General features: G+C 39.0%; 2 protein-coding genes and 1 non-coding gene across 3 annotated transcripts; 1 reads left to right on the top strand and 2 right to left on the bottom strand.

Moving 5' to 3' along the window:
- Positions 1-794: 794 nt before the first annotated feature.
- On the bottom strand, positions 795-2,483 carry LOC133786042 (uncharacterized). The gene has a single exon (XM_062225256.1). The coding sequence runs from the start codon at positions 2,481-2,483 to the stop codon at positions 795-797; it is 1,689 nt and encodes a 562-aa protein (XP_062081240.1).
- Positions 2,484-3,808: 1,325 nt separating this feature from the next.
- LOC133787721 (small nucleolar RNA R71) lies at positions 3,809-3,915 on the bottom strand. Its single transcript, XR_009872723.1, has one exon. It is a non-coding gene; the product is annotated as a small nucleolar RNA R71 (small nucleolar RNA).
- Positions 3,916-25,404: 21,489 nt separating this feature from the next.
- On the top strand, positions 25,405-33,058 carry LOC133783235 (beta-amyrin synthase-like). The gene is made up of 15 exons (XM_062222784.1): positions 25,405-25,711; positions 25,811-25,996; positions 26,491-26,580; positions 27,437-27,634; positions 27,738-27,822; positions 28,827-28,993; positions 29,089-29,280; positions 29,385-29,498; positions 30,506-30,625; positions 30,724-30,846; positions 30,947-31,045; positions 31,646-31,702; positions 31,831-32,021; positions 32,433-32,610; positions 32,740-33,058. The coding sequence occupies exons 1-15, from the start codon at positions 25,499-25,501 to the stop codon at positions 33,010-33,012; spliced, it is 2,286 nt and encodes a 761-aa protein (XP_062078768.1). The 5' UTR covers positions 25,405-25,498; the 3' UTR covers positions 33,013-33,058.
- The last annotated feature ends 39,031 nt before the right edge of the window (positions 33,059-72,089 follow it).

Genomic DNA, 72,089 nt, shown 5'->3' on the forward strand with positions numbered 1-72,089 from the left:
GCATTTTTACCCGTCCAATGTCATAATCGGGTTAGCAAAAGTGACCCGTAACTTGCCCAATTAAGAAAAAAAATTTTTTTAACCCGTCCAATAATTTGGGCGGATTGGTCGGGTTAACCCGCCCAAACCGAAATGGTTTTTTTTTTGCGGGTTGGTCGGGTTGGGCGGGTTGGTCGGGTCAACCCGCCCAAACAAAAGTGGTATTTTTTTTTTTTAACATTTTTGTAATTTTTTTCTTTTAAATACTAGTACTAATAGTGTGAAGTTTATATTTTTAAGCTTAAAACAATATTTTAAATTTATAGTAAAAAAATTAAAATAAAACTTAATTAATTTATATATTTATTTGAATATATTAAAAATAATAAATTCTTAATTGGGCGGGTTGGGTTATATTGGGCGGGTTGATAATTATTTTCAACCCGCCCAATGTAACAATTGGGCGGTTTAAATTTTGGTCGGTTTATTCGGGTTGCGTTTTTTGGCAGTTTTTTTGGGTTGGTTTGGGCGGTTTATTCGGGTTGTAAAATTTTTTGCACAGCCCTATTTAGGGAGTTAGAAGTTAGGATTCTATTTTTTTTATTATTTTTGTTTTTAATTTTAAAAATCAAGCTATGACTCCTTAAACCTCCCTCTGAACAATTTGACCAAGTCCTAAGCCTTTGACTGAAGAATATTCAAATATTTTTAATTAAATTCATTATTTTTATTCAAAGTCAAAAAGAAGATCTTTTTTTTTGGTAAATTAGCTCAAAATTGTATTATGCACAAAACCAAATACAAACACCAATCAGTTAATTACAAAGTAATTGCCCCACCCAATCTATATCCTTTTTGCTAATTCCTTTTGTATCTATGAAAGTAAATCTACTACAGATTTCTCTTTTTAAAGTTCTAATTACATTTGTGACTATTGGAGATTTAGAGTTCCATAAAGCATCATTCCTTGAGCACCAAATATGATACACACTTGCATTTATCGGACATAAGTACATCCGCCTTCGACATTTGGAATGACCACAACGCCTAACCCAGTTCACTATTCCCCTAAGCTGGCACAAATTATTCCCAATACCCAGCCAATTCAACACCTCATGAATGCACCTAGTACTAAAGGCACAGCCATAAAACAAGTGCTCATGAGATTCAGTAACCTGCCCACACAACACACAGCAAGTATCAATATTGAAACCAAAACGACGCAATCTGTCTTTGGTTTGTAATCTCTTCTTGAGAGCAAGCCAAGCTATGAACTTATGCTTGGGACTACTCATCCTATCCCATATAAGAGTGAAGTTCCATCTGGTCTCATTCAAGCTCTTCAATCTACTATACAAGGCAGCTATACTAAAGGTATTCTTTCGGAATTCAGCTGCAACCAAACCTGCTCGAAATTCCTCTTTGATTCTAACTACTTTAGACCAATACCAGCTGCTTGTAGGGGGAGGCATATAGCTCCACCACTCCTTCTCTTTCAAATACACATTATGAATCCATTTGACCCACAAGTTATCTTCTTTTTTTTCAATCGCCCAAACAAATTTACCAACTGCACACTTATTCCATAAACCAACATCTCTAAAGCCAAGACCTCCATTCTTTTTAGGCTTACAAGTCTCCTCCCAAGCCACTTGACCAGGCCCATCATAATCAGCTCTACCTTTCCAAAGGAAAGCACGGCAAAGCTGATTTATTCTTTTCACAATAGCCTTCGAAAGAATAACTATTAAAGACCAGTAGGTATTAATAGAAAAAAGGACTGAGTTAATTAAAACACACCTGCGAGCAAACGAAAGGTTTCGAGTGCTCCAAGTGCGAATTCTTAGCATCATTTTGTCCACCAAGCATTCACAATCCGCCTTTGTGATACGCTTGTTGCTGATCTTCATTCCCAAATAATTAAAAGGTAAGAGACCTCTTTTGAACCCAGTTATTCCAGTCAATCTAACCCAAGTCTCCTCTTGCATCATTGCTCCATATATAGCTGATTTACCTTTGTTTGCAATAAGCCCAGAGCTATCTGAAAAAAGTTGAAAACCTTTTAACAGTAAAAGAGCTGAATCAAAATCTCCTTTGCTGAACAATAACAGATCATCAGCAAAACAAAGGTGAGTAAGTCTCAACCCCTCACATCTTGGGTGGAACTTAAATCTCTGATGCTCAGTCACTTTGACAAGGATTCTTGAAAGATACTCCATCCCAATAACAAAAATCAGAGGAGACATTGGATCCCCTTGACGTAACCCCCTCTTAGAAGACAAATAACCATTAATGGATCCATTTATCATGAAGGAAAACCGAGGAGTTGTCACACAAGCCATGATTAGCTCTATAAACTTGCTGGGAAATTTAAGCGCCATTAACATTTCTTGTAAAAAGTCCCAGTCAAGGGTATCATAAGCCTTTTGAAGATCAATTTTCATCAAACAAGCAGGACGCGCACTCTTCCTACCATAATGTCTCACTAAATCTTGGCAAATCATGATGTTGTGAGCTATAAACCTCCCTTTAACAAAGCCACTTTGATTTTCTGAGATGATGGATGGCAGAACCTCTCTCAGCCTAGCATAAATCAGCTTGAAGATGAGTCCACTATTTTACAGTTGAAATGCAAAATGAACTTATCAACTTTCACTAGAACATCTTCAATTTTTCCTTCTGGGTGCGCCATAGAAAGATCCGCCAATTGCAAAGTAACTGTGGTTGGTCTAGCTTCCCCAATGCCTAGCTTTTTGAAAATTGACATAGGCATTAGATTAATACTTGCATTTCAACAAGTTACTAATCCCATTGTTTTGGCGGATGACAGAGCCAGAGCAATACGGGAATACGCTGCCCCCATGTTTAATGAGCTAAATCAAGGCATTGTGAGGCCAGAAATACAAGCAGCTCAATTCGAGCTCAAGCCAGTGATGTTTCAAATGCTCCAAACCGTGGGGCAGTTTAGTGGGATGCCAACGGAAAATCCTCATCTCCATCTTCGTTCATTTTTGGAGGTGAGCGATTCTTTCAAGCTAGAAGGAGTGAGTGAAGAAGCATTAAGGCTGAAGCTATTTCCATTCTCATTAAGAGACCGAGCTAGATCATGGCTCAACACTTTGCCCCCTGATTCCATCACAAATTGGAATGATCTTGCTGAAAAGTTTTTGGCGCCGTTGCTGGGGACTTTAAAATTAAATTCTATTTTATCAACTATTTTACAGTTTATTTTCATTGTTTTTAACCTTGTTGGTTCGGGTTGTGCAAACTCATGTACTTACAGTGTATGAACCAGCAAGACGACAGTGAACTTGCTCCTATTGACCCCGAGATCGAACGAACTTTCAGAAAAAGGAGAATGGATCAAAAGGCTAAAAGCCGAGGCACTATGGCTGAACGTGTTGATGATGAGGGGGATGGCCAGCAAGTTACTAATCCCATTGTTTTGGCGGATGACAGAGCCAGAGCAATACGAGAATACGCTGCCCCCATGTTTAATGAGCTAAATCCAGGCATTGTGAGGCCAAAAATACAAGCAGCTCAATTCGAGCTCAAGCCAGTGATGTTTCAAATGCTCCAAACCGTGGGGCAGTTTAGTGGGATGCCAACGGAAGATCCTCATCTCCATCTTCGTTCATTTTTGGAGGTGAACGATTCTTTCAAGCTACAAGGAGTGAGTGAAGAAGCATTAAGGTTGAAGCTATTTCCATTCTCATTAAGAGACCGAGCTAGATCATGGCTCAACACTTTGCCCCCTGATTCCATCACAAATTGGAATGATCTTGCTGAAAATTTTCTGCGCAAATATTTCCCTCCCACCAGAAATGCAAAATTTCGAAGTGAAATCATATCATTCCAGCAGCTTGAAGGTGAGTCCACTAGTGACGCGTGGGAAAGATTCAAAGAGCTTTTAAGAAAATGTCCACACCACGGTATCCCACATTGTATACAAATGGAGACATTCTACAATGGTCTCAATGCAGCCTCTCGAATGGTCTTGGACGCTTCAGCCAATGGAGCCATTCTTTCCAAGTCTTACAACGAAGCATTTGAGATTTTGGAAAGGATTGCAAGTAACAACTACCAATGGTCAAATACTAGAGCTCCTACAAGCCGAAAAGTAGCGGGTGTTCTTGAAGTAGATGCTCTAACCGCTCAAATGGCCTCAATGACCAACATTTTAAAGAACATGAGTATGGGAGGAAATGTACAGCCAGCTGCTGCCATTCAAAGTGTAGAAGTATCATGTGTGTATTGTGGGGACGGGCATACTTTTGAGAATTGCCCTTCAAATCCAGCTTCGGTCTTCTATATGGGTAATCAGAATTTCAACCGCAACAACAACCCATATTCTAACACTTACAATCCAGCTTGGAGGCATCATCCAAATCTGTCATGGGGGGGTCAAGGAGCAAGTTCAAGTGGAGCACCAACACAAGAAAAACAGTCATATCCACCGGGATTTTCTCAACAACCAAGACCTCAACAACCTCAAGGCTCTCAAACAGGTTCTTTGGAGAATTTAATGAGAGATTATATGGCCAAGAATGACGCTGTAATTCAAAGCCAGGCAGCGTCTCTTCGGAATTTGGAAATTCAATTGGGGCATTTAGCTAATGATTTGAAAAATCGACCCCAAGGTTCCTTGCCTAGTGACACCGAGAATCCAAGGAGGGATGGCAAAGAACAATGCAAGGAAATCACGCTACGGAGTGGAAAAATTTTGGAAAATTCTGAGGAGAAAATAAAGGGCAGTGGGGAGCCCACTTCAATCTAAACTGAAGGAGAATCTAGTAAAAAACCAGCAAAAGAAGTTACTGAAACTGGCCCAGTTGATACAGCATCGGGTCAGCAATCTGTTCCAGTGGAATCTGTACCAAAGCCGCCCCTACCATTTCCTCAGCGATTTTGCAAACAACAGCAAGATGGGCAGTTCAGGAAGTTTCTGGATGTGTTAAAAAAGCTCCACATCAATATTCCCTTAGTGGAAGCATTGGAACAAATGCCAAACTACGTCAAGTTTTTAAAAGATATTTTGACGAAAAAAAGAAGACTGGGAGAGTTTGAGACTGTTGCTCTTACAGAAGGTTGCAGCGCCATGTTGAAGAGTAAAATCCCTCCGAAATTGAAGGATCCTGGTAGTTTTACAATCCCTTGTTCAATTGGTGGAAGAGATGTGGGAAGAGCTCTATGTGACTTAGGTGCTAGTATTAATCTAATGCCTATGTCAATTTTCAAAAAGCTAGGCATTGGGGAAGCTAGGCCAACCACAGTTACTTTGCAATTGGCAGATCTTTCTATGGCGCACCCAGAAGGAAAAATTGAAGATGTTCTAGTGCAAGTTGATAAGTTCATTTTTCCGACCGATTTCATCATTCTTGATTATGAAGTGGATAGAGATGTTCCAATTATCTTGGGTAGGCCAATTCTAGCTACTGGGAGGACCTTGATTGACGTGGAAAAAGGGGAGCTCACAATGAGAGCTCAAGAAGAACAGGTAACTTTCAAGGTATTCAATCATATACGTTCTCCAGATGAAGTAGGAGATTGTTTGGCCATCACTGTCAAGAACTCTGATATGGAGGAAGAGGTACCCACAAGGTATAGCAAGAAAGTGAGGATGAGGCTATCTCTTAAAGAATCTGAGAGCAACAATGAGCTAGGGGCAAGTATAAACAAGGCAGCGTCTCATTTGCAAGAGCCACGTAGAAAGAAGAAAAAGAAGTGTGGTAGGAAAGCTCATTCCCAAAGGTTTGAAGTCGGGCAGCGGGTGTATTTCTCTAATTCTAAAATGAAAGCAAGTTCCAGACATCTAGCATCAAGTTTCTCTGATTCATTCTTGATAATTAAAGTCTTTCCTTGTGGTGCATTGGACTTGCGTGATGAAATTTCAGGGAGAGAGTTTAAAGTGAATGGCCAGCAACTTAAGCACTATCTTGGAGGGGAGGTCGACAGAGAAAAGACCTCCATCAGTTTGAAGGATGCTTGAAGGAGAGGAATTATGGGTTGCCATGTATTTAATGTAACACATTTGGGCAACCCAGGAGTAAAAGGTAGATTGTAAATATACAATAAATGTGTGCGGGAAGGCTTTAAAGCTGGGGAGTTAGATGAAGCAGGGCGTGAAGGCCGAGAAGTTTTTCTGGAATGGTTGGGATTTGCCCAGTTGTTACAGCATTCATTCAGCACCTGTGCCTAATCCGGATGTTCCTAACGAGGACTCCGAGTAGAGGGGGTTTTCTTTCCCTAAATCTTTTTTATAGTTTCTGTACTGTGTTTTGTATATTTGTTCTGTTTGTTAGTTGTTAGTTATCTAGTGTCCAGTAACTGTTTTTGTGGTTCTTTTTGTGTGTGTTGTCCACTGTGTCTTTGAGAGATTTGATGATTTAGGCTGGCTTAGTGTACTGCTCGATGATGAATTTTTTTCCGCTCACTCCATTTGTGTTGCTGCCTGGACTTTATATGTTGTTTATGCTTGATGATTTGCTAGGTATCATTGATGCTTCCTCTTAGTCTCTAATCAATAGTGATGTACTTTTGTTTTCCCACCTTGTTTTGAGTTTTTCAAATGACTGCTGTTTGTGAAATTTTAAGCTTCTAGAATTGGTTAGTGCACCCCTTGAGGCGAAATCCTAGCTAATCTTATCCCTTAGAAATGATCTAGGCCATTTTTGGACGCTTGAGCCTTTCTAGCCTCCCTTATATAACAAGTTCCCTTAGTGACCCCGTCTTTGAGCCTATAAGCCTATTTTTCTTGTTTATCCCGATCCTGCATGCTACATATCCCCTCCTAAACATGAACCTTCCACTCATCTCCCAACCTAGTTGCTTTCACTTGTCAAGAATTAATTCCTCACGCTAAGTTTGGGGTGAGTGAGGTGAGTGTAGCTTTGTGGTGAGCTAATCCGAAATTTCAATATCAACCACATTGGGGACAATGTTGGGATGTAAGTTTGGGGTGGGGGAATTAGCTCACAAGACAAACACATATATACAATCAAACCAATTCTCTTGCTATTCGTTATACAGTTTATTTTACTTGTCTTTAGTATTTCCTTGCATAGTAAAGTAAAAAAAAACAAAAAATAATAAAAACAGAAAAAAAAATATTATATAAAAAAAAATATAGTAGAAAAGTTCAGAAATAATAGCAAGAGAAGTACATTAGAGCAATATGTCATTGTGAGTATAAAAGAAATGTTGGGGAAGTGAGTTTGAGAGATATGAATCATGATAAGGAGGTTTGGTTCTTGACAAGTGAGGTGGTTAGGTTATGAGCTAGTTAAATGACATCCTTTACCGTACCCTAACCCAAGCCTTACATTACAAGCTTAATAAAGTCCTTTTGATCGAGGGGATAAGATTAGACTACATTAGTGGAGAGGAGTGCACTAATCCAACTTATGGGAGCAATAGTTAATTTTGAGGATCAAGGAGCAGTTGTTAGAGGAATTCAAGGTGTTGGTGGGAAGCATTTGTACACACTATTGGCCAGGTGACTTTAAGGAGGTATTAATGATATCCTGAGTACTGAAATTGAGAAAAACAGCATATAAAGTCAAGGCATAAACACTGCATCATTTCATTCCATTCCACTTTTCTGAGAGCAACTTGTTCACTAAGCCATATTGAATTATTTAGATCTCTCTCTCATGTTTTATGGCGTTTGTGTGTGTGTTTGGTTTTGTGTGTGTGTTTTTATTTATTTCTGTTTTATCATTACTCGAGGACGAGCAATAGGCTAAGTTTGGGGTGTTGATAACTCTAAGATTTAGAGTTATTTTCACATCTTTAAACTTAATTTTTAAACCAAACAAAAGAGTAATGTGTTTGTATTTCGTGTAATTGTGTATAATTTAGTGTGTCTGTGTAGCTAGGGACCTTGTGTTTGCATTGTCATATTTTTGAGTGATTTATGTAGTTTAGTGTATGTGTTAAGCAGGAAAGGAGGCTGGAATAGGTGATCGGGAACTTTGGATCAAGAAGGGGAACAAATCTGGAAATAGCATGTTGCTGTTCTATCAATGCTGTAGCAACCACAACGTAGCAATCGGCAGGGACCAGTGAAGAAACGTGACATATTCCAGCTGGACTTAATGAAGAATAAGTGACGCCTAGGTGGCGAGAATGTTGTACAATGAGTCAGTTGGATGGTGTGGCAAAGGACAAGAGGGCACAATTGACTTTGACTTTCCTATTAGGGTAAAGGAAAGTACCCTAAAAAGAAGGGTACCAACCGAAATAGAGGGAGTCCCATCATTTTTGAGAATTCTGGAAATTTTCACGGAAGAAAAGTACAGAGAGAAGCAGAAAGAAAGAAGAAGAAGGGAGTACGAAATAGGAGAGAAAAAGAAGGCAGACGCCTAAGGGGGACTAGAGCTCAACACTCAATTCTCTCTAATCTCTATTTCTCTTTAATTTTGTATTATTTTCTCATCTCAATTTCTGTTCAAACTTCATGGAAATATTCTGTACTAGTCTTATGTTTATAATTTTAGCTATGAACTACCACCCAAATCTATTTTTCTCATATCTGAAATCCACCCAGAATTCTTTCATTTTAATCTCTGATTTTTAGTTTAATTAATTTGCTCATTTACATTTATTTTCAGAATTAATTACATAAATTTTCTCTTGATTTGGTTACTAAATTGTAAATTGTTATTAGTTGATATTGCATTATTTTTAGTTTAAAAGTCCCTGTGGAGACGAACTTTGATACAGTATCACTGTATTACTTGTTGCCGACTGTGTATACTTGCGCATATTTTAATCGTTAGAAAATTCACAACAAGTTTTTGGCCAAATGAACTTGTTGAAATGCAAAAAAAAAAAAAAAAAAAAAAAGATCTTTATTCTTAGAACTCTATAAATAGGACCTAGTACCCAACCCTTCCTCTCATTCTTCAAGCTGTAATCAGAGACTTCCAAGGTGCTAGTGATACCATAAGAGTGATAAACACTTGGGTTGGGAAAAAGCTTTGTCATTCTTAAGCTTTATAAAATACTTGGGAAGTGAGGATTAATGTATTTCGGTATTGAAGTTAGACCAATCCATAAGGTCAACTAAGGTATTCCTATTATTTAAGTCTAATTCTTTAAAACTCTTTAGTTTTCTTAGTTTCTTTTATTCAAATCCTAACTTTCGTTATTGGTTCTTGATTAGGTTCTTGAAACTTAAGTTCAAACTTGGTAAGTTTCTTCTTGATGGTTTAGTTCCACATTCATTCTTTATTCTTTAGAAATACTCACCATTTGTATTGTTGGTTTTAGGAGTGTTCCAAATCCCGTCTTAGTTCTCAAATATCCCGGTGTTGGTAAGGAAAATAGGATAGTTTCTATATGCTTATATGTTATGTTATGTTATGTATAATATGTTATGATTAGTTTATGCTATAATATGTTATGTTATGTTATGTTTTTTTTATGTTATCTAGGGCTCAAAGTTTCTTAGCTAGCAAGCCCTAGTGTTTATCATTTTCATGGTTTAGAGTTATGGTTTACCCTACCTCAGATATTAGACACGAGACCTAGATGGGTTATCATATACTACCATGTGATCTAACCTACCTCAGATATTAGACAGGGAACCTAGATGGTTCATCGCATGCCATGTTAATGAGTTAATGGCCATTAATATTGTAGTCCTATATGATATATGTTTTTATAGTCATATGTTTTATAGTTTATGTTTATGATGTAGTTTTATGCTTATGATATATGATGTATGTTTTTAGTAGGTTTTCCTTGCTAGGCATTAGGCTCATTCCTTTATTTTTAGTGTGATGCAGGAAAATGAATTTGGAAGGCGGAATGATTCTTGGTAGCTTGGCTTGTGTGCTGAGGATGGATGGAATGTGTGGACTGCGTGTCGATCGAGGATGAAGTTATTTATTTTTAGTCTTTTAAATCATGTTTTTCCGCATTTAGTTTTGTAAACAATTTTCTTTAGTTTAAAATTATGTTTTATGTTTTAAACAATGGGTACCCATGCCATATTTTCTATTATTATGTATTTGATACAATATTTTTGAGATTTAATAAAGTTATGTTATTTCTTATGTATATTTCCCAAAGTAGTAGCTATGACTAGTGGTTCTAATGGTCTAAGGTCTTAGAAATAGTTGGGTCACTACACTAGAGCTCACAAAAGAAAAAGAACAACAAAACCCTTAAATACATACTCATAGAGAAATATATCAACGCACATAACCGACATATTTCATCAACTGGTATATAAAACAAAGAGAACAAGCACTTATTTAAACAATTTCATGAACAATTAAATGTGCCTAATAATAATTAACAAACAGATAAGTTTTATTAATAAAATTCTTAGCATATAATTATAGAATACAGTATAAGGATTTATTCCAAGATAGCTTGTATTGCACACGAGTATATATGATGTAGATGGTGAGAATGAAGGGATTTAGGCGTTAGAGAGAACCCATATTCAGCAAGAGAGTTTTTTTTTTATCTTTGTGCTTTCAGATTAGAGAGAATGAGAGTGTTGTGTAAAATGAGAAAAAAAAAAGAAAAGTAAATGCGCCATTACTAATTATTTCGGCACCAAAATTTCTCTCCGTTTCTTTATAGCTAAATCAATAATAACACTTTAAAAAATGTGTAATATCTTATCGTAATATTTACTCAAAATTCTTGTAGTTTGGAAACTCAAGAACTGGAAAGATGGTCTCGACATTCTGAATGAACCACCCTAAACAAGTCTATGCTACTAAATTAATGAAGAGTTGCATGGTTAAATTCTCATAAAGAGCATAAACAATCAATGAATGAGCACCTGCGCTGCCTCATATTGAGTTCCTTCTGAGTAAAGAAGTATTTTAAACTCTTGTGGTCCGTATAAATCTCGCACCGTTCTCCGTAAAGATAATGGCGCCAGATTTTCAACGCAAAGACCACCACTGCCAACTCCATATCATGAGTTGGATAGCGCTGCTCGTACTCCTTCAATTTTCGTGAGGCATAGGCTATCACCTTGTCATTCTACATCAGCACACAACCCAACCCTTGCTTCGATGCATCGCAGTAGACTACGAACTTATCGTTGGGTGTCGGTACACAGAGTACTGGTGCTGAACAAAGCTTATCCTTAAGCAACTGGAAGCTTTCTTCACATCTACCATTCCAGTTGAATCTTTGTTGTTTCCGGGTCAGGTTGGTGAGCGGAGTGGCTATCTTAGAAAAGCCCTCTACGAACCTTCTATAATAACCTGCTAACCCTAGAAAGCTTCTTACTTCAGATGCATTCTTTGGACTTGCCCAATCCTTCACGGCCTCTACCTTTGATGGGTCTACTGCAACTCTGTCTTTTAATATAATGTGCCCGAGGAACGCCACTTGCGAAAGCCAAAATTCGCATTTCTTGAACTTGGCGTAGAGTTGATGCTCCTTTAGTCGTGACAAAATCAATCTCAAATGTTCCTCGTGCTCTTCTTCATCCTTGGAGTATACTAAGATGTCGTCGATGAACACTACGATGAATTTATCTAAGTAGTCATTGAAGACCCTATTCATCAAGTTCATAAACGTGGCTGGAGCATTGGTAAGACCGAAAGCCATAACTAAGAACTCGTAATGCCCATAACGAGTTCTAAAAGTCATCTTGGGATTATCCTCTTCCCATACTTTGAGCTGTGATACCCATTCTGTAGATCAATCTTTGAAAACACGGTTGCCCCTCGGAGTTGATCAAACAAGTCGTCAAGTCGGGGTAGCGGTGTACTTATTGTTAATTGTCACCTTATTCAGCTCACGATAATCTATACATATATGCATGCTTCCATCCTTCTTCTTCAAAAATGGTACCGGTGCTCCCCGTATCAAATGGCTCATACTAATGAAACCCAAGTCTAAGAGTTCTTCTAACTACATCTTTAACTCCTTGAGTTCGGTAGCAACCATCCGGTATGGTTCCTTGGAAGTAGGCTCGGTGCCCGGTACTAATTCGATTGTGAAGTCAATTTCCCGCGTCGGCGGCAATCCTAGCAAGTCGTCAGGAAATACCTCTGGAAATTCCCTTACAATATGTACATCTCCGACCTTTAGTGGTGTTCCCTAAACTACACGCGTAACGCTAGCTAAGAATGTGTGACATTCTTTTTCTATCATTCTTTGGGCTTTGAGAGATGATATTAGCGGTGTACGTAGTCCTGAAACTTTTCCCATATAGCATCGTTTCTGGCCGTCATGAGTCTCGAACATCACTTTCTTACGTCTGTTATCGATGGTTACGCCATGCCTTGCTAGCCAGTCCATTCCTAATATCATGTCAAAATCTTTAATCTCAATTTCTATCAGGTCTCCTTCTTGTTCTACGTCCTCAATTTTGATCGGTACGCCTCGTACTATCCGTGATGATAGGACTACTTCACCCGAAGGCAACTATGTCACAAACCTAGTTCTATAAGGTTTGTCTAATTCTCTATCATTCCTAACGAGATATACGAGTATGTTGCTCCCAAATCAAGCGATATTAGAACATATACTATTGAGGATAGGAATCTGACATGTAACTGCTTGTTACTAGCACGGGCTTCTCTCTGGGTCAAGGCAAAGACTTTGGTCTAGAACCATCATTTAATCCCTCTTCTCCTTACGAACATTCATCTGAATCCTTTCTACTTCTATTGTTGTTTCTAGAACATTGGCATAGGTAGTATTTCCTGGGTTTGCTAGCTTAACCCCTAATTCAATCTTTAGTCTAAGTCCTCTAACGAACTTGGTCACCCTCATAAAGTCAGTTGGAACCAACTCTGGTGCAAACTTGGCTAATCTGTCGAACTGCCGAGCATATTCTACTACCGTTAAGTTGCCCTGCTTCGAACTAGCGAACTCCTCGACCCTTGTAGCGATGACTGCCGAGTTGTAATACTTCTTGTGGAACAGCTCCACAAATCTTGTCCATATTATGGTGGCGACATCGTTAGTCTGCTGAACTAAGTCCCACCATATTCTATCATCCTTCTTAAGCATAGACGAAACGTAGGATATGCGGTCTGCGTTGCCGAGATTCATATGCGCTAGGATCGGCTCTAAATTTCTGAGCCATTCTTCTGCTTAAAAGGGGTCTGTTGTCCCTTCAAAGTTTGGAGCGTGTTGCTTACAAAATCGCTCATAGATTGGCTCCATGTGCTGAGCTGTGTATGGCGCATAGTTCGCCATTGGCCATCCCCCATAAGGACCTACTTGATGGGGTACTTGAGCCATCTACTAAGGCAGTGGTTGCGGCTGAGGTAGAGGCTGAGTCTGAGTCTGATGTTGCTGTTACTGCAGTAATTCCTCCACTTGTTGTCCCAGTCTGGCGATCTCTGCAGTGTTGTCAGCTGGTGGCGGCAGCGCGTTGCGGCTGGCAGTAGCACGCACTCCCCTTCTGCGAACTGGAGGGGCTTCATTGTTCACCGGAGCAGCGTTGGACGCGTTTCTGTTGGTACGAGCAAATCTTCTGAGCGACATCTTCAACAAAGTTCTAACAGTCGAGAACATGTTAGAACTTATCCTAATAGTCTCTAAGGCAAAACTTAATCTAAGCAAACATAACTCGGACCTATTAATTATGATTTCTTATGAAAAAATTATGTAAGCCTTCTTTATGATTAGGGTCTGTTTCCAAACTTAGAAAAATAAGCCATCTTTATAATTTACTAAGTCTGTTTCTAATCATCCTATATGACTAAATTCTCAGGCTCGAAACTCGTCGTTGTTCCAAAGTTAACCATATTGAGGGAGGGCTGGGATCAGTAAAATCGTTCCCACTACTATGGCCCCCTAAACTCTCAATATAGAAACTTGGTTCATTGATTTGTATCCACCCTCACCGAACTTGGTGATTATTTATTAAATTTTTTATTTATTATGATTGTAAAAAAAATCAAACTCATACATGTCATTCAAAAATAACAATGATATTTATTTGGAAAAAGGTCTTCACTAAAACAATCATACATGCAAAGATAATAAATAAAATAAATAACGAAAAATAAACTAATTTACAATTATTATTAATTGAAAACATAAGGGCTAAAACGTTAACTAAACACATAATCAAAACAACTAAAACATAAACACTTACATTGACGGTTAGATTCAGAGCTTTGAGTGTGTGTATCGAGGAGAACTTCATGCGAAGGAGTCGTTTCTCTGATACCAACTGTAATGACCCAACTACTCTAGACTTTTGGACCATTAACGAAAACTATACATAAACACTAATCCTTAATAAAACTTACAAGTGAAAAGACTATAACTTTATTTAAGAAACTTGTAAAAATAAAAGTTAAACTTACATAAAATTCAAGTTAGGATATGGGATCCCATTGTTTTAAAATCAAAACGTGACATAATTAAAAAGAGATTTACATAACAAAATGCGGAAAGATACATGTAAAAAACCATAAGAAACAAAACTACATCCTCGAATCGAAAGGCTCGGCTCTTGAATCCATTCCGCCTCAATACACATTCTCTAAGCTTCCAAGAACCTTCCCCGCCACTAAGACCTATTTTCCTGCACATATAAACAAAAAGGAATTAGCCTAATGCCCAGCAAGGAAAATCTAACATATAGCCATATACATAAAAATTCATAGTGCAACATAAAAAAACATACCATAACACATATATCACATACATACTATAATGACCATTATTACTTGGGGTCCCATAGACTAAACAAGTCATATGTCCATTAGATTAGTGGAGTCCTACTAGCTAAGCAGGTCATATGCCCATAATCTATTTGGGGTCCTACTAGCTAAGCAGGTCATATGCCCATAATCTATTTGGGGCTTGTTAGTCATATGGGTCATATGCCTAAGCCTACAAACATACATATCATAACATATTTCATAACATAAAAACCATAAGATAACATATAAAACATATAGCACATAAATCCTATCCTATTTTCCTTACCAAAATAACCGGGATATGAGAACTGATTTGGGACCTTGGAACACTCCTAAAAACCATTTATAATAGGGTGAGTATATTGAAGAAAAGGGAAATGAAAGGAATGGGAGGACTATACCATTGAGAAAAATACTTACCAAAAACTTATGTGCAAGTTCTTAGATTTCCTAACCAAAATAAAGAATAGGTTAGAAGGCTGAGTAGAAGACTCTGAGAACTTTAAAGAAAATAATACCGAAATGGACTAGAGTTTGGGATACCTTGAGTACTTCTATGATCAATCTAAACCTTGAACCGAAATGTGAATAGAACCTTACTTCCCAAGTGTTTGGTAAGCTTATAGTGATCAAGCTTATAATTCCCAACCCAAGTGTTTACACTCTCACAATAACCTAGCAACTTGCAGCCTCTGAACTTAGCTTGATGAATGAATGAAAAATGCTTGGTTCTAGGTCCTATTTATAGAGTTCTAGGAATAAAAATCTTCTTTTTGGCTTTGAATAAAAATAATAAATTTAATTGAAAATATTTGAATATCCTTCAGCCAAAGGCTTAGGAATTGTTCAAATTTTTCAGAGAGATTTAAGGATTCAAAGCCTGATTTTTAAAATAATAAAAACAAATAGAATCCTAACTTCTAACTCCCTAAATCTCGTAACTCTAAACTCCCCTTCAGTAAAATCAACATATCTGGAGCTGTAGAACTCTGATTTGGAATTTCTTTATACCCTTAGAAAGCTCATTAAATTATCTACAACTTTTAAGAAATACTATTTTTCGAAATTCCTAATATGACTGGGTCAAAAATAGGTCGGAAGTTACAGTACCCTAAAGTTACGAAAAATCTATTTAATTATCTAAATATCAACCTACTCTACAAATAAATAAAATTGTGATAAATGTCATGCTCCTATCAGATTTTGGTGAAGACTAAGTCTTATATTTCTCTTATTTTATCATTAAAATAATAATTTCTTAATAATCATACATATGATAAGTGTTACTATCTTATTGGGTCTATCTAAACCTTATAATATAATAAATATCACCATCAATATCAGTCATATTAATCAAACCTTAGGTTAAAATTAATATTCTTAAACTATAGGTTAAACTTAGAAAATCTACAAGTGTTACTATGAGTGTCCAATTAAATCCCGGTCTGAACCAAAATCCACAGTTATAAACATACTACAACTAATACTAGCTACTGCTACTACTACTACTACTACTACTATCTAACTAGCTAAGTAAATTCTGGGACTCTACATGTTTCTTAAAGTAGATTATCATCATTATAACCCACATATTTAGACACAAAAACAAAGGCATTGCTGAAACTAGTAGAACAAAAATGAGTTTATAGTCTTTTTTTTAAACATGCCTCAAGAGCACTATAATAGATCTAATCACAGAACAAACAACACAACAAAAAAATAATTGAAATAAGAACAAGCACCACTTAAGCAGAAAAAAAAAAAAACAGCTAAGAAAAGTACCAACTCACACATTTGAATATATTTATAAAGTTTTTGTTTCTTCTTTTCCTTATACATATATAAATTAAAGCTACAAACAATACTTAAAACAATTTCCAACATTATTGATTGACACCCATATATCATCTTTGCAATATATATTTTCTTTAGACAAAAATAATGATATATTCTTAATGATCAAAACTCTTTAACTCAACACGGAACATAGTTAAACTCAAAGGCACAACTAAGCACAAATCTCTATCACTATAATTACTAATGACGTTGACACTAAAAATAAGATGATACTATAAAGATGAAAAAAGAAAAAGGGATGATGGGAAAAAGTCTTAAATTTTTTATTATGGAAAAGAGTTATCTATTGCTGGAACTTCATGAATAATGATTATTTATTTGATATTTTTTTTTTATGAATTACAAGTTTAAATTATGATTAGAGACATTCAAAAAACAAAAATGGGAAAAAAATAAGGGTTGGAAATAATGCCAAAAACAGTAATAAGAGTAACACAATCAACAACACTAATCTATAGTATTTTCTTTTTTATATTGGTCGATGGAGACAAAAATGTTATTCATATGCATAATTCTCATTATTATCAATTGAAGTTGTAGGACCACCACTACTTTTTTTCTTCTACAAAACTTTCAAGACAATAACATTAACAAAGACACTTTCTTATTTTAATAAATAAAATAATAAGAAAAAATTAAAAGAAAGAAAAGAAGAAACTGGCAGTTGGTGTCTTTATTTACTTCTATTCTAAACAAACACACTTTCTTAGAGAGCTAGCAAAAAACAATAAGCACATGAGCTGCAACATTGAAGCCATAGAGTGACAAAGTAAATGAGAAAGTAAAAGCAAAGTTCAATGCATTATGAGTAGAGAGAGGAATATATATAAGACAAAGACTACCAAGTGGTTTGCAAGAACAAAGTTACACATCAGCAAAAACTTTTAGGCACAAAATATAACAGAGGAAACTAACACAAAATAATTCAAAGAACAATCCACGTTAAAGACAATAAACCAATGAGAGGCAAGAGTTAAGTTTTTTATTGTATTTTTTTTATAATCACCACCTCCCTAACTGAGGACGCAGGAGAACACTTTATTAAAAAAACAACCCAAAAAGGGGATGGTATCAAAACCAAGCGACACAATGCCTACAACAATGCATACCCCTGTCAAAAGGAAAACTACACCAACAAACCAGAAAACAATACCAGACAGCAGTGAGAATAACTCACGACCCCAATCCCAAAATCAAAATGTTAAGTTGCTCTGACACATAGGGATCAATTACAAGATTCAAACAAATAACCCTTTTAAGATTTTCACCGGAAAACCACATTAGAGTAATGATGCAATTGATCCAGAACCAGAAGTCCTAAAGTAACTGAAAAAATGCTCAATAAAAGAGGTAGACAAAGACACAAGTGTTAAATGGGTGAACTATCGAGCTAAACCATTGGAAGTCCTAGCCATTGTTGGCCTAAGCGGAATAACGACACTCAGTATATATATATATATTTACACTACCACAAAAAAGATCTTTCTCTGCGATTTTTTACTTAATACACTGCAGTTTTCTAGAGTATTGAAAAATGCAGTGTATTCGACCACAGAGAAAAGTAGTATGAAAACCGCAGAGAAAAGCCACACTTTTCTCTGCGGTTTGTGTTGAAAAAACCGCGGAGAAAGGTACCATTTTCTCCGCAGTTTATTCAACACAACCGCAGAGAAAAGGGTACATTTCTCTGCGGTTTTGTTCATACAACCGCAGAGAAAGCCATTTTAATAAAAAAAAAAATTATTTTTCAATTTTGATTATATATAATTATTTTAAATTCCGATTATATATATATTCAATATTATAACCTAATTTGATAAATAATTTTCAATATTATATATATATACATTTCATAAAAAATTATGTCAAATATAATACATTTTAAGGAGTAAACATAATCAAAAAATATATAAACTAGATAAATAATATAAAAATAACAAAAAAGTTAAATAATTAAAAAAAAAACAACAAAAAAGTCAAGTTTTTGTGATCAATACCTGATTTGAACAATAAAAATGTCTTTTAATCCTTCACAAACGTTGGAAAAAAGCTTGAAAATCACCCTATAAACATACATTCAAAACACATTATACTCAATCAATATATCTTCATTTTTTTCCCTAAAACTTCAAAACAAATCAATATATATGTATATTTACATGAGTTGTATCCTAAATATGGAAGAAAAAGAAAGAAAAAAAAACTAAAAAAAGGTGAAAAGAGCATTAATCGTGGCTAGGGAAGAAGGGTTTGCGCCGTTCCTCTCGGGTCTGCCAAAGTGGAAGAAATTAGAAGAATGAGTAAAGGTTGTGAGTCGAGGGTTTTATGTAGAATAAAGGCTTTCTCTGCGGTTCCATAAAGAAAACTGCAAAGAAAAGTGATAAAAGTGTACCACTTTTCTCTGCGGTTCCATAAAGAAAATCGCAGAGAAAGGTACCCTTTTCTCTGCGATTTTGTACCACTTTTCTCTGCGGTTTTCTTTATGGAATCGCGGAGAAAAATCTATTTTTTTCCCACTTTGTGTTTCAGACTCATTTGAACATTTTTTTTGCATTTTTAATTTAATGCTAAAAAAAAGCGCAGAGAAAGCTTATATTTGTGGTAGTGTTATATATATATATATGTATGATATAGATACATAGCAATGTAAGAGAGAAATCGCCAAAAATCTGAAACTAAAAGTGTAGAAACTTACCCACCCAAAGAAGATGTCGAAAGTTGGTGCTAGTGCACGGGGGCTTACGGAGCAGCAGCAGGTGGGCAAATTTGACGACACTATTATTAAAATTACTTGAAGAGAAACACAAATTTTAGGGAATATAACATTTTTCTTGTAGTGATTATCTGATATTAAATTGAAATCTGAATTAAAAAAAATATCTCACATAGACAAACGGAGGTCAGAGTGCTCTTGCCTGGGTTCTTGCTTCCAGCAGAAGAGATGCCATGAGGGAGAATCACGTGAGGGAGAATGAGGAGATAGAGTAGGAGCAGCAAGACTCGCGTGAGGGAGAAGGGGGAGATAGAGAAGCAAGAATCGCATGAGGGAGAAGGAGCAGCAAGACTCGTACAGGTCGTGGTGATCCAGCGGCTCAACGGAATGGATTAGAGAGATAGCCAAGAGACTTAGTGTGAGAGAGAGTGAGAGAAGGAAAGAGAGTCATGGAGTGAGTGTGAAAGAGACGGCAGAGGAGGCGAATGGGTTAGATAGAATTTTCATTAGGCGCCTTCTTTCTATTTCATTTGGTGCCTAAATTGTCTGTGAAAAAAAAATTAAGCATATGTTTTTTTTTTTTTTTTTAATTTGCCCATTAATAACACTTTTTAATATATGTCATTTTTTTACTGTAATATATACTCAAAATTGTAGTAGTGGAAAAGTTGTTTCGAGGTTGTTTTTTGTTGTTGTTATTTTAGTATATTTTGATTTAATACAATGAAGTGATGTCTAATTCCATTTTCATCACTGTATTGTTGTGAGGTTGTTGTCGTATTGCATTTAAATTGCTTTTTTTATATTGTATTGTGGTTTGTTGCTTTTTTTAAATGTAAGAATGTGTTTTTTGATTTTGTTTTGTGTTGTTTTTTGTTTTTTGTTTTTGTAGCTGCAATGAGTTACATTATGTTGTTGTGATGTTGTTATTGTGCTGTTTTCTTGTTGTTTTTTTAACGTTATGTTTTGTGGGTTGATGTTTAGTGTAAATTGTATTTTTGTAATTTTGAAACATTAAAATTATATTTTTGAAAATTTGAGTTAGTAAAAATGTAAAAAAATATAAAATAAAGGACTGTAAAAATGTAAAACAAAAAATTATAAAAAATGGGCATTTATGAAAGAACCCTTTGTAATTATTCAGAAACATTTTGCATATTTTTAAGAAATCTTAAATAATTTAGGTTGTGTTTGGTAAAATTTTTGTTTTTGAAATTTTTAAATATAAAAATAGAAATATTATTTTATTTTTGTTTCTTTATTTTTAAAAAATAAAAATATGTTTGGTAACTATTTTTATTTTTTGTTTTTAAATATAAAAAATAATAAACGCGTTTAATAACTTTTATTTTTATTTTTTGTTTAACAATATAATGTGTTGATTTGAAGAAGAGAAGAAAAAAAAAGATATGAAAAGTAGAAAACAGTCTAAAAAAAATTTGAAAGTAAAAAAATTTAATTTTCAAAATTTAATAAATTTATTTAAAATTTTAAAAAATAATAAATAAAGATATCAAACACATTTTATGTTTAATTGTCAAATTTTTAATTAATTAAATAAAAAACTATTTTTTTAAGTGTTATCAAACAACACTTTAGTGTGCAGAAAACATAATTCAAATAAGTTGTTCTATGCATGTATTTTTTTTTTATTTATATACTTGTAAAACAGACTAGGATAAAATATCTAAGTCCTTAAAATATTTCTTAGGTTAACCCTCAAATTTATGATTTATCGGGGATTATTGAGACTTGTGATAACATCTATCGCAGGAAGGATATAAAGGTTTAACAAAAGTATTACATTATTGTAACAATAATGTAATTGAACATAATTGAGAAAATTCAACTATTACACTCTAAAATTCTCAAGGGCAACACTGTACTTTTCATGAAAAACATAATAGTTTTACATTATTTGTATCCAAAGAGTGCGGTGGAGAAGTCATCAAAGTAGCTGAATTGAATGTAACAATCGTTTTAGAGTGAGAGGACTGGTGGTGTGGACCAAGTCTGAGAATTAATTTCAATATTTCCTCTTACTAGTATGTTCCTAAAAAATATCTAGTATATTTATAGATTTTTTTCCTAAAAAATATCTAGATTTTTTCTTACTGGCTTCCAATTGGCCCAGAATAGTTGGTGTATAATGTGTACAATGGGAATGCAAATATTATATATTTGTTTAGTCCAATATAATTTATTTTTTTTTTTAGATTATATATTCTTCCCAGTTTTATACAGCATCTTTTATATTTATTTTTTTTATGTTTTGACAAAAAATTTATAAGACATATTTTGTTTCATTTGTAGTAGAGTGCTTTACATATATAGTTTAAATATTTATAATTTGATTATATATTTATTTTCTATTTACAAATAAATATTTATATTTATATATTATAAGATTAATTAATAAATTATTTAACAAATATAAGTTTTAAAAAACAACGATCTAAAAAAGCAGAAAAAACAATATGAAATGGTTATATATATAATCAAATATATTTTTATTTTTTAGACAATATATATAAATATAATTAGGTAATATAACAAGCGGTCTTTATAATAATTAAATATATATTTTCAGATTACATTTTCGGTAAATTTTTGGAGAAGCCATCAACGTAGCTGAATTGAATGTATAATCGTTTTAGAGTGAGAGGACTGGTGTGGACTGGTCTGAGAATTAATTTCAGTGGTTACTCTTTCTAAAATGTCCCTCAAAAATGACTCATAGTACTTAACGTAGCCAAATTGTAATTAAGGACCCACCACCAAAATTATGAAGACAAAAACACAATACTAAGAGCACTTATAGTACTTAGAATGTTCTACTCTATTTTTTAAAATACCTCGTCAAAACATAATTTTTTTTATTTTACTTTACACTTTTACATTATATTATATATCAAATTCTTAATATTTTTTTTACATCATTTAAATATTATATTTATAAATATTATTTATTAGTTAAAATAAAAAAAATTAGAAAAAAAAATTGTAATAATAAAAAATAACTAGTAGGAGAGAGAAAGGGAAAAAAAGTATTAAAAAAATATTTAATAAAGTTTTAAAAGATTAGCTGCACTTGGTGAAAAATGTATTGGTGTTAGGGCTTATGTATTATAACTAAATCTTTAGATCACCCAATGGAGATGAATTTTAAGTCTTTAGCTATTTATTTTTAGATATTTGCTAATTTAGAGTATTCATTGAGAGTGCTCTCACAACAATTTCTTTAATAGAGTTGCTTCTTTAAAAATTTGAAGAATCATAATTAAATAGCCTTACAACAGATCCTTTAAACTCATGATGAAAAATAGAATAGAGCTCTTCTATATTCTTTATATCTTTCTCCACATTTATAGATTTTTTAAAGCTCCTTTAAACATGTTTTCTATTTTTTATTCAATTTTCTTTCTTTCTCTCTTCAAATTTATTAGATTTTTACTTATTTTTTATTATTTTAATTAATAAAAATGTTTAAAGATATAATATTAAAATTATATAAAAATATATAGAGAAACTAATATTTAGTGTAATATAAAATAAAAAAAAGTGAAGTTTTAGTGATGTATTTTGAAGAAAATAATAGATGAACTATTAAGAGTGCTCTAAATGACATCGTTTCACTATATTATTAGAGCTTCTGTTAGCAACCTCAAAAATTATCAATTTCTATATCATTAATTTTCTTTATTTTCCACATTATATTTGGGCAACTTTTATAAAGAAAAATTCAAACATATCAAACTATATTATTTTTCAAAACCAATATATATTCCAACAATAAATTTACAAAATCCATAAATTAAATATTACATAAAATGTTCATTAGCGGGTAATTTAAAATGTTCAATGTATTTTTATTATGATTTTTCAATTAATGTTTTTTATTCTGTTTGTGTTTGGTGGTGCACATCTCAACGCTATCATGGTCCTTCAAATTTTGCATTCACAGTATTTAGTGCCTATAACATTCAGAAGGAGTTATGACAATACTAGTATTCAAAAGGAGTCATATTCACAAGGAATTGTATAATGAGTTACTAAAGGTTGGAAAGGGCAAGGTCAGATACTGACCACGTTCAAAACTTTTGAAAGCACAATTATGGAGACAAAAGCACAGTACTAAAAGCACTCTTAATAGATGAACTAAAATATTTTATTCTTTATAATATAGAGATAAAATAGTTAAATAGTATTCCAATGAGTAATATAAACTTATATTTTTTTACCTAAATGAATAGTATTTCTTTATATGTAGTGAAATACTATTCATCAAGTTATAAATATTTTATTATTTTTTTATAAGCTTTTGTATATATTTAAGTGTGATACTATTAAATTTAATTATTTTATTTCTTAAAATGAATAAAATATTTTCAAAAAATATAATATTTAAATGATATAGAGAAGCCTATAGTATAATGTAAAAATTTGAGGTAAATTAAAAAAAATATATGTTTTGATGATGTACTTTGTAATACACTTTTTCTATAATATTTAACTAAAACTCACAAAAATATTTTCCATCAACTCATTTATACATATATTTATAATAGCTATGCACAAACTTCAATTAATCAATATCTACATTTACATAACATTTACATATCCTTTATATAATATTTTATTATTATTATTTTTCTTTATAAGCTTTCTCTCTCCCATTTAGTATATATTTATTATTTCTCTTTTCTTTTTCAATTATTTTATTTTACTTTAATTAATAAAATATGTTTAAAGATATAATATTTAAATGATGTAGAGAAATATATAGATAAGCTGATGTAAGAGATAATGTAAAACTTAGAGTTAAAATAGAAAAATGTGTGTTTTGGTGAGATATTTCAAAAAATGGAGTTGGGCACCCATTAGGAGTGCTCTAAGAGAACTCAGAGCACTCTCAATGCTCTACTCTATCTTTCAAAATACCTCATCAAAATCTAACTTTTTTTTTAATTTTACCTCACATTTTTACATTATACAATATATCAGATTCTCTATATTTTTTTACATTATTTAAATATTATTTATTAGTTAAAATCAAATAAAAAATTTGAAAAACAAAATAGTAATAATAAAAATTAACTAGTGGGACAGAGAAAGGGAAAAAAAGATAAAAAAAATATTTAATGAAGAGCTTTAAAAGATTAGCTATATTTGGTAAGAAATATATTGGTGTTAGAACTTATATGTTGTTCTATTTGTGTTTGGTGGTCCACATCTCAACGCTATCATGGTCCTTCCAATTTTGCATTCCCAGTATTTAGTGCCTATACATTCACGAGGAGTTATGACAATACTAGTATTTCCAAAAAAAATTCCTTATAATAAAAGAAATGAATAAATTAAGATGAGCCCTACTCAAGCGCCAACAATTAAAAGTTGTCTCTACTTAAGCGGTTAGTGATTGGTGTCCAACACCACAGAGATGTAGTGTATTGTAATCCAATATCAGGTCCCACACATATAAATTTAATAAATATTATGAAATATTGTTAACTAATCATATAGTGCCCACTATATATGGTGTTGGACACCTTAAATGCCAAAAATTAAGTATGAGATCAAATGCTGTCCCTAATAAAGTACTTTTGTATTGGGAAAGTTAATTTTCCTATTAATATTAGTTGTACTTAACAATTGGCGAGTACTCGAGTATTTTATATAATTTTATTTATTTTATGAGAAAAAGAGTTCATCAACCAGAAGCAAACATTTAGACCTTGTCAAAAGTAATAAATGTGGTCATATCGTGAGCATATTGTGGTCATATCGTGGTCATATTGTGGGCATTCATAGGCAATTAAGTTCATTTTGTAGTTGTACCAAACACTTGGCGAGTGCCCATATTTATTTAATTTTTTCTGGGGAAACAAAATTTGGGAGTGCTCAACTAAGTCAACTCAACTCAACATTTAACCTATAAAAAGGCACCCATTGAGTACAGAAATTCAATTACAACCCTAGCATTGCCTTTCAACCACAGCCAACTTTTGTTTTGGCATGTCTCTGATAATACTTATTCACTCCTTTTTTATTGCATGTTGGAATATAGTTGTTTAGTATATATATTGTTTTGTCGAATATTGGATTACTTTTACTGTTTTTTTCTTCTGTTGTGCAACTGAATTTAGAAGAAAATTGAAATCTTTTGAAGTGTTACATCTATATATAATAAATGTCTACATATATATAACATGCATGCGTGATTTGTTCATCTATATATTATGGTTTCATTTTTATTATGTTGTAGTGGAAGGAAAAAGAATACTATTAATAGAAAGAAATGTGGCGATTGAAGATAGCAGACGAGGGTGGAATAAGTAGTGATGAGAGATATATATACAGCACGAACAACTTTGTAGGGAGGCAGATATGGGAGTTCGACCCCAACGCCGGCACTCCCGAGGACCGAGCGGAGGTCGAAGCTGCCCGCCTTAACTTCTACAACAATCGCTTTCAGGTCAAGCCCAGCAGTGACCTCCTTTGGCGGATGCAGGTCCATCTCTGTTTTAGTTTTAGTTTTAGTTTTTTTTTATATATGAAAATTTCCAACGTTAATTACAAACATACAATTTATTAATTTAAATGATTGCAGTTCTTGAAAGAGAAAAACTTCAAACAAACAATCCCTGGTATTAAAGTTGAGGATGATGAGGCCATCTCATATGAAAAGGCTACAATTACTTTGAGGAGAGCTGTGCATTTTCTTTCGGCCTTGCAAGCTAGTGATGGACATTGGCCAGCTGAAAATACTGGCTTATTATTCTTCCTTCCTCCATTGGTATTACAAATATGCATATATATTTAGGTGTATTTTTAATAGTTATTAACTTGAATGGTTATTTTAATATTAATTTAATAAGTATTGGATTAAGATTAATGATATATATTTATAATTGTTAATTAATATTTTTAAAAATAAATTTTGATTTTTTAAAATTTTTGAAAGTGTTACGTGATGAAAAATATGTATTTATTGTGAAAATATAATATTGTAAGTTTTTCATTTTTCAAATATATGTCAATTTCTAAATATAGTTGTCTCTCATTGGTTGGAAACAACATTAATTATGGAAAAAAAATTTCAAAATTAATATAGAAAAAAAATATTTAACTATTGGTGACTTGTTATACCAAGTCAGTATATTGTCATATTATATATGGGTAGTAACTTTTGAGAAATCTTCCATATATATATTATATATTAGTTATAAAGATATAAATATTATATATATATATCAGTCAATTATTACAAACTTTGCCATTTATGTATAGGTTATGTGTCTTTATATTACGGGTCATCTTAATATCACATTCACTACTGAGCATCGCAAAGAAATGCTCCGCTACATATACTACCATCAGGTACTTAAACTTGGAATTTATATATATATGCTGATCAAATGACAAAAAAAAAATATATATATATATACTAGATACATGCAACGTGTAATGAGCACGTTTTGTTAGTTTTATTTATAAAATTTATTAATTAATTTTATTAAATTTATATTAATATCATAAATTTTGAAATAAATATCTTATTTTAATTAAATAATTTTTTTTTAAGTTTATGTTTGTTGTGGTTTTTGAATTTGGCAGTGACAACAAGAAATTATATATTATATGTTTAATGTAATATTAAATATTATACGTGGATTTTAAATTTAAGTTTATTCCTAGTTTTAAAAAAAAATAAAAAATTGCTAATTCACAATAAATTATTTATATGTTTAATATGATATTATTATAATAAATGAGTTTAAGTTTAATTAAATTTTATTTAAGTTATAAGACATATGATTTTATTATTTTTAAATAATAATTATTAAAATATCTAAAAGATATTATATTTTAATTTGTTTAATTATTTATTATTTTAAAATAATTATCATTGTAAAATATCTTAAAAATATCATATTTTAATTTGTTTAATTATTTATTATTTTTAAATAATTATTATTATAAAATATCTAAAAAATATCCTATTTTATTTTATTTAAGTTGAAGGGTTTACAAACTACCGTTAAATATAAGAATATTCTATTAAATATAAGAATATTCCGTTAAAGTTAACATTAAAAAAATAAAAAACCGTTAAAACTAAAAATTTCCGTTATCTACACACTTATTATATAAAATAGATATTTGATTTTTCTCATTTTTGGACAAATTCTATTATGTATTTGTATTTAGTTTTTTTTATATATTGATCTCTCAGAACAAAGATGGTGGATGGGGACTGCACATAGAGGGCCACAGCACTATGTTTGGCACAACTCTCAACTACATTTGCATGAGAATACTAGGAGAAGGGCCAGATGGTGGTCAAGACAATGCTTGTGCCAGAGCCAGACAATGGATTCTTGACCATGGTGGTGTAACATATATACCCTCTTGGGGAAAGACTTGGCTTTCGGTATTAATTGTTCTCTAAATATATATCCTTCTTGATCATGGATTTTCTTCATCAATTATATAAAACCATTTTTATTATATCTTGATTTCTCTCATTTGTGTAGATACTTGGTCTTTTTGATTGGACTGGATGCAACCCCATGCCTCCTGAATTTTGGATTCTCCCTTCTTTTCTTCCCATGTGCCCAGGTTTACACATTTTTCTTATAGAACTATTGTTGTTAATATGTGTATATATATCTTCTATATAAAAAGTGTGTAGATAATAAAAATTCTTAATTTTAACGATTTTTTATTTTTTTAATGTTAACTTTAACGGAATATTCTTATTTTTAACAGAATATTCTTATATTTAACGGTAGTTTGTAAACACTTAAACTTAAATAAAATAAAATAAATAATTAAAAAAATTAAAATAAGATATTTTTGAGATATTTTACAATGATAATTATTTAAAAATAATAAATAATTAATCAAATTAAAATATGATATTTTGAGATATTTTACAATGATAATTATTTAAAATTAATAAAATCATATATTTTATAACTTAAATAAAATTTAATTAAACTTAAACTCACTTATTAGAATAATATCATATTAAACATATAATATAATCTACTTTCAATTAGCAACAAATTGTTTTTAAAAAAACTAGCAAGAAACTTAAATTTAAAATCTACGTATAATATTTAATCTTACATTAAACATATAATAAATAATCTCTTGTTATCACTACCGATTTCAAAAACTAGAATAAACATAAATTTAAACAAAAATAAATAAATTATTTAATTAAAATAAGATATTTATTAATATAAATTTAATAAAAATAATTAATAAATTCTATAAATAAAACTAAACAAACGAGCATATTGCACGTTACTTGTATTGAGTATATATATATAAAAACTTAGACAACAAAAAATATATCATTCAGAAAATTTTAGATTTTTTTTAATTTCAAATATATATTATGTTTTATATATGTATACAAATATTTGTGTTTTGTAATTTTTCATTGATTGTACTTTGGACATGTAAAAAGTAATAAAAAGTAATTTTATTGTTTGCTATAGAAAACGAATGAGATTTGATAAAACATTTAAAATTTAGTATTTAAGAAAAATACAAAATAATATATTTCCATGTTTTATTTAAGATGTATCATTTATATGTTTCCTAAATTGCAGCTAAAATGTGGTGTTATTCTCGAATGGTGTATATGCCTATGTCATATTTATATGGAAAAAGATTTGTTGGTCCAATCACACCTCTCATTTTGCAATTGAGAATGGAACTTCATACTCAACCTTATGATGAAATAGAGTGGAAAAAAGTTCGCCATTTTTGTGCCAAGGTAAAAAAAACTTGTAGACATCTCATTCGAAAAGCTACCTTTATATCTTTATATAGAATATATATATATAATAAAATGGGTGTATTTTATTTTAGGAGGATCTATATTATTCACATCCTTGGGTTCAAGATTTACTTTGGGATAGTCTCTACATATGCACTGAGCCTCTTCTTACTCGTTGGCCCTTAAACAAATTGATTAGACAGTATGCTCTTCAAGTAACAATGAATCACATCCATTATGAAGATGAGAATAGTCGATATATCACACTTTCATGTATAGAAAAGGTAATATATATATATATATACATAATATTTTTAGGTCAAGCAATTAAGAACTTCACAATATTTTCTTTAATTATTTTGCTGACATTATTGCATCTTGAAATAAGGTGTTATGTATGCTTGCTTGTTGGGTTGAAGATCCAAATGGAGACTATTTCAAGAAACATCTTGCTAGGATCCCAGATTTTATGTGGGTTGCTGAAGATGGAATGAAAATGCAGGTAAACTACTCATATCACTTTTATATATATAAGGGGTATTTTCGGCATAAATATCTAATATTTTACACTTGTTACAGTTAAATACTTAATCTTTTATTTTTACGATAAAAATACTCAATGTTCAATATATGTTAAAGATAAATACCTAATCTTTTTTCTTTGCGGCAAAAATGCCTAAAGTTGCTAAAACATTACATTTGTCATTACCTCCTGTGTTGGAACTGTTAAGCATATTGACTAATAAGCAGACATTTGTCACTCTATAATCGGTCAATTTCATATTTTTCTTTTAAATAATTTTAAATTAGAAAAATGAATTGAAAAGAAATTTTAAATTAATACAAATTTAAAAAAAAATACATATTTTGATCACAAAAATACCTAAATTACATAGAGACACATATATGGCGAGTCAGCACTTAACAGCTCCAATAGAGAAGGTATTGAAAAAAAAAATGTTTTAAAAACTTTAGGTATTTTTGCCGCAAAGAAAAAAATATTAGGTACTTATATTTAACATATTGAGCATTGAGTATTTTTGCCATAAAAATAAAAAATTAGGTATTTAACTATAACAAGTGTAAAACATTAGATATTTATGCCAAAAATATCCCTATATATAAATAAAAAATTGCATGTTAAAGATTTTTCAAAGAGTTAAACTAGCTAGAAGGGCAAACACAAATTTGACTTGATAATAATGTAATATGTTTGTTAAATACGCATGGCTTTACCCCAGTAAAATCATTAGCAAAAATGTCTTAAAATATGATATTATTAAATGTAACTTATGAATATAAATCCTCAAAATTAGATTTAGGGTTCTATTTAAACCATTTTATAGAAGATAAGGTCTAAAAATGAATTTGTTCCAATCGACAAAACACAAAATTCAAAAAAGTAAAATATTATATTATATCAAAGATAACTTCTGAATATAAATCCATAAGAGAATAAGAGAAGTATAAATTGACTCTAATATCTTTGGCCATGATGATTATTCACAGACTTTTGGTAGCCAAGGGTGGGATACTAGTTTGGTCATGCAAGCATTGCTTGCTAGTAATCTGGTTGATGAAATTGGACCAACACTTGCCAAAGGTCACGACTTCATAAAAAAATCTCAGGTATTATTATTACTATTAGCCCTTACTGCTTATAAATTCATTCTATGATGAGGTTATTATAAGTTATTTACTACACAATTTTTAATTAAATTTTGAAGGTTAAAGATAACCCTTCTGGTAACTTCAAAAGCATGTATCGTCACATTTCTAAAGGATCGTGGACGTTTTCTGATCAAGATCATGGATGGCAAGTATCTGATTGCACTGCAGAAAGTTTGAAGGTATCTTTGGTTTGATACTTCTACTAATGATTTTTTTTGTTTCAATTAGATTTCTACTTCAATGCCTCTAACTCTATCTTAATTATATGTACTTTCACAGTGTTGTCTTTTTCTCTCGCTGTTACCACCAAAAATTGTTGGTGAGAAAATTGAACTTGAGCGTCTTTGTGACTCTGTTAATGTTTTGCTCTCTTTGCAGGTAATAATTAGAATATTTGATAATTATCTCTTTTCTTCTTGAGCTTCTAATTTCCATAAATTATTTTAACAATTATTCAAACTTATGGTGCTTATATCGATCCTTAAAAAAAAGACAATTTTGAAGTAAAATAAAGTAATTAAATTCTAATTATAATCACAACACTAAAAATTTATTGATTTATAAAAATGAATAAATGTAGTCACATTAATCGTAAATATACTTTTAGTCACATAATAATGAATTGTGCTCCCTATATATTTTTATTTAGTCACCATAAATTGTAATTCTTTGTAATATCAAAAGTAGTAGTTATGAATTTTTTCTCCTCACTTTTTCACAAATTTATTTTACCTAAAATTGAAAATAATATATAATGTACATGAACCAATCAAACTAAAATATATTTATAATAATCTGATTTATTTATATGAATCTGTCATATTTACATTTTGAAGATCAGGCCAAATTAGAAATTATTAATAGTTCTAAACCAAAACGCAACATGTATATTTTGTTTTAATTAAACTATCGATCTATTATATCTCTTTGATATTCATGTAAATAAATATACTAAATTTGATTCATGAAATATGATAGAGTAAGAATGGTGGTTTAACAGCTTGGGAGCCAGCAAGTGGACAAGAGTGGTTGGAGGTAAAAAGTCTTGAGCAGAAATATAACTTTACAAGACATAGTCATGATTGTTTTAATTTGATTAAATAATTTTAAAATAATATAACCTAGCTCATAATTTATTTTTTCAACCAATTCAAATCAATTAGATATTAAATCCCACTGAATTTGCTGCGGATATTGTGATTGAGCATGAGTACGTAGAATGCACTTCTTCGGCAATCCAAGCTCTTGTTTTGTTTAAGAAGTTATATCCATCGCACAAGAAATATGAAATTGAAAATTTTATAACAAAGGCTATACAATTCATTGAGCACATGCAACTTCCTAATGGTTCATGGTAATATTCCTCTCAACCTAACTCGTTATTATACCATTGATTACTTGAATTATATATAGAGAAATTTGTGAAAATAACATGTTTTTGAAGTGATTTTGCACTCTGACCTAATTTTGATAATTTATAAAATGACCTCTATCTAAAATTCGACCAACTATCTAAATTTTTTGATCAACTATTTAAAATTTTCGATCAGCTGTTTAAATTTCTTTACCACATGTTTAAATTTTTGACTAGCTGTCTAAAATTATGAGAATTAATTTTGCAAAGAATTATTAAAACTAGGCTAGAGTGCAAAATGACTTTAAAAAATAGACTATTTTGGCAAGAGGCCCTTATATATACTGATATATGATTCAAATAATTTCTTTTAATTTTTAATTTATATATATATCATCACATTTGGTATAGGTATGGAAATTGGGGAATTTGCTTTACATATGGCTCATGGTTTGCACTTAGAGCATTGGCAGCTGTTGGCAAGACCTACAATAATAGTGAAACTGTTCGTAAGGCAGTTGAATTTTTACTTCAAAAGCAGAATAAGGATGGTGGCTGGGGTGAAAGTTACATTTCATGCCCAAATAAGGTAATGTATTGAATATGATATTAAGGATTAAAGATAGTACTTGGTCTAGGGTTTGTGTTATCAAATTTTAGAATTTTTTTTTTCACAAGTAAATTAATAATTGGTTAACTTGTTACTCTCATGATGTAGGAATATGTATCTATTGAAAAATGTGGATCAAATTTGGTACAAACTGCATGGGCTATGATGGGTCTAATTCATGCAGGACAAGCAGAAAGAGATCCAACCTCTCTTCACAAAGCTGCAAAATTAATAATTAATTCTCAATTGGATGATGGTGATTTTCCACAACAAGAAATAATAGGTGTTTCTATAAAAAATTGTATGATACATTATGCAATGTATAGAAACACTTACCCACTCTGGGCTCTTGCAGAATATCGTAAACGAGTTCTATTATGATTTAAAATGATGAGAGCAATTGATGTACCTTTCGATCATAATATATCTCATTAATAAAGATAACCTTTTTTTTTTGCCATCAAAATAGCATAACGATATACGCATAATATTATAGATAGTAAAGTCATATATTTGATTACACACATTTCTCAAACATATTAGAAAAGTAATGTAAATCCACCACTACAAAACTGAGCTTTCCCGACACCCAACCACGACAGTCAACTCTGTTGACTGTCGTAATTGCTTAGTGGGACTCTATGTCGACAGTTAAAAACTGTAGGCATAGAGACCAACACCGACAACTAATAACTGTCACCGTTGCTTTTGACTGTCGTTATTAACCCAAACGCCGACAGTTAATTCAAGACTAATGCTGACAGTTAAAATATGTCGCTATTGACCCCAACGCTAATAGTTAATTCGAGACCAATGCCGACAGTTAAAATGTGTCGCTATTGACCCTAACGCCAACAGTTAATTCAAGACCAATGACGAAAGTTAAATGTTGTCGCTATTGACCTCAACGCCGACAGTTAATAAAAGTCCAATGCCGACAGTCATAAAATGTCGCCAAAATTCAAATGAAAAATCTAAAAAAATAATTAATGAATAGTATAATTTTAAAAATAAACTAAATTATGCAATATATATTTATAAAAATTATGTATTTATTAAAAACTTTTGAAACAAGATTTTTTTTTGTTTTTAAATTTGTCATATTATTAACTTTTGTATTTATAATAATTTTTATATCAAAACTTAAATTTATTATTCTTTAACATATTTATAAAATTAACTATATTACTCTTTAACATATTTGTAAAATTTGTATTAGTTAGAAAATAGTTGTTTTATTAATTGGAAAAATATTGTAAAAAAATTAATGAATAGTATTGTTGATCCTCAATTTGGCTAACGACACGGAGTTAAAAATACGACAAGAACTGAGATGATGATTCAGAATAAAATCCAATGGTAAAGAATAGACACAGACAATTTATAGAGTCCCCAATGGATGATATGATCTATGTCCACTTAGTGCTATTATTAATATTGAATTCCAATGTGGTGATCAAAGAACTAGGGTTCTTGAGTTTCACAAACCTTGGGAGAATTACAACAAGACGATGGATAATCGCACTATAAGCTCTCTCTTAGTATTCAGAAAAAAGATTCAAAAGACCAAAAGTCCCCTCCTTGAGCTCTCTCATGCATATTTATAGGCTCAAGGGGGGTTACATGGGCCAATGGGCCTTAACTATCCTTAATATCCGTGTATCAAGGCAATAAAATAGAAATAATCAATGTAGTTATTATAAGATTACAATCTTTTAAGGAAATAAACCGAAGCATACGACTAGCCTGGTCGCATCTAATCGTGAGTTTTGACGAAGCAACGGGTAGCTGGTCGATAATCGAACAGCACCTCCTTATCTTGACTCTGCCATGTGTCAACCAGGCATGAGAAATCCTTGCCACGTCATCAGCAGTCGTTTTTGGGTAAACAATTTGCCCCCCCAAGTTTATTTTACTTCGATCAGCATAAAGTAAACTTAGGAAACCAATCATGTCCAATCATGCGTACCCCACCAAATCTGTCAGAGCCGCCCATGCCTTCTCAAAAAAGGTAACCAATCATGTCCAATCAAGTCTTTTCGGTTTCCCAAAAATTTGTCTGACAGCTATTGCACTTCCCCATACTTTGAAAAAAGTAATTCCATGATTACCTCTTTTACGGCGCCAACGATCACTATAAATAATACCCCAAAATCACATTTTTACTTTTTACCTTTCACTTGCATTCTCTTCTTCAAGAACTTCGACCTTCAGAGCCTAGAAAACCCAGAAGCTTTCATCGCTGATCTAAGGAACTTTTGCTCAGAAGTTCAAAACGTTCGTGTTCATACTCTAACTTTCATCCAAGTAAGTTTCCTGAATCTTTCAGTCTTTTGAGATGCCATGCAAAACCATCTTATATCTGTTTTGTCTCTGAGCTTTTGAATGTTCTTGGCTGAAGCTGTTTTGGGGGAAGTGGGTATATTGATCGATGTTTGATAGGGTAGTGAAATAATGTTTTATAGGTGATAGGAGTCAGTTTGGTAGTTAAGAAAGTAGATTTAGGGCGTAAAATCGAAGTAAAAATTCGATTTTTAAGCTAGCTGAAAAACTGGGTTTTTCCTGCCCTTTCAGAGTCGAAAAGTTTTTCCTGAAAAACTTTACACATATGCTTTTTTTATCTATTTCCACACTTTTCGCTTGAAACACAATGTTTTTTATTAGAATGCCACTAGTCGTATGAAATCTTATATTTTATACACAAGCAGCGTTATTCCAATTTTTAAACACAAGGTTTTAGGCCTTAAATTCTCATCTCCCCCTTTTCTGTTCGCAGATTTTCATGAAAGATCTGTGGGGAGGTAAGAGGCCTATCGACGTCGACTTGCTAGCCCAATTGCTTGAGGATGAGGAGCAACCGTCGTTGTTGATACCAGAGATTCCCTTTTCTCGCGTCACCCCAAACACTCCATCGACCCCACTTCAAAATATGGGTCGAGTAAAATCCGAAGCCCAAAAAAAAGAAACTATCCGCTTTCCCTTTAAATCAGCCTACTCCTCGGGCTGAAACTCCTTTGACCAGTGGTTGGAAAGAAAACACCCGCGGCCCTAAAATCCAAACTCAAGCCCAACTCCGAAATGTCGTTCAACCATATGTTGAATGGTACGTTGCCCCTCCTAGCCGAGTAACTGTTAGGATGATTGCAAATTACATTAAGAAATATGGACTTCCTGGGGTGACCCTAGTCTGACCTACCAGAGACTAACGGACGAATCTGCCTGGAGGCGCCTTTAGCGCCTGGTCGAGGTATCACATCGAGGCAGGAGCGATCCTACCTCTCCATCCTTTTTTCCAAGGAGTGGCCAACTACTTTGGGGTCGCTCCTTTCCAAATATCCCCAAAAGGGTATAGAATGCTCTCTGCACTCTATATCCTTTATAGCCATAAGAAATGGCCTGTCCCCACACCACACGAGGTCAACTATCTATTCGACCTAAAGTCCAACCCCAATCAAGAAAACACGGGGTTCTTCCACTTCTATCACAAGGAAACGTCCCGCACTTTCCTGAGTGATACCACATTTATATCCAATGTGGGGAAGTACCATCTAGAATACTTTCTGACTATAGACATGGTTTCCAACAACCTTGCCTTCACCCGAGGTAATATTTTTACTCCTCTGGTCGTTTATTTTCCTTCAATTCTTCCTGCATTTTCCTTAGAGTTTTAGTGCATTTCAGGCCCGTGGCTGCGACCGGCTCCCACTCCAGACATGGAAGTCCAATCAGCACTCTTGGCTAGCCTGTCTGACGTAGAGAAGAGCGTTAACGATCTGGTCATAGAGGCTAACCTGAGGCTGGTCGAGCTTTTGGCACCTCACTAGGATGTGAGGGAGTCAACAACGAGGAGTGCCACCGGTGAGGAGATTCCCGAGCAGCACCCAGACGTGTTGCAACCTCAAAGGAGGAGGACGACTAGAGTGACAATCAGGGAGCCCTCCAGTACCCCACGAGTTGCTGCTCCCCCTGCCCCACTAGGGAAGGTAAAAAAGAAAGCCACCGAACCCTCTACTCCCATCGACGAGTCCTTAGATGAGAACGCTATTGTTTTCTCATTCCTAGATAGTTTGCCAATTCCCTGTCACTTATTTGATGGGGACGACAACTTTAAGTATACTCCAAACTTAAATTCAGATTTCTTCCAAGCAGTAAGTAGTTTAGTAAGTAATGTATTGACCAATAGTTGCAGCACGGGTACTTTACTTATAATCTCTTTACTTTCTTTTTTTGTTCCATCTATATATCTTATCTCATTGCTTGTATTGTTTCCTGCTCTGCAGATATGTCGTCTGAAAACGTGTTCGAACATTACAAGGTCGCTGCTGCTTCTTCATGCAGGAAGAAAGACAGCAAGAGGACTCGGGGGGAGAGCAGCAAAACCGCCTCAAAGAAGGCCCAAACTGAGGGTCCTGTAGAAGCTGTTCCTTCGAAGGAAACCACGCCACTTCCTTCTCCACCCGACTAGTCAGCCTCAATTCCACCAGTCGATCAGCATTCAACTCCTCCAGCGCCTTCCTACCAGCCACATCGCACTCAACCCGAAGGCTCCCTGTCCAGCACCGTGGTCATTTCGGCCAGGGAGAGAATATACAAGCTATCCAAACACAAACACAGTCAAGAGGCCATCAATGGTACCATCTCCATGGAGACCGACCAAATACTAAATCGGGGGCTGAATGAGATAGTCAGTGTAAGTTGCTTTCTGTTGCTGAGTAATTTACTTTTAATTTTCTGCCATCACCTTATTCTTTTCATCTGGTCGCAGGGATTGCTGACCATGACTGCTGACTGGCGCCGCGCGGGTGCAATGGTCTCCCAGACCAAAAACTTTGACACCAGGCTCGCTGAGGCAAAGAAGGCGCTCGAGGGAAAGAATGCTGACCTACTCAAGAAAAACACTAAACTGATTAAGCAGAACAGTGAACTGCTCGAGAAAAACGCAAAGCTGACCAAGCTGAATGATGGACTGCTTGAGCAGAAAGCCACACTGACCGAGGAGCTGTTGGAAAACCGGGCCGCCTTGAACAAAGCCAAAAAAGATAAAGAAAAATTCAGGGAGAGTGCCAAACTCAATTACTAACAATCCAAACAGCTTGAGCTCGATCTGATTGCGAGCAGATAGGAGACGGAGGAGCTGGAAAGGCACGTGAAAGAGCTTGAAGAAACTGATGCCAAAAACTTGGAGCAGTATAAGGAAGCCACCCACCTTTGCTTCTATGAGTTTTTGAAGCACAATCAGAAGGGCGACTTCAGCTATCTGTCTGAGCGCTTGAGACGGACAATGCTGTCCCAGTGCACCCTTCGCTTGGAGGAGGAAGAAAGGGCTAAAATTCCTGCTTCTCCAGAGATTTCCCTGGCAAAGGGGATCGACAGCACTGACAATGAAGCTGAAGCCACTGTCGACCAGCACGCTCCTAAAGATCCTCCAGCCCCGTAGCCTTTTTCATTTTTCTTGTTATTTTTTTTTAATACACGACCTACAGTTCGTGATGTAAAGACAATTACTTTTTTCATTATTAATTTTTATTGCTGCATGGGCAGCCTTTACTTTTAACAAACAATTACATTCGAGCAGCCACTACTCGCGGTGTAAAGGAATTCCTCTTGATATTATAATGTTTGCATCTTATCATAACATCTATTCGCATGACCGAACCTAGCATAGTAATTTGGTTTGATTTAACAAAATACATAATTTTGAAAAATACTCTAAGTACCCTAGAATGCTTTCACTTATTTCGCTCATGTGTTTACATACCTTTCGATATGCTTTGCTTACTAGATGCCTTATATGCCCCCTAAGTGATTGAGGAGCTTTAGGTCCTTGGTCACTTGCCTTGACCATAACCTATTCGAACATTACTTCTCGGAGCAAAGAATTTTAAACGATAATACAGCAAAACAACACACGTAGTGAGAAAATACGTGTAATAAATACAATAATTGGCAAGAATGACTGGCTGTGCACAATCCCTTATATTTCTCATAATAAATGGACAAAACATGTCTGTACGAGTGATCAATAAGATCTTACACTTATAAGCGATTAGTCACGTAAAATGACCAACCCTTTTTCATAACTTGTAAAAAGTAAAATTACTACAAGTCAATTATTTAAGAATAATTGTTTATTGATAGTACTTGCACAGGTGTTCTCCATTCCAATAGCGAGGAATGGGATCTCCATTTATGCGAGCAAGTTTATAGGTGCCCGGATGGAGGACTTCTTCAATCTGGTATGGTCCTTCCAAATTAGGTCCGAGTGCTCCAACAGTCTGGTCACGGGTGTTAAGGAAAACCCTTCGAAGTACCAGATCTCCGACATTGAATTTCCTTTCACGCACTTTAGAATTGAAATACTGGGCGACTTTTTGCTGGTAAGCAGCTACTCGTAGTTGGGCTTGCTCTCGCCTTTCATCGACCAAATCAAGGGATTCCATTAATAGCTGAGTATTAGAGCTTTGATCGTACGTTATTCTGCGATGCGACGGCGGATCTAACTCAACAAGAAACATAGCCTCATATCCATAAGCCAAGGAAAATGGAGTATGGTCAGTTGCTATTCGATGGGAAGTTCTGTATGACCAAAGGACTTCAGGCAATTGTTCTAGACATGCCCCGTTAGCTTCTGCAAGTCTTTTCTTAGAGTATCCTTTAGCATTTTATTAACTGCTTCGACTTATCCATTTCCTGGGGATGAGAGACTGAAGAAAAGCTCTTGATAATTCCATGTCGTTCACAAAAATCCGTGAATATATCACTATCAAACTGCGTGCCATTGTCTGAGACAATTTTCTTTGGCAATCCATAGCGACATGCGATGTTTTTGACCATAAAATCTAGCACTTTCTTGGTCGTTATGGTTGCGAGTGGCTCAGCTTCGGCCCATTTAGTGAAGTAATCGACGGCAACCACATAATACTTGACGCAACCCTTTCCTGTGGGCAGAGATTCGATTAAATCTATACCCAAGACTGCGAACCACCACAGACTTTGCATCTGTTTTAGCTCATTAGGGGCTGCTCGTGAAATTTTGGAGAACCTCTGGCACTTGTCGCACCTCCGCACAAATTCCATCAAGTCTTCATTCATTGTGGGCAAAAAGTATCCTTGCCTTAGAATCTTTTTTGATAAGCTCTGCCCCCCAACATGGTCCCCACAAAAGCCTTCGTGGACCTCTTTCATCAATTCTTTGGCCTTTTCCTTTGAAATACATCTGAGGAGTGGCATTGAGTATCCCCTTCGGTACAAAATTCCATCGACTGGGATATACCTAACAGCCTGCCACTGAAGGGTCCTAGCTTTGTTTCTGTCCGTCGGTAATACGCCTTTCGTTAGATACTCCATGTATGGTGCCATCCATGTATCAGCTTCCTGGATCACCAAAGAGGCCTCCTCTGCTTGGATGCTTGGTACAAATAGTCGCTCAACTGGTACTATGTTCAGAGTGTCAGCATCCTTCGCACTTGCTAATTTGGCCAAAGCATCAACGTTTGAATTCTAGTCGCGAGGTACTTGCTGGAGGGTGTACGTGTTAAACTGCGCCAACAGGTCCTTTGCTTTATTTAAGTAAGTAACCATTTTTAAGCATCGAGCTTGATATTCTCCCATGATCTGATTTAATACCACCTGAGAGTCATTGTAAATGTCAAGTGGCTTTATGTCCATGTCTCTAGCCAACCATAACCCAGCGAGCAGTGCTTCATACTCGACCTCGTTATTAGAAGCAGTGAAGTCAAACCTGATTGCGCAGTGAAATCGATGCCCTTCAGGCATTATCAAAATCACACCTGCTCCTACGTGATGCTCATTAGAGGAGCCATCCGTGAACAATTTCCATGGAGGAGTTTGGTTTTGAGGCTCACGTTCTTCAGGTGCTTCTGGCTGCTCACTATTTAGAGGCCCAGTGAACTCTGCGATGAAGTCAGCCAAGGCTTGCCCTTTTATTGCTGCTCGTGTAAAGTAAGAGCTATCGAACTGCCCAAGTTCAACCGCTCATTTCAATAATCTTCATGCGGCTTCTGGCTTCTGCAGAACTTGCCGTAGAGGCTGATCGGTCAGAACCGTGATTGGGTGAGCTTGTAAGTATGGCCGCAACTTTCTGAAGCCTAAGATTAAGCAATAGGCTAATTTTTCAATAGGAGGATACCGGAGCTCCGCTCCAATTAGCCTCTTGCTTACATAATAAACAACCTTCTACACGCCTTCTTCTTCTCTTACTAAGACAGCACTAGCAACATATTCTGTGATCGCCAGATAGATGAACAAAGTTTCTTTATCAACCGGCTTTGATAGGATCGGTGGTTGTGACATGTGCGTCTTCAATGCATGAAGGCCTGCTTGCACTCCTCCATCCATTCGAATTTCTTGTTGCCTCTGAGTAGATTAAAAAATGGGACACATTTGTCCATCGATTTGGAAATAAATATACTCAGAGCAGCAATTCTTCTGGTCAAGATTTGAACATCCTTGATCTTTGCTGGCGATTTCATATCGACTAGGGCCTTGATTTTCTCAGGATTGGCCTCGATTCCTCGTGAGTTTACTATGAATCCCACGAACTTCCCTGATCCTACTCTGAAGGAGAATTTGAGGGGATTCAACTTCATCTGATGATATTTGTTCAAGATGTTGAAGCATTCTTGCAAGTCCCCTATATGCCCTTCTGCCTTCTTTGACTTAACCAGCATGTCATCAACATTTACCTCCATGTGTATGCCGATCAGCTCCTTAAACATGTGGTTGACCAGTCGCTGGTAAGTCACACCAGCGTTTTTCAAACCAAAGGGCATTACTTTGTAATAGTAAAGCCCTGTGTCAGTCCGAAAGTGTAGAGTCCAATAACTTTACTAAGCTAGTTAGATAGTAGTAATAATAGTAATAGTAGTAGTACTTTTATGACTGCAGATTTTGGTTCAGACCGGGATTTAATTGGACACTCGTAGTAACACTTGTAGATTTTCTAAGTTTAACCTATAGTTTAAGAATATTAATTTTAACCTAAGGTTTGATTAATATGACTGATATTGATGGTGATATTTATTATATTATAAGGTTTAGATAGACCCAATAAGATAGTAACACTTGTCATATGTATGCTTAATGATAATTAAGTATTTTTGAAGAATAAGTTTATTAAGAGAAATATTTGAATATCCTAGGGTCTGTCAGCAGCTTTGAAAACGTTAGAGGACTTAGTCAAGGCTATTTACTCAATTCAAATTTGGCTGAAAATGTGCAATTTTGTGTTTAAATATTCAGCATATGCTGATATATCGCAGCTATAGGGGGCGATATATCGCAATACGGGGATACGAAAAACACGTAACTTCGCACGATCACCTCGACGAGCCTCGGGCATACTGGCCCAGGCGATATATCACCTACAAGGTGCGATATATCGGCTCCTTTGGTATATTTTTTAATGTTTTTGAAAACGTTCTCATTTTTAATCTTTAACCTCTTGATAAGTCCAGCATCTTTCTGACCGAGTCTTCAGCCTCTACTGAACGATAATTCAAATATTTTTTTCACTTAAAAAGCCATTATTTTATTCAAGTTAAATGAAGATCTTTTCATTCTTGAACTCTATAAATAGGACCTAGTACCCAGCCATTTATTCATTCATCAAGCTAAGTTTAGAGGCTGCAAGATGCTAGGTTATTTTTGAGTGCTTAAACACTTGGGTTGGGGGTTATAAGCTTACCAAACACTTGGGAAGTAAGGTTTATAGCACATTTCGGTTCAAGGTTTAGATCGGTCGTAGAAGCATTCAAGGTATTCCAAACTCTAGTTCATTTTGGTATTGTTTTCCTTAAGTTCTTATAGTTTTCTACTCAGCATCCTAACTTTATTCTTTATTTTTGGATAGGAAATCTAAGATCTTGAATATAAGGTTTTTGGTAAGTATATTCTTGATGGTATAGTTCATCCATTCTTTTCATTCCTTTTTCTTCAGTATACTCACCCTTTCATTGATGGTTTTTAGGAGTGTCCCAAGGTCCCAAACATGTTCACATATCACGGTATATTTTTGGTAAGGAAAATAGGATAGGATATTATATATGTTATATGTGTTATCTTATGATTTATGTGTTATGTTAACATATGATTTATGTGTTATGATATGTATGTTGTAGACTTGGGCATATGACTTGTATAACTAACAAGCCCCAATAAATTTATGGGCATATGACTTGCTTAGCTAACAAGCCCCACAAATCTAATGGGCATATGACTTGTTTAGTATATAAGCCCCAAGTAATAATGGCCATTATAGTATGTGTGACATATGTTTATGATATGTTTTATTATATGTTGCGTTATGAATTTTATGTATATGGTTTACATGTTAGGTTTTCCTTGCTGGGCATTAGGCTAACTCCTTTATGTTTGTTGACGCGGTTCTTTGGCAACAGATAATTATAAGAATAAGGAGAGGGATTAGTTCTAAATAATGAACAGTAATAGATGAATGATCTCAAAGTAAAACTATAACTCGAATACTTTTTTAGGTGGTTCAAAGGTTAAAATCCTTCTTGTCCACCAGCCAATATTATTGATATCTCTCTGATATTCCTTACAAGGTATTTCTTTACAAAATAAAGGCCAACCTCTTGCAACTCTCAGGGTCTCCATATTTATAGGGAGAGGGCACCTGGAAGTTGGCAAGGGAGGTCATCCCGTGACCTTCTCACCCATCATGTCACTTCTGTGACATTCATGATTAATTCCTAAATCCTGACAATGAAGTGTGGTCTAATCAATAGGTAAGGGGGATAATGGGCCGCCTGGCCCAACCCAGTCGTGGGGTGCCTGAACACGCACGTTTACGCTGCGTCTCCGAGAGTTCAGGAATGGAGTAGACACATGATGTCTGATATATGCACGTTTACATTGCGTGGTTGACTTTAGAAAAGATCAGAGGTTCCAACTTAAGCTCGTACCCCGAGCTTGATGTAGCCTCAGCCCGTGGTGTCCACACTGCTGACCCGATGCCTTAATAATCGCAATAAACCTTTGGTTACCTCGAGCTAAAGAGGTGGAGCCTTGTAACGGCAGCTCCGGATAGGTGGCTTCCACATGGCAAATATAATATGCCCTTTCTCAGCTCGCTAATAGCCCGTGGATATTTAGGGCGTACATTTGCCCCCAAGCACCTGCTTGTGGCATATGACGTCACCTGAGGCCACAGTGGGGGCTTTTAGGCTTCATTGTGGACTCTTCACATTCCACCCATTACGCTGGTATCGAATACGTGGAGCATCGTGGTTGGTGACGGTCCGTCTTCCGAGAACCGCATTAAATGGCCTAGCCTATCTTCAGCCGTCATTTCGTCTTTCGAGTAGAGATGCTCATATCCTACATCAAGACGATCGAACGGCCCTCATCCTTTGGCCTTTTACATATATATAAGGCTGGCCACCTTTCGCATGAGCCACCCTTTCATTTGAAAATTTTCTCATCTTCTTCTTTCTTCTCAGTTTCAAAACCCTTTCTTTCTTCCGGTTACTGTTCCCAGCGTTCCAGAGGTTGAGATACGAGGGCTCTTTTGTGACTCTGTTACCAGCGATTCCAGCAGGATTTCAACCCAGACGCTCCTTTCAGCCTTAACACATCAAATAAATTATGTAAGTCCTCTTTTTACCGCATGATTTAAATGTTTTCCCTCACTGTTGCATAGGTAAACTTTCCCTTTAGTCGCATGCAGTAGGTTGCTTGTCTTCTGCTCTTTTTTTTTTTTTGCTGGTATTTTATGTGTAGGTTTTTATCCTAGGGGTATTGACCATAGGAAAAACTGTTTAGGAGAATGACTCAAAGGATACTACTTCTGGGGTGATTTTCTGGGTAAATTTTTTTTATGCCTGTTTGGAACAACAAGCTTTTAGGGTGCAAAAACCAGGTAGCTTAGGGGACACGCTTCACAGGTGGTTTTTCCTACTGTTGCCTACTAAAACTTCCTTCCAAGGCAAACTTTTATTCTGACCCCCCTGACACACGGATTCCGAGTAATCGGGGACCTGTTGGGAGCACAGGCGCGTGTTCATAGAACCGCGTGGTCTCACTCGCCGCGGGCTGAGATTACCTCAGCCCGTGTAAAAGAAACCCTCCGCGCTAGATTCTTTTTTATGCTTAGGTCGCCTTTTCTAAACTTTCTTCTTTGTTCGTTAGGCGACCAGATGGGACCCAAGAAGAGCGCACCCAAGAAGAGTGCTGGCAGTTCGTCTTTCCAGTAAACGAGTAAGGGGAAAGAGGTGGCCACGGACTCCCCGATCCCCAACTTTGGCCCCACCGTGGAGAAGGAGGTCGAGGTGGGGCCCGACGCCTTTTTCGAGGTTGAAAGGATCGCCTTGAAGGTCACCACCCAAGGGGAAGTCAACAAAATTTTGCTTTCCCATAACATTGAGATAGAGAGGGGCGCCCGACCTCCCCTTGAAGGCGAGCGGAGCTGCGCGCCGCTCGATGAGGAGTACGGCGCCTGGAGCGATGAGCATCTCAAGGCTGGGGCCTTCCTCCCACTGGACCAGTATTTCGCGGATTTTTTAAATTACATGAAGCTGGCCCCCTTCCAGCTCCCCTGTAACTCCTACCGTCTGTTAGCGGGGTTGAAGTATTTATTCCCGAAGCAGGAATGGGAGGTCCCCACGCCAGTGGACATCCTGTACTTCTTTTGCCTCAAAGCCAGCCCGGAGCAATGGGGACGAGGTGACGGGTTCTACTACCTGACCCGTTTTCCAAATTCGGCTGCGGTCATCGAGTTTCCCAGCCACCCCAATGACTTTAAGGATCAGTTCTTCATGTCAAAGGGGTTTCGCAACTGCGAACACCACTACTTCAACCGTCCTCGTAAGTTCCTTCTATTTTCAGCTCATAGGTTGATTGCTGATTAGCCTCTTTTTATTCGTTCCTGACTTAGAAACTATCATGCAGCTATTTTTGCGAGGACGGCCAAATCAGTGACCCTTGGGGGTCAATACGAAACCTTGGCGGGGCTCCCCCCAAGTGAAAAATATTATCGCCAGCTCATCTCTAACGAGATGATGCTGGTGTGTAAGTTAATCTCTCTGGGCCAGACTCTGGCCTTGAGGAGACCGCGGACCATCCCCACTGCTCGCGAGATGGCGCGCATCCCTGAGGAGGAGGCCACGGGCGAGGATGAGGACGAGGAGAACGAGGTGCCACTCGTGCTGTAGAAGCGGGCTCTGGAGGTCGCCGAAGAAGTCAATGCAGAGAGGGCCCAGTCCGGGGCAGCAGCCAGCCCCTCCGGCCAAGGTAACCCTTATTTATTTAAGGACTTAGATAGGGCCACTGCAGAACTATGACTTGCTAGGTTTAACCTCAGCCAACCCGTTCATCACCACCAAAACGACCTAGACTGCGACATCACCCTACTCCAATGTGTCGACCAGCTCATGCTGTGTTATGATCTGAGCCGCCCTAGGGGTACTATAGTTGTACATAATACCTTGGCCTTTAGGTCAGCCTTTTTCGAGGAGTACGAGACCAAACTTAGGTCGTGGCCCTCCCTCCTGGAGGGTGTAGTAGCTCCGGGTCTTAGGCAGTATGTAGAAGAGTCCAGTCCCGAGGCAGATCCGGACCCAGAGCCTCCTCTAGCTCGTGAAGTCGTTATCTTAGACTCCCCCGCTGAAGCTCCGGGGCCGGAGTCCTCCTCTAGCTCGGAGGGTAGGACCCCTTTCAATACACACTTAAGCTCCGCTTTTTTTTTCACAAATATTTTTACATGTATATTAATGCTTTGCTGTCTTTGTTTCAACAGAGGAGATGTCGCAGCCCGGGGGAAATGATCTTCGAGCTATGTTCCCTCGTGGAAACCCTTTCTCTGGGTCTTCTGGGCCCATGGTGAAGAAGCTCCGGATGGCGAAGAAAGCCACCTCCAAGTCTCCTGCAAAGGGGAAAAACCAAGCCCCTGCTGCTCTAGAGAAGGTGCCTCCATCCCTTCCTGAAACGGAGAAGATGATCGCTCCACCTCCCCCACGACCTCCTGTCTCCACTCGGGAACAGCAGGTGCCCAATGGGACCTTGTCAGCTCTGACCTCCGGTGTATGCGTCCCAGTCAACCCCCAGGCCTTAGAGAAAGTCCCCAATGCCTTTAGGGGGATGGTGTACGAAACCGCGACTTACATGGTGGACCATTGCTACAATGCCACCCCGAGGGATTTGCGGGAGATCGAGACAAGGAGCCCCGAGAACGTGATGGAGTCTTCATTGGGGATGACCCTCACGGTAAGCTGGCTTTACCACCAGTTCTCCCTGTTTGTTTGTATCATATTTTTTTTTTCCTAAGGCACTTGCCTTATTATCTTTTGGTCTTGGCAGGCAGCTTTGGCCCTCCACCGGAGCATGTCTCGGTCCAGGGCCAGGATCGAGGAGATCAGGGGCGAGCACCAAGCTGCCCAGGTTGCCCTCGTGACTGCTCAACAACAGGAAAGGGATGCCAAGGCGGCCCTAGCAACTACCCGGGAAAACGAGAGGGTTGCGCAGGCTGCTTCGGTCGCTGCGCAAACCGAGCTGGAGGCATCTCGGACCATGTTGCAGGAGGCCGAGGCCACCAAGGTCGCCCTAGCCGCTACATTGATCAAGCTCGAGGAAGCCAAGGCTGCCTGGGCTGCACTAGACGCCACGAAGGTCGAGGCCGAGGAGGCCAAGGCTGCTCTGGTGGCGGAGAGGGCAGCTTATAGCTCCTCCATGGAGGCTATGCTGTACCACTGCTGGGTCTTCTACCTAGACGGTGACTTCTCCTTCCTGGGGCCGGACGTGTAGGAGTCCTTCTTGGAGAATTTCAAAGCTCGCCCTCCGAGACCGGGGGTAACCTCATCAGAGCGCCCTGGCGGGGCTTAGGATTTTTCTCCTTTCCTTTTATCGTTTATATATTTTTTTGTAATTTGATATTATGAGATTTTTTTTAACCTCGAGACAATTTATTTCCTCAACTTTATTTCAATTGATTTACATATTTTTGCCCCTACTTTATTTCTCTTCTATGCATTTGGTAATAATCTTAGTTTCTGTTGGTGTTGTGATTGACATCTTATGCTTTTCTAAGCAAAACATTTGTTATACAACTCGAACCAACTTTTAAGACTTAAGTCCTGGTTGTATCCAGGACATTAATTTAAAAACTTAGTTCGTGTTAATCCTTTATCGATATCTCGTGCTTTTTAAGAAGAACATCGATCAACCAATTTGAACTAACTTCTAAGTTTTAGGACCTGGTTGAATCCAGGACATTAATTTGAAAACTTAGTTCGTGTTAATCCTTTATTGATATCTCGTGCTTTTTAAGAAAAACATCGATCAATAAATTTGAATTAACTTCTAAGTTTTTAGGCCGACCTGGTTATATCCAGGATACAACTTAGTTCGCGTTAATCCTTTATCGATATCTCGTGCATTTTAAGAAAAACATCGATCAATCAATTTGAATTAACTTCTAAGTTTTTTGGACGACCTGGTATGACCTGGTTATATCCGGCACATTTTCCCCCCCAAGTTATTAGGAAAGGGTCTTTCATGGTTACTTGACATTACATCCACAAATATAGACAATAATGTAAAAAGATTTAATTCTCATTACTTAATAAACAAAAGATGGCTTTTTTGATTAAGCCTTACAAAGGTATAATTGATAATATTTCTTCAAATGGATAGCGTTCCAAGTCCGTGGGACTGCTTCTCCATTAAGGCCGGCTAACTTGTAGGTTCCTTCTTTTATGACCTCGGTTATTTGGTAGGGCCCTTCCCAGTTCGGTCCCAATACTCCGTCCTTGGGATCTTTACTGGCTAGGAAGACTCTTCTGAGGACCAGGTCGCCAACGCTAAAGGCGCATTTCCTGACCTTTGAGTTGAAATAACAAGTGATCTTTTGTTGATAATGCGCGAGCTGTAGCTGTAAATCCTCTCGTCTTTCGTCAATCAGGTCGAGGGACGCACAGAGAAATTCTTCATTGCGGTCTTGGTCAAATTCCTGGACTTTATGCGAGGCTACCTTTATTTCGACGGGAAGGACTGCCTCACTCCTGAAAGCCAGGGAGAAAGGAGTATACCCGTCGACGTTCGGTGCGAGGTCCGGTATGCCCACAGTACCTGGGGGAGCTGTTCTGGCTAGACTCCCTTGGCTTCGTCCAGTCTTTTCTTAAGGCTTGTCTTTAGCGTCTTATTGATGGCCTCGACCTGCCCATTGGCCTGGGGGTAGGCCATAGAGGAAAAGCTCTTAAAAATGTCGTGCCTCTCACAGAATTCGGTGAAGAGGTCGCTATCGAACTGCGTCCCATTATCCGATACGATCTTCTTTGGCAGCCCGAATTGGCAGATAATGCTCTTGACCACGAAGTCGAGGACTCTTTTTGAAGTGATTGTTGCCAGGGGCTCCGCTTCTGCCCACTTGGTGAAGTAGTCGATAGCCACCATCGCGTAACGAACTCCTCCCTTTCCAGTAGGGAGGGCGCCAACCAAGTCAATCCCCTAGACTGCGAATGGCCACGGGGACGAGATCATCCTCAGCTCGACTGGGGGAGCTCGGGCAACTGTGGAAAATCGCTGGCACTTGTCACATTTTTTGACGTAGGAAATCGAGTCCTTTGACAGAGCGAGCCAGTAATATCCTTGCCTTAAGATCTTCAGGGCTAAGCTTTGCCCCCCAGTGTGATCTCCGCAAAAACCCTCGTGCATTTCCTGCAAAATGGTCTTCGCTTTGCTTGGCAGAACACACCGTAGGAGAGGTAAAGAGTGTCCACGCCAGTATAATATCCCATCTACCACTTTATACCTTGGAGCCTGGTAAAGTACCCGCCTTGCGTCATTTCGCTCTTCAGGTAACTTTTCTGCTGTGAGATATTCGAGGATGGGGGTCATCCAGGTCGGTCTGGCATCGATCATCTCGACCTCCACCCTAACTTCCTCTATGCTTGGTTTCTCCAAGAAATCTACTGGCATTAACCCCAAAGTCTCCGTCTCCCCGGAGGTAGCGAGCTTTGCGAGGGCGTCCGCGTTGGAATTCTGCTCCTGAGGTATCTGCTCAATTGAGCCACGCTCAAATGCAGACAACTCGCTTTTTACCTTGGCTAGGTAAGCAGCCATCTTGGTTCCCCGTGCTTGGTATTCCCCTAACACTTGGTTTACCACGAGCTGGGAATCGCTGTAACATTGAATGGAGCTGGCCTTCAGCTCCTGGGCCACCCTCAGCCCGGCCAGTAAAGCTTCGTATTCAGCCTCGTTGTTGGATGCTTTGAATCTGAATCGTAATGCCGAGTGGAATCGATATCCATCAACGGATATCAGGACTCAACTCCGAGAAGCCTCTTGCTGATGTAATAGACTAGCTTCTAAGACCGGTCTTCTTCTCGGACTAATACGACGCTAGCTGCATCCTCCGTGACAGCTAGGTAAAGGAAAAGAGGCTCTCCTGCTGTTGGTTTAGATAATACGGGTGGCTCGGCTAAATGTGCTTTCAGGTCGAGGAAGGCACGTTCGCATTCCTTGGTCCACTCGAACTTCTTATTCCCCCGGAGCAGGTTGTAGAATGGCAGACACTTATCGTTAGATTTAGAAATAAACCGATTAAGGGCCCCCACCCTTCCTGTCAGGCGTTGAACGTCCTTTCGCGACCGAGGAGAGGGCATCTCGAGCAGCGACCTGATCTTATCGGGGTTTGCTTCGATTCCTCTGGTATTGACAATGAAACCCAGGAATTTTCCTAACGCGACCCCGAAAGTGCATTTTTGTGGGTTAAGTCTCATGCCGTATTCTCTCAATATCTTAAAGCATTCCTCCAGATCGGAAACATGGTTATCAGCAGTTTTTGACTTGACCAGCATGTCGTCAACATACACCTCCATGTTCTTCCTGATCTGGTTGGAAAACATCCTATTTACCAACCTCTGGTATGTAGCTTCGGCGTTCTTTAGCCCGAAGGGCATGACCTTGTAACAATAAACGTTGGTCGGGGTCATGAAGATAGTGTGCTCCTGGTCTGCTGGATTCATGGCGATCTGATTATAGCCCAAATATGCATCCATAAAAGACATGAGCTCGTGCCCCGCCGTGGCGTCCACCAATTGGTCAATCCTTGGCAAGGGGAAGCAGTCTTTAGGGCAGGCTTTGTTCAGATCGGAGAAGTCAATGCAGGTCCGCCACTTCCCGTTGGGCTTCGGGACCAACACAGGATTGGCGACCCAGACCGGGAACTTAGCCTCACGGATAAAGCTGCACTTTAAGAGACATGCTACTTCCTCTTCTAGGGCTTCAGCTCAGGTTGTTCCTAGGCGCCTTTGTTTCTGGGATTTCACAGGCACGCTTTTATCCAAGTGGAGGGTGTCCATGATGACACTCGGACTGATCCCCACCATGTCTTCATGAGACCATGCGAACACGTCCAGGTTCTCCTGCAGAAACTTAATCAGCTCCGCCTTCCTTTCGCCATATAGATTTTTCCCAAGCTTTACCATCTGCGAGGGATCTTGTGGATTGATATTTACCTCCTCGAGCTCTTCGAGGGCTTGGAGCTTGGATTTATCCTTGCCTATTTTGGGGTCAATATCATCACTTAAGATGATATTCTCCCCTTAGGCATTATGAGGTTTTTCAATCTCAGGACTAGGCACAAGTTCTTGAGATTCCTCACTTCCGCCCTGGACGGTCATCGTTAACTGCCCAGGTTTTAATTTTCCCTTCATAGAAATGTTGTAGCATTCCCTGGCAGCAAGTTGGTCACCTCAGACCGTGCATATCCCCGAGGAAGAGGGGAATTTCAGCGCGAGGTGGCGGATGGAGGTAATGGCTTCAAACGCTATCAGTGTAGGTCGACCCAAAATGGCATTATACGCGGCGGGACAATTGATGACCACAAACTCGATGAGTTTCGAGACTGTCCGAGGTCCCTCTCCCAAGGTGATCACCTGCTCGATCGTTCCTATTGCCGTCGATCCTTCTCCAGAGAATCCGTATAGCATCATAGAGGTGGCTTTCAGGTTGGTGACAGATAAACCCATGTTTTGCAGTGTGGACCAGAATAGTAGGTTTAATGAGCTCCCATTATCGGCCAGTACTCTCCTAACCCTCCGGTTAGCGAGCTGAACGGCTACGACTAGAGGGTCGTTATGAGGGAACTGGACGTGGCTGGCATCTTCTTCAGTGAATATGATTGGTTGCCTCTGCAATCGCTGTTGTTTGGGTAGATGCTGCTCAGGGATGAACTCCACTCCATTATGAGCCTTAATTTCATTGACGTATCTCTTTTGGGCACCCCTGCTCGTGCCAGCCAGATGGGGGCCACCGGAGATAGTGGAGATCTTTTACCCTATCACAGGAGGAGGGACGTCCTGATCTACCTGAGACCCGGGCTGACTTATCGGGACTTCCGGAGCTAGATGGCTGGCGGGAACTCAATTCCGCGTGTACTGAGCCAAGGGTCCAGCTCTGATGGGAGTCTCGATCTCATCCTTCAGGTGCCTACAATAATCGGTATTATGGCCAATGTCATTGTGGAACCGACAAAACTTGGAAGGATCTCGCTCACCCTTCTGGTGCCTCAACAGTCCCGGCTTCTTCCAGGGGAGGCAAGCATAATTTGCTCGGAAGATGTTCTCCCTAGAGTGGGTGAGCTCGGCATAAGTCGCGTAGACCGGCTTAAATTTTTCTACGGACTTATTCTTCTTTGGGCCGTGCTGGCCGCTCTCGCTGCTCTATTTTCTCTTGCCTTTGCCAAACTGGTTATTCTGTGTAACGGTTTGTGTCGCTGTCATGACGTTCATTCCCACTCCAGCGGGCTGCTCGGGGGCCTGGCTGGTTCCCGCGGCTAACGCTCGCGCCTCCTCCAGGTTGATCCATCCCTGGAACCTATTTAGGAATTAATTTACGGTGCTGACTCCCTTCCTCTGTATCTCTTCCCAGAGTCCACCTCCGACGAGGATCCCAGTCCTCAAGGCCATGAGCTTGGAGCTGTCATCTGCGTCTCTGGCCCGAGCAGCGACGTTCGCGAATCTGCTCAGGTAAGCCTTCAGAGGCTCGTCGGGCTGCTGTCTTACGTTTGCCAGGGTATCGGCCTTGACGCGGGCAGCCTGAGAAGCTCGGAATGCTCTTTTCAAGTTAGCAGAGAAGGTTTTCCACGAGCTGATTGATTGCTTCTTGCTCTGCTTGAACGATTGCCTGGCCGGCCCAGTCAAGGTGGAAAGAAAAATTAAACATCTCAGCTCGGGACCAATGTTGTGGGCCGTCATTAGGGTGTTGAACATACCCAGATGATCTGACGGATCCCCGTCTCCGTTGAACTTGGACAAGTGAGGCATACAGAAACCAGGTGGATATGTCGTTGCTGCTATGCTGGGGATGAAGAGCTCGAGTTCGTCCCCTGAATCATACTCATCTTTTTCTTTTTCTGATAAGAGCTTCCTCATCAGCTCCTCCATCTGAGCCAGATGCTCAAGGGTTTTGTCCTGACTTCCTTGGTTATTCCGGGGCTATTCAACAGCTCCGGATCCATTGTATGCGTGAGGTGGGTTATTGTCCCTCCTATCTTGAGATAGGTTATATGGGACGTTCCCACTGTCACGTACTTCAGACAGGTCTTTCCTTTGGCGAGCACGGCTGCCGTTTCCAACTAGGTCTCCTCTCTAAGAGTTTAGGCGATCTCAGAGGTCGCCCCTCGGGGCGGCCTGAGGACTTTGCGCTGAGCTCAAGCGTTGGTACAGGTCTCCGCCGGAGATGTCACTTCGACCACTCCCGGTCCAGTAGCTTCCGTTTGAGAAGCTCGAAGCCCGCCGCTAAGGACGAGGATCCGGGACTTCTCTGGGCGCCCGACTACGATGGGAAGGTCCGGCTGAAGGAGGATTTCTCCTGCTGCTCCCGTGAGCTGGAATGTCTCGGACTGGCCAAGGAGGAGACGGGTATCTTATTGGTGAAGGAGGATGTATGACCGGGGATGCGATCCTAGTCTCGTCAGGATGGATCAAGTTAGGTCGCGGCCGCTCGGCTCTACCATCTGCGTCCTGTGCTCGACGGTCTGAGCGGGGTGCAGGATGGCTGGCCGGGGCGGCCTGTCATTGCGAGCCCTCCCCGGATCTCCTTCACGAGCTTCCTCGAGCCCTCCTGGGTTCGCTCGAGGGCAGAAGTGAGCTGGGAGTTGAGGTCTAGACCGATCGGCTGAACTGCTGCTCGGCCCTAGGAAGTCCCTCAAACGTGGTTTCTCGGCGGTGCGACGTGGGAGTAGAATTTGATGTTGGGGGTCTGACCGACCGACTGGGCTTGGAACGATTACCCCGGCGGGACTTATGAGCCTCACCGTGCCCCTTTCCAACGTTAGCGTCGGTTGTAAGAGGGGGTAATTGGGCCAAAACCTCTTGAATATCCTGGTTTGGTTTCGCCAGCTAACTCCTCAACTGTGCATTATCCATTTCTACCGCCGTGTAGAAATCTGGGTTCGGATTGGGCGGTCGGGGAGCCGAACTTCTAGTGTCGTCTTCGCCTATTGGCTGCTTGCCCAGCCGCTACTAAACCTCAGGGTTCCGATCATCGGACATGGCGGCATGGTGGGCCTCCTGCCCATCACGTTGATCAGCCTCGTTACCATGTCTTGAGCGAGTGACTACCATGGTTGGGTATTGGCGATAGCACCAATCTAACTACTCTCAACGAAAGCACCAAACTGTTGACGTGGTTCTTCGGCAACAGATAATTATAAGAATAAGGAGAGGGATTAGTGCTAAATAATGAACCGTAATAGATGAATGATCTCAAAGTAAAACTATAACTCGAATAATTTTTTAGGTGGTTCAAAGGTTAAAATCCTTCTAGTCCACCAGCCAATATTATTGATATCTCTCTCATATTCCTTACAGGGTATTTCTTTACAAAATAGAAGCCAACCTCTTGCAACTCCCAGGGTCTCCATATTTATAGGGAGAAGGCACCTGGGAGTTGGCAAGGGAGGTCATCCCGTGACCTTCTCACCCATCATGTCACTTCTGTGACATTCATGATTAATTCCTAAAACCTGACAATGAAGTGTGGTCTAATCAATAGGTAAGGGGGATAATGGGCCGCCTGGCCCAACCCAGTCGTGGGGTGCCTGAACACGCACGTTTACGCTGCGTGTCCGGGAATTCAGGAATGGAGTAGACACGTGATGTCTGATATATGCACGTTTACACTGCGTGGTTGACTTTAGAAAAGGTCAGAGGTGCCAACTCAAGCTCGTACCCCGAGCTGGATGTAGCCTCAGCCCGTGGTGTCCACACTGCTGACCCGATGCCTTAATAATCGCAATAAACCTTTGGTTACCTCGAGCTAAAGAGGTGGAGCCTTGTAATGGCAGCTCCGGATAGGTGGGTTCCACGTGGCAAATATAACTATGCCCTTTCTCAGCTAGCTAATAGCCCATGGATATTTAGGGCGTACAATGTTTATATGTGTAGGAAAATAGCTTTGGTGGCGGGAAAGGTTCTTGGAAGCTTGGGGATGTGTATTGAGGCGAGATGGAATCGATGGAACGAGCGTTCGATTCGAGGATGAAGTCTCTTAAAATTTTATATGTATTTTCTGCACTTTATTATGTAATCCATTTTATTTAAAATTATGTTATGTTTTTCTTTTAAAAAACAATGGGATCCCATATCATACTTTAAATTTATGTACTTTAACATTTGTTTTACAAGTTTTTAATGATGTTATGACTATTTCACTAGTAAGTTTTATTAAAATTAGTGTCTATGTATAGTAGTCATTAATGGTCCAAAGTCTAGAGTAGTTGGGTCATTACAGTTGGTATCAGAGAAACAGTTCATATGCATGAAGTTCTCCTCGATACATACACTCAAAGCTCTGAATCTGACGGCCAAGTAAGTATTTAAGTTATAGTTATTATTATTCTTATATGTATGGCTAACAATTTTAGCATTTATGTTTTCAGTTAAGTATGAACGGAGCACTAACCTATGAGGATATCCGAGCCATTAAGGCTTTAAAGAGAATAAGAGAACCGAGAAACACCATAGGAACACTAGAGAGAATCACTCGGAGACTGCTTTTGTTCCACAGAGAAATAGGCCACCTTCAAGAGTCTAAGCAAATCATGATGAGAGCAACGAAACAATACATTTTAGTAATTAGACTATTTAGAGATTTTCATCCCGTAATTGCAGCCTTAGAGGAAATATGGGAAACAATGGATGATGAAGATGAACTGCCAGTAGCAATGCGATATTACTTTCTCTTAGTTAGGTTCACTACAAAATCAGAATTTCAGTTTACAAATGAGCAAAAACATAGGATTTTTATGAACCTTCCTCGAGGACATTTTGAGGCACATGATAATGAAGACTATGAAGAATTAGATTATGATATGCTAGATGAAGGATCGGATGTGGAAGATCCTGATTTTTTGAATAGTTAATTTTATTGTTTGTTTTATTTATTGTTTATTTTATGGTTGTAATATATGAAAACTCTTTTCCAAATTAATATCATGTTATTTTTTGTTATCATGAATAAGTTTTATTTTTATTTCACAATCATAATAAATAATAAATAAAATAAATAATGACAAAGTTCGGTGAGGGTGGATACAAATCAATGAACCAAGTTTCTATATTGAGAGTTAGGGGGCCATAGTAGTGGGAACGATTTTACTGATCCCATCCCTCCCTCAATATGGTTAAATTTGGAACAAAGATGAGTTTCGAGCCTGAGAATTTAGTCATATAGGATAATTAGAAACAGACTTAGAAATACTAAAGATGGCTTGTTTTTATAAGTATAGAAACCCATTCTAAAAAAATAAAGAAGACTTATAAAATTTTCATAAGAAGTCATAATCAATAGGTCCGAGATATGTTTGTTTTAGAATAAGTTTTTGCCTTAGAGGCTATTAGGTAAAGTTTTAACATGTTTCTTTCAACTGTTAGAACTCTGCTGTGATGTCGCTCCGAAGATCTACATGCACTAACAGAAACGCCTCCAACACTGCTCCAGTGAACAATGAAGCCCCTCCAGTTCACAGAAGGGGAGTGCGTGCTACTGCCCGCCGCAACGCACCAGCACCGCCAGCTGACAACACTGCGGAGATCGCCAGACTGTGACTGCAAGTCGAGAAACTTTTACAGCAACAGCGACAACAGGCTCAGCCCCATACTCAGCCTCAGCCTCCACCGCAGCCACAGCAAATGGCCTCAGCACCCCAACAAGTTGGTCCATATGGGGGATGGCCAGTGGTGAACTACGCACCGTATCCAGTACAGCACACGGAGCCAGTTTATGAGAGGTTCCGCAAGTAGCACGCTCCAAACTTTGAAGGGACTACAGACCCCTTTGAGGCCGAAGAGTGGCTAAGGAATGTGGAGCCAATTCTGACGCACATGAATCTCAGTAATGCAGACTGTATATCCTGCGTCTCATCATTGCTCAAGAAGGATGCCAGGATTTGGTGGGACTTGGTCCAACAATCGCATGATGTTGCCACCATGACATGGACTCGATTTGTATAGCTGTTCCAGAAGAAGTATTACAATTCGACTGTACTCGCTTCGAGAGTTGAGGAGTTTACCAACTTGAAGCAAGGAAGTTTATCAGTGGCAGAGTATGCTCGTCAGTTCGACCTCTTAGCTAAGTTCGCATCTGAGATGGTTCCAACCGATTTTCTAAGGGTGAACAAGTTTGTTAGAGGACTTCGACCGAAGATCGAGATGGGGGTTAAGCTAGCAAACCCGGGGAATACTACGTATGCCGACGTTCTACAGACGGTAATAGAAGTAGAGAGGTTGCAGGATAATGTAAGTAAAGAGGAAGCCAGTAAGCCTGAGTCTAGATAGTAGGGTCAACCTCAGATCAGTCGGAAACAATCAGTCCAGCAACAATAGTAACGGTCAGAAGAGAAGGCATCCTGATAACAAGCAATCTGACATCGATAAGAGGGCACGGAAAAATAATGGAGGAAATAGGCCGGGCTATGTGGAATACCCGCCTTGTGCTAAGTGTCAGAAGAAACATCCTGGAGAATGTCATGCAAACACCAAGGAATGTTTTAACTGTGGTCATGAAGGACACCGAAAAAGAGATTGTCCTCAGCGCAAGCTAGAAGGGAAGAAAGACGACAAGATGGTTCCTGCTAGGGTTTTTGCCTTAACCCAAGGAGAGGATGATGCTAGCAATAAGGTGGTCACAGGTCAGGTTTCTATCCTCAATAACATATGCTCTGTATTATTTGATTCAGGAGCCACTGATTCATATATCTCGTTAGGAATGATAGAAAAACTAGACAAACCTTGTGAAAGATTTATAACTAGGTTTGTAACCGAGTTGCCTTCGGGCAAAGTAGTTCTATCATCACGGAGAGTACGAGGCGTACCGATCAAAATTGAGGACGTAGAACTAGAAGGGACCTGATAGAACTGGTGATAAAGGACTTTGACGTAATACTAGGCATGGACTGGCTAGCACGATATGGCGCAACCATCGACTGCAAACACAAGAAGGTGATGTTCGAGACTCCTGACGGCCAAAAACTATGCATCATGGGACAAGCTTCAGGATTACGCACCCCATTAGTATCATCTCTCAAATCTCAAAGAATGATGGAAAAAGGATGTCAAGCGTTTTTAGCCAGCATCATAGATATGGTAAAGGAGACACCCCTTAAATTTGGAGACGTCCGTATTATAAAAGAATTCCCAGAAGTATTTCCCGATGACTTGCCAGGATTGCCGCCAACTCGGGAAATTGACTTCACGATAGAATTAGTACCAGGCACCGAGCCTATCTCTAAGGCACCATACCGGATGGCACCTACGGAACTCAAGGAGTTAAAGACACAGCTACAAGAATTCCTAGACTTGGGTTTTATTAGGCTGAGCCATTCGCCATGGGGAGCCCCAGTGCTATTCATAAAGAAAAAGGACGGAAGCATGCAGATGTACATAGACTACCGCGAGCTGAATAAGGTAACAATTTAGAACAAATACCCATTACCCCGGATCGACGACTTGTTTGATCAACTCCGAGGCGCGACTGTATTTTCAAAGATTGATTTACGGTCCGGGTATCATCAGCTCAAGGTAAAGGGAGAGGATATTCCTAAGACAACCTTTAGAACTCGTTATGGACATTACGAGTTCTTGGTTATGTCCTTTGGTCTTACTAACGCACCAGCCACATTTATGGACTTGATGAATAGGGCCGTCAAAGACTACTTAGATAAATTTGTCGTAGTATTCATCGACGATATCTTAGTATACTCTAAGGATGAAGTAGAGCACGAGGAACATTTGAGGTTGATTTTGTCACGACTGAAGGAGCATCAACTCTACGCCAAGTTCAAGAAATGCGAGTTTTGGCTTTCGCAAGTAGCGTTCCTCGGGCACATTATATCAAAAGACGGAGTTGCAGTAGACCCATCAAAGGTAGAGGCCATGAAGGATTGGCCAAGACCTAAGAACGCATCTGAAGTAAGAAGCTTTCTAGGGTTCGCAGGTTATTATAGGAGGTTCGTAGAGGGCTTTTATAAGATAGCCACTCCGCTCACTAACCTGACCCAGAAACAACAAAGATTCAACTGGAGTGATAGATGTGAAGAAAGCTTCCAGTTGCTTAAGGATAAGCTTTGCTCAGCACCAGTACTCTGTGTACCGACACCCAATGATAAGTTTGTAGTCTACTGCGATGCATCAAAGCAAGGGTTGGGTTTTGTGCATGCAAAATGATAAGGTGATAGCCTATGCCTCATGACAGTTGAAGGAGTACGAGCAGTGCTATCCAACTCACGATATGGAGTTGGCAGCGGTGGTCTTTTCGTTGAAAATCTGGCGCCATTATCTTTATGGAGAACGGTGTGAGATTTATATGGACCACAAAAGTTTAAAGTACTTCTTTACTCAGAAGGAGCTCAACATGAGGCAGCACAGGTGGTTAGAATTAGTGAAGGATTACGACTGCGAAATACTATACCACCCGAGAAAAGCAAACATAGTTGTCGATGCGCTTAGTAGGAAAAGTTATGGAAATTTAGCAGCTTTAGCCAGAATAGAAAAGCCGCTACAGCAGGAGCTGATCAGTGCCGGAATAAAAGTAGTTGTCGGCAAGCTAGCTAACCTGTCTATCCAGTCGAATCTGCTAGAAGATATACGGATTGGACAGGGACATGACGACACACTAGCATCACATATGGATGCAGTCCGAGAAGGCAAGACCACAGATTTATCAATATCTAGTCAAGGTTTATTGAGATATAAGGATCGAGTATGCGTGCCAAATGATCAAAGGATTAAGAGGACGATTCTGGAAGAGGTGCACAGTACCCCGTACTCAGTTCACCCAGGGTCTACCAAGATGACTCATGACATCAAGGCAATCTATTGGTGGCCAGGGATGAAGAAGGAAATAGCAGAGTTTGTGTATAAGTGTCTTGTATGCCAACAAGTGAAAGCAGACCATCAGCGGCCTGCAGGTTTATTACAACCGCTTAGCATACCAGAGTGGAAGTGGGACGATATAGCTATGGACTTCGTGATAGGTTTGCCAAGGACGAATAAGCAGCATAATTCCGCTTGGATAGTAATAGATAGACTAACCAAGTCGGCTAATTTCCTGCCTGTTAAGACTTCATACACGGCAGACCAATATGAAGACATCTACGTCCAAGAGATAGTACGGTTGCATGGAATCCCCAAGACAATAGTGTCGGATAGAGGATCGGTGTTTACATCGAGGTTTTGGGGGAGTTTACAGCAAGTTATGGGTACTAAGTTAAATCTTAGTACAACTTTTCATCCTCGGATAGACGGGCAGTCCGAGCGTACGATTCGGATTTTAGAAGATATGCTACGCGTGTGTGTACTTGATTTCGGAGGATCATGAAATAAGTACTTGTCGTTGATAGAGTTCTCCTACAACAATAGCTACCAATCAACGATCGGGATGGCACCTTATGAATTGCTATATGGAAGAAGGTACTGATCACCGTTGCACTGGGACGAAGTAGGAGAAAGGCAGCTTCTAGGTCCCGAAGCTGTTAGACAAGCTCAAGAAGCAGTAGCGCTTATTAGACAACGTATGCTTACTGCTCAAAGCCGTTAGAAAAGCTATGCGGATGCCAAGTGACGCGATGTGGAATTCAAAGTCGTAGATCAAGTTTTCTTGAAGATATCTTCTATGAAAGGTGTAAAGCGGTTTGGGAAGAAAGGCAAGCTTAGTCCCCGATTTATAGGTCCTTTTGAAATATTGGACAAAGTGGGAGCAGTTGCGTATTGACTAGCCCTACTGCCAGCACTAGCAGATAGTCACAACGTGTTCCACATCTCGATGCTATGCAAGTATGTGTCAGACCCATCTCACGTCCTCAAGTACGATACGATAGCACTCCAGAGCATTCCTATAGTGAAAGTCCTATGGAGTAATAATTCTGAACGAGAGGCAACGTGGGAGTTGGAGGAGGACATGCAAGGCCGATATCCGGAGTTATTTGGTAAGTAAATTTCGAGGACGAAATTCTTTTTAGTAGGGGAGAATTGTAGAGTCCAAGAACTTTACTTAGCAATTTAGATAGTAGTAATAATAGTAATAGTAGTAGTATTTTTATGACTGTGGACTTTGGTTCAGACCGGGATTTAATTGGACACTCGTAGTAACACTTGTAGATTTTCTAAGTTTAACCTATAGTTTAAGAATATTAATTTTAACCTAAGGTTTGATTAATATGACTGACATTGATGGTGATATTTATTATATTATAAGGTTTAGATAGACCCAATAAGATAGTAACACTTGTCATATGTATGCTTAATGATAATTAAGTATTTTTGAGGAATAAGTTTATTAAGAGAAATATTTGAATATCCTAGGGTCTGTCAGTAGCTTTGAAAACGTTAGAGGACTTAGTAAAGGTTGTTTACTCAATTCAAATTAGGCTGAAAATGTGCAATTTCGTGTTTAAAAATTCAGCGTATGTCGATATATCGCAGCTATAGGGGGCGATATATCGCAATACGGGATACGAAAAACACGTAACTTCGCATGATCACCTCGACGAGCCTCGGGCATGTTGGCCCAGGAAATATATCGCCTACAAGGGGCGATATATCGGTTCCTTTGGTATATTTTTGAATGTTTTTGAAAACGTTCTCATTTTTAATCTTTAACCTCTTGATAAGTCCAGCATCAATCTGACCGAGTCTTCAGCCTCTGCTGAACGATAATTCAAATATTTTTTTCACTTAAAAAGCCATTATTTTATTCAAGTTGTCGACGGTGAGAACTCGTCAACTAAGTTAAGTTGGAAAAATTATCAAATTAAGATTACTAATCGGAAAGCTGTAAAAACTTGAACAATAACTCAAGAACAATGATAGAACAATAATGGAGAGTTCAGTCTTTCATTCACACTTAAGCCTCTGCTACAGTAAAATTTCCAACCCCCTTTCAGGCGATCTTAGAGTTCCTTTTATAGTAGGCTCTAATGGCCTTAGGTACATAGTGGTCCAGGGGACCAAGTGGTACATACATACTGTGTCAGGGGAGTGGCTTCAGAGGTCGTGGTTGTACAACCTGTACAGGAGCAGGTGTCAGGAGGATGTCTCCACTACTTGTCCGTACCCATGTCTGATGCGTGGTGGCAGGCGCAGTGGCGCAGGAGGTAGTGGTGTTGGCTCTGACCTATGACCGTAGACGTACGGACCATGATCCTTACCCCAGCACTCTCACTGGCACTGGTATCAGTACTTAGTGCTTGGTCGTACAAATATGTTCCATTCGACTCGTATTGGATCTCCTAAGCATAGGGATCTCAAGGTGCAAGGGATGGGACCCTTGGTATGGGACGCTTGAAACACCCCGAGGTCACCCACGGACATAGGCGATAAGCACGTGGCCTCGCCAGGCGTCTAAGTGGGCGAGGCGAGATGCCTCCTTCGCCGGCCTTCCTTGCCGTGTGGCATAGACCCAGATGTGTGGGGTGATAGGGTGACGGTCTCCTGAAAAGACGATGGCCCGAGGGCCCTCTCGAGGGCGCGCGCGCGGTGGGCCTCGCACGGACTCGCACATGAAGTGTCGTTGACGACTTCGCTTGGTGCTAGCCCCCACGTTGGCCTTGCGAGATGCAAGGTGGCCTCGCGAGATGGGTGGCATCACGGGATGGAAGGTGGCCGAGGGCCTCGCGGGGTGCCAACCTTCACGTCGGCCTCGCGAGATGCAAGGTGGCCTCGCGAGAAGGGTGGCCTCGCCCATGTGTTGGCCTCACGGGATGGAAGGTGGCCAAGGGCCTCGTTTAGTGTTAACCCCTATGTCGGCCTCGCGAGATGCAAGGTGGCCGAGGGCCTCGTGCGTGGCCTAGCGCATGGGCGCCGTTGGTGGCCTCGCGAGACATAGGCGTGCAAGGGCCTCGTGCATGGGCGCCGCTGATGGCCTCGCATGATGTAGGCGGTCTGAGGGCTTCGCGTCGGCCTCGCGAGATGCAAGGTGGCCTTGCGAGATGGGTGGCCTCGCCCATGTGTTGGCCTCGCGGGATGGAAGGTGGCCAAGGGCCTCGTTTAGTGTTAACCCCTACGTCGGCCTCGCGAGATGCAAGGTGGCCGAGGGCCTCGCGCGTGGCCTCGCACATAGGCGCCGTTGGTGGCCTCGCGAGAGGTAGGCGTGCAAGGGCCTCGTGCATGGGCGCCGCTGATGGCCTCGCGTGATGTAGGCGGTCTGAGGGCTTCGCGTGAACGCAAGCACTTAATGGCCTTGCGTATGGGCGTGCCTCACGGCCTCTATGTGTGAGTGACGGACATAGAATCTAACAAAGGCGTTGGCGCATCGGGGCCCAAGCGCGTGCTTTAGATCTCTTACATGCCTGAGATTTTGAGCATCAACACAAGTTAAATGAAGATCTTTTCATTCTTGAACTCTATAAATAGGACCTAGTACCCAGCCATTTATTCATTCATTAAGCTAAGTTCAGAGGCTGCAAGCTGCTAGGTTATTTTTGAGTGCTTAAACACTTGGGTTGGGGATTATAAGCTTAATCATTATAAACTTACCAAACACCTGGGAAGTAAGGTTTATAGTACATTTCGGTTCGAGGTTTAGATTGGTCATAGAAGCATTCAAGGTATTGCAAACTCTAGTTCATTTTGGTATTATTTTCCTTAAGTTCTTATAATTTTCTACTCAGCATCCTAACTTTATTCTTTATTTTTGGATAGGAAATCTAAGATCTTGAACATAAGGATTTTGGTAAGTATATTCTTGATGGTATAGTTCGTCCATTCTTTTCATTCCTTTTTCTTCAGTATACTTACCCTTTCATTGATGGTTTTTAGGAGTGTCCCAAGGTCCCAAACCTGTTCACATATCCCGATATTTTTTTAGTAAGGAAAATAGGATAGGATATTATATATGTTATATGTGTTATGTTTTCTTATGATTTATGTGTTATGATATGTATGTTGTAGACTTGGGCATATGACTTGTATAACTAACAAGCCCCAATAAATTTATGGGCATATGACTTGCTTAGCTAGCAAGCCCCACAAATCTAATGGGCATATGACTTGTTTAGTCTACAAGCCCCAAGTAATAATGGCCATTATAGTATGTGTGACATATGTTTATGATATGTTTTATTATATGTTGCGTTATGAATTTTATGTATATGGTTTACATGTTAGGTTTTCCTTGCTGGGCCTTAGGCTCACTCCTTTATGTTTATATGTGCAGGAAAATAGCTTTGGTGGCAGGAAAGGTTCTTGGAAGCTTGGGGATGTGTATTGAGGCGGGATGGAATCGATGGACCGAGCGTTTGATTCGAGGATGAAGTCTCTTAAAATTTTATATGTATTTTCCGCACTTTATTATGTAATCCATTTTATTTAAAATTATGTTATGTTTTTCTTTTAAAAAACAATGGGATCCCATATCCCACTTTAAATTTATGTAGTTTAACATTTGTTTTACAAGTTTTTAATGAAGTTATGACTATTTCACTTGTAAGTTTTATTAAAATTAGTGTCTATGTATAGTAGTCATTAATTTTCCAAAGTCTAGAGTAGTTGGGTCGTTACAAAAAGCTAGTGTGATCCTCATCAGGAGGATGCATACTAATCTGATTATAGCTAGAATATGCATCCATGAATGAGAGAATCTCATGCCCCACAGTGGTATCGACCAGTTGGTCTATTCTAGGGAGTGGGAAACAATCTTTAGGGCAAGCTTTATTAAGGTCTGTAAAATCCATGCATGTTCGTCATTTGTCATTCGGCTTGGGAACTAGCACGGGATTAGAGACCCATGATGGATAAAACACCACCCTGATGAATCCATTCTCCTTCATCTTCTCGACTTCTTCTTTTAAGGCCTTTGATCTATCTTTGTCGATCAGCCTCATTTTCTGTTGTATTGGTGGAAAACTTTTCTCTATGTTTAGGACATGGCTAATGACTGCAGGATCTATAACGACCATGTCTTTGTGCGACCAGGCAAAGACTTCATGGTTTTCCTTCAAAAATTCCACTAATGCTTGTTTTGTTGTTGTCTCTAAGTTTTTACCGACTTTCACAACCCTGGTCGGATTTTCTTCATCGAGTTGGACCTCTTCAAGGTCCTCGATGGGTCCTATCTCTTCATCAAAATCACCAAAGTGAGGATCTAAATCTCTGTCCTCACTTTGGGCAATGCCCTATTTGGTGACATCATCACCTGATTAGGCTTGTACATTAGCAGCCATTTGCAACTCTATTCCGGCAACTTCCCTCGTTATGCCTTTCTTTGCCTTAGTAATCGAGGCATTGTAGCACTCCCTCGCTTCCCACTGATTTCCCAACACGCATCCTATCCCTGCTTCGGTTGGGAATTTCATGGCCAGGTGCCATATCGAGGTAACAGCTCGTAGGTTGACCGAAATTGGCCTTCCAATTACAGCATTAGAAGCTGAAGGACAATCAACTACTATGAAAGTAGTGAGTAATGTCCTGTTAACAGGTGCAGTACCTGTTGTAACTAGAAGCCTAATCGACCCAGTTGGGGCGAGCCCTTTGCCAGAAAAACCATAGATGGTTTGGTTGCATGGCTTCAAGTCTTTGACGGACAACTTCATTCTTTCTAATGAGGACTTATATAGGATGTTGACTGAGCTTCCTGTGTCAACCAACAACCTCTTCACCATCATGTTGGCAAGTTGCACGTCCACGACCAGCAGATCGGAGTGTGGGAATCGCACGTGCTGGGCATCATCTTCAGAGAAGGTTATTAATTCCTCCTTTGTTCGAGCCTTCTTTGGTACTCGATCCTCCACACTCATCATCCCGATGTCTTGATCGTGGCATAGGGTTTGTGTAACGACCCAAATTCACTAATAAGGTTTAAGAGCCTTGATTAGTGTGCCAGGAGGGCATTACTGGAATAACTGTGATTTAATGAGTTATTATATGTTTAATGATGCTTATATGATAATTGATTATATTATGTGGTAATATGATGTGTGATATATGCGAGAACCACATTATGATGTGGATAAATCTGCAGCCGGCGACTCGAGGCGATCCTAGGGCTAGATAGCAGGAAAAGTCACAACGGGGCATTATAATTGACTTTGGACAAGTCAGGGGTATTTTAGGTATCAGGTAGTGGTTTAGATTATCGGGTGATGAAAATAAATAATTGGAGATATATTTGAGGTTAGGATGTCTAGGCGGGATTATTGGGGGATTTTACCATTTTGGCCTCGGGGACGCTTCCGGCACCCCGAGCTTTGGGATTAGTTTAATAAACTAAGGGTATACCTGGCAGACTTAGGAAGATACTAGACAGAAAATTATAAACCGACCCTAACTCTCTTTCTCTCTCTCTTTTCTCTTGGCAAAGGAAGAACTACTGAACTTGAGAGGGAATTGCTGGAATTAAGCTAGAATTTGGGGAAATAGTCTGGAGGATTAGCTCAGGAATTGATCAAGGTCTGAGCTAGTGCTAAGGTAAGCTTTGAATTTTCGTTTTTGGGGTTAGGAACTTAAAGGAATGGCTGAGTTTTAAATGGTTATGGTTTTGACATTCAAGGTGGAAATTGAGGCTTGGAACTTTGAAGATAGGTCAGGGGACTCTTGGAGAAACGGTTCTACAGCTGAGGTAAGGTTTAATTCAAAGTTTGATGGTTGAATTTGAGAGTTTTCATGGCTGGTTTTGAGTTCTGTGGGTTTGAAATTTCAGAAATTAGAATTGGGATTTTAGTGAGTCTTAGGCTGGATTTCTGGTTGGATTACGTTGTTTTAATCATTCTAATGTTGTTAATATTAATTGGTTTTGAGTTAGGGGCTTTGGGGGGGCTTAAGGTGAGGTTTAGGGATTGAAAATGGTGGTTTTTTTCTGGGTTCGAAGGGTCGAGCCGCAGCATGATTCTTGGAGAGCCGCGGCCCTTCGAAATAGTTGCATGCTGAAGAAGAAGGGCGGGCCGCGGCCCAAGCAATGCCGCGGCCCTTACCTATTTTTGAGCCTTTGGAGGTTCTGTTTAGGGGCCATGCCGCGGCATGGGTGGCCTATGCCGCGACGCTTAAGGGATTTTGGGATTTTAAGATTTTAGGCTTGGAAATTTAACCTAAGGTGCTCGGGGTTGAGTCTTTTATTATATTTGGTGAAGTTCAATGTTCCGAGTACTAGAACTTGGCTTAGAAACTCATTTAAGGTTGTAATGGTGTCTTTCCTTATGGTTGTGACTAGGTGTTTAGCTAGGACTCGAGGCTCGGATCGCGCTCAAGGAGTGTCGCCCATAGCTAATTCATCTGAAAGCTAAAGGTAAGAAAACGGCACCCGGTTGTATGTTTGTGATGGGACTAAGTGCTCCCAAGAATTGTATCATGTCAATGATGGTATTACGCCATGGGACATGTAAAAGTGGCCTAAGAGTGTTGTACATGATATTAGCGCACAGGGCGCAGATTGGCCACTGGTAGCCAAAGACAACGGGATAACAGAGGGGGCAGCCTGAGGGCGCTAGCCCTAGTTATCATTTGTAAACTGTAAATGACGTGAGTTGATATGCTTATTATTTGAAATACCTGATTATACCGATTGGTGACATGGTTGAGATTATGTAATGTGATGTGAGATATTGACTTGTTGTTAATTGCTTATACTTTGTTGTTGTTATGTTTTCTTGCTGGGCCTTGGCTCACGGGTGCTACGTGGTGCAGGTAAAGGCAAGGGCAAGCTGGACCAAGCCTGAGGTGGAGAGCTCCGAGGTGAAATGTACATAGCCAGCTGTTCGATCGCCATGGTCGAGGAGTGAGTCAGGACAGGGATTACCTAACTGCTCGTTTTGCCTTAGTATGGCTGGTTTATGTATTTGAACCTTGTAACTTTTGTAAACGGTCTTTAAACTAATATTTTTGGGATCCCGTGTTAGTGAACGATGTTTCTTAATGAAAATGTAGCTTTTGAGACCAAAATATCTTAAACCCTAGTTCCTTTACAGTTTCGTAGACACGCTTTCAACTAATAGACTTGACTAGCAAGTCTGGCACTTTACAAACACACAGTGTAACGGTCTTGGCTATCCAGGGCATTACAGTTTGAGCATAACGTTCCCTTGCCTTCCCACTGTCCCCTGCAAGGTGTGGGCCACCACATATGGTGAGTAACGTACCTGCCACAAGAGCTGGCTGTAAAGGTGGCGAGCGTTGGCGTGAAGGCACCTTCTCGTTGCCACCTTGAGCCTCTCGTTGAGATCCTCCTGTGGCTCGTACATATCTCTTTAGATGTCCCTGTCTGATCAGGAACTCAATTTCTTCCTTCAACTGGTTGAACTCATTGGTGTCGAGCCCGTAGTCGTTGTGAAAACGACAAAATTTTGTGGTATCTCTCTTGGAGATATCCTTCCTTATAGGTGCAGGTCGCTTATAAGGAACATTAGAGTTGGTCGCCTGGTAGACCTCTGTTCAACTTTCAACAAGGGTCGTGTAGTTGGTGAATCTTGGCTCGTATCGATTGCCTTTAGGGCGTTTATTGTCAAATGCCGACAGTTCATTGCCCGCCCATTTTCCACAATTTCTGTTCCTGTTGCCCTTGCCGTTGCCATTGGGTTTTTCCGACCCATTGGCGGCCTTGGCGTGTTCTTCCTTTGGCCCCTTGTCTTTCGTGGCCGATTTCCCTTCGCTGGCAATCGCGTCCTCGAGCTTGATATATCGATCAACTCGATCCAAAAACTCCTGGGTACTCATTACCCCATTCTTTCTTAGACTACTCCAGAGGGGAGAATGGCATCTAACCCCAGCAGTTAAGGCCATCATTTTTCCCTCGTCGCCCACTGTCTTGGCTCCAGCCGCTGCTCGCATAAAGCGCTGGACATACTCTTTCAAGGGCTCTCCCTCCTTCTGGCGTATCTCGACCAGATGGTTGGCCTATGTGTGGTGTACGCGACCTGTATAGAATTGTCCGTAGAATTCCTTCACGAACATCTCCCACGATACTATACTAGCAGGAGGGAACTTAAAGAACCACTCTTGGGCGGTGTCACATAGTGTTACGGGGAAGATCCTGCAGCGAACATCTTTTGACACTTTCTGTATATCCATTTGTATCTCAAATTTGTTTACATGAGATACTGAGTCTCTGTACCCATCAAAGTTCGGTAGTATTGGCATTTTGAATTTGTTGGGCGTTTCTGCCATAGCAATCCTTTGCACAAACAGAGTGCCCCTCCTCCGATCATACTTTATGTGGGATGTTCGACTTCCAACTAGCTCTTACACTGCTTGGTTCAGGGCATCAATCTCTGCCTGAACTACTTCTGGGATCGTTGGAGCGACCGATGCCAGAGGAGCGTACTCATCGTGCCTCTCACGACGGTCGTTGAGTACGTCCCCCAAATCATCATCCCTGCACCTCTGCTCGCTATCTCCTAGCTGATCAAAGACATTATGCTGTCTAGGTTGCTCCCAAGTGTTATGGCTTGCTGGCCTATTTTCTCTAGGTGGGGGGCTTCTGTCTCCACCTTTTTCCTCATTCCTCCGACCAGCATTTCCTTTGCCAGAATTGGGTTCATTATAATCATGGCCATCTCTAAACTGTGGCCGACTACGGCGTGACCCGCTGTTCACGCTATTTCTTGCTCGGGCTAGAATTTCCCGAGCGTCAGGGGGAGGCCTGCGCTGGTCGTTGGGTCCCTGTGCCTTATTATGCCATTGGGGGCCTCTGACTGCAGAGCCCGACTCATTGTTCCTTCTGTTGGTAGAAAGACGCTGCCCCCTACTTGGTGGATTTGGCTCTTCGTCCCCTTGGCGTCTAGGGCTGCGGGGCAAATGCCCGGCCCTATTCTGAGCAGGGGGCAGTGTCCTTCTGCCAACAGGAGGAACTCTGAGACAGGCTCTGCGGTCAGGGGCCCCCCACGGCATAAAAATGGAAGGGGACCCACTGACAAGCGCAGGCCTCCCCCTAATTCTTGAGAAAGGCCATCCCAAGGAGGCAACAAAGTGAATAGCCGGTCGCACCATAGTCAGCCACGATTCAAAGATGGCCATGACTACAATGAAGCCGACTCTGGCAGAAGAAAGAGGGAGAGCCTTTGAAAAAATATGTTTAGTGCTTCATGCGAGCTGTAGCTGGAGCCAAAACTATGGGCGATGAAGGTAGGATGATGGCCCTAACTGCTGGGGTTAGACGCCATTCACCCCTCTGGAGTAGCCTTAGAAAGAATGGGATAAGAAGCACCCAAGAATTTTTAGATCGAGCTGATCGGTACATAAAGCTCGAAGATGCAATTGCCAACGAAGGGAAATCACCAACAAATGACAAGGGGCCCAAGAAAGAACCCGCCAAAGCCGCCAATGGGTCCGAAAAACCCAATGGCAACGACAAAGGCAACGAGAATGGCAATGGTAGAAATGGCGGTAAGCGGGCGAACAACGAACCCTCGACCTCCGAGAATAAGCGCCCCAAAGGTAATCGGTATGAACCGAGATTCACCAACTACACTGCCCTTGTTGAAAGCCGAGTTGAGGTCTACCAGGCGACCAGCTCAAGTGTGTCCTACAAACGACCCACACTTATAAGGAAAGATATCCCCAAGAGAGATACCATAAAGTTCTGTCATTTTCACAACGAATACGGGCACGACACTAACGAATGTGACCAGCTGAAGGACGAAATTGAGTTCCTGATAAGGCAGAGACATTTAAGAAGATTTGTGCGAGCCGCGGGAGGTTCTCAGCGAGAGGCTCAAGGTGGCAACGAGTTGGCGCCTACACGCCAACACTTGCCACCTTTATAGCCAGCTCCTGTGGCAGGTACCCTACTCACCATCTGCGGAGGCCCACATCTTGCAGGATATAGTGGGAAAGCGAGGGAATGATATGCTCGAACCCTACGCCACGACCAGGACATCGAGATGATGAGTGTTGAGGATTGAGCACCAAAAAAGGCTCGAACAGAGGAGGAACTGATCACCTTCTCTGACGACGATACCCAGCACGTGCGATTCCCACACTCCGATCTGCTGGTCGTGGACGTACAGATTGCAAACATGATGGTGAAAAGGGTGTTGGTCGATACAGGAAGTTCGGTCAACATCCTATACAAGTCTTCGGTGAAAAGGATGAAGTTGTCCGTAAAAGACCTAGAGCCATGCAACCAAACCATTTATGGTTTTTCCGGAGAAGGGCTCACCCCAACAGGGTCGATTAGACTCCCAATCACAGCAGGTACTGCACCTTCTAATAGGACATTACTCATTACTTTTATAGTAGTTGATTGTCCTTCGGTGTACAACGCTATAATAGGGGGACCAATTTTTGTCGACCTACGAGTCGTCACCTCCATATGGAACCTCGCTATGAAATTCCTAACGGACGCAGGGATAGGATGCGTATTGGGAAACTAGAGGCAAGCGAGGGAGTGCTACAATGCCTTTATCACCAAGGCGAAGAAGGGTGTATCGAGATATGACACCGGAAAGGAGTTGCAAATGGCGACTAATGTTCAGGCCCATTTGGGTGATAATCTCACCAAATAAGGCGCTTCCCAAAGTGAGGATAGGGACTTAGATTCTCTCTTTGGGGATTTTGAAGAAGAAGTGGGACCCATCGAGGACCTTGAAGAGGTCCAACTCGATGAGGAAAATCCGACAAGAGTTGTGGAAGTCGGTAAAAACTTAGAGACAACACAAAACAAGCACTGGTGGAGTTTTTAAGGAAGAACCAAGAGGTCTTTGCCTGGTCGCACAAAGACATGGTCAGGATAGACCCTGCAGTCATTGCCATGTCCTGAACATCGACAAGAATTATCCACCAGTACAACAAAAAAGAAGGAAACTCGACAAAGATAGATCAAGGGCCTTGAAAGAGGAAGTCGAGAAGCTGAAGGACAATGGGTTCATCAGGGTGGTTTTTTATCCATCGTGGGTCTCTAATCCCGTACTAGTGCCCAAGCCGAATGGCAAGTGGTGTACGTGCGTGGATTTTACAAATCTAAATAAAGCCTTCCCCAAAGATTGTTTCCCACTC

Source organism: Humulus lupulus, chromosome 6 (genome assembly GCF_963169125.1).
Source record: "Humulus lupulus chromosome 6, drHumLupu1.1, whole genome shotgun sequence".
Classification (NCBI taxonomy): domain Eukaryota; kingdom Viridiplantae; phylum Streptophyta; class Magnoliopsida; order Rosales; family Cannabaceae; genus Humulus; species Humulus lupulus.

Bases quoted from the DNA above. Each gene is read 5' to 3' on its own strand.
- LOC133786042 (XM_062225256.1), bottom strand. From the start codon at position 2,483: ATGATTTGCCAAGATTTAGTGAGACATTATGGTAGGAAGAGTGCGCGT.
- LOC133783235 (XM_062222784.1), top strand. From the start codon at position 25,499: ATGTGGCGATTGAAGATAGCAGACGAGGGTGGAATAAGTAGTGATGAG. The intron at 25,712-25,810 runs GTCCATCTCTGT...AAATGATTGCAG, and splicing joins ACCTCCTTTGGCGGATGCAG to TTCTTGAAAGAGAAAAACTT. The intron at 26,581-27,436 runs GTACTTAAACTT...TTGATCTCTCAG, and splicing joins GCTACATATACTACCATCAG to AACAAAGATGGTGGATGGGG.